The following is a 72,089-nucleotide window of genomic DNA, read 5'->3' on the forward strand; positions in this document are numbered from 1 at the left end:
TCTATCACACCATGAGGGGCCCAAACGAGGTAAGTACATGTAAAAGTATTGAAATCATTGATTCTCATAATTATTTTTCATGTGCAGGAATCACTGATCCATTAGAAAGATTTTTGGTGGCGGATGAGGTATTTGATAAGGACGAGGATTGGGAGCTACATGAACAAAAAACATTCATTGACAGAGCTCTGAAAGAAAAAATGGTAAGTCCTAACGAATCTAAAGCATTGGAAAATAGTGCACCAGAGTTATCTACTGAAACTCACGATCTTAAAGAATTGCCTGCGCACTTATGTTATGCATTCCTTGGTGAAAATTCTACTTATCCTGTCATTATTTCTGCTCACTTGTCTGTTGCAGAAAAAGATAAGTTGTTGAGATTTTTGAGAAAGTTTAAAACTGCTTTAGGATGGTCAATTTCTGACATTAAGGGTATTAGTCCAACAATTTCCATGCATAAAATTTTGATGGAAGAGTCTTATACCCCTTATGTTGATCATCAGAGGCGGTTGAATCCCGCTATGAAAGAAGTAGTTAAGAAAGAGGTTTTAAATTTGCTGAATGCGGGAGTGATTTATGCTATTTTTGACATTACGTAGTTGGGTATCTCCTGTTCAAGTGGTGCCTAAAAAAGGTGGGATTACTGTGGTTAAAGACGAAAAAAATGAGTTAATCTCCACACGAACAGTAACTGGCTGGCGAGTTTGTATAGACTATAGGAAGTTGAACAAAGATACTCCTAAGGATCATTTTCCACTTCCTTTCATTGATCAAATGCTTGATAGACTTGCTGGTTATTTCTATTACTGTTTCTTAGATGGTTATTCAGGCTATAATCAAATTTCTATCGCACCGGAGGATCAAGAGAAGACTACTTTTACGTGTCCCTATGGCACGTTTGCTTTCAGGAGGATGCCTTTTGGCCTGTGTAATGCACCGGCGACTTTTCAGCGGTGTATGATGGCAATTTTTGCAGATATGGTGGAAGATGTGATGGAAGTTTTCATGAATGATTTTTTAGTATTTGGTTCCTCTTTTGATCATTGCTTGCATAATCTTTCTCTTGTTTTACAGAGGTGCCAAGACAAGAATTTAGTTCTTAATTGGGAGAAATGTCATTTTATGGTTCAAGAGGGCATTGTCCTTGGACATAAAGTGTCATCCAATGGATTAGATGTGGATCGAGCCAAAGTGGTTGCAATTGAGAAGCTTCCACCTCCAAAGAATATCAAGGGCATCAGAAGTTTCCTAGACCATGCGGGGTTCTATAGGCGTTTCATCAAAGATTTTTTAAAAATCACAAAACCCCTGTGTAATTTGCTTGAAAAATATTCTACATTCATTTTTTATGATGATTGCTTGCAGGCCTTTGAAAAGAACAAGACGGCGTTGATCACAACACCAATCATGATTGTGCCGGATTGGAAGGAGCATTTTGAGCTGATGTGTGATGTTAGTGATTATGCAGTAGGAGCTGTTTTGGGCCAGAGGAGAGATAAGATTTTTAGAGCAATCTATTACGCCAGTCGCACCATGGATGCCGCACAACAAAACTACACCACTACAAAAAAGGAGATGCTTGCAGTAGTTTTTTCTTTTGATAAGTTTCGTCCCTATTTAATTGGCACTAAAGTAGTTGTTTATACTGACCATGCAACAATTCGCTACTTGTTTGCCAAGAAGGATGCTAAGCCACGCTTAAGAAGGTGGATTCTACTTTTACAAGAGTTTGATTTTGAGATTAAGGATAAGAAGGGTAGTGAAAATCAAGTTGCTGACCACTTGTAGAGATTGGAGTTAGAAGATGTTAAGGAAGAGGAGATCATAAAAGAATTGTTTCCGAATGAATAGATCTTTCAGGTGAGTTCCTCTATTCCATGGTTTGCTGACATTGCTAATTTTTTTTCTTGTGGTGATATACCTCCAGAATTGAACCGACATCAGAAAAAGAAATTTTTCCATGACGTTAAGTTCTATTTGTGGGATGATCCCTATGTTTTCAAACGATGTGCCGATCAAGTGATTCGGAGATGTGTGGCGGGTCGAGAAGCACAAGAAATCCTAGAGCAATGCCATTCCTTACCCTATGGAGGACATTTTGGAGCAACCCGGACTGCTGCTAAGGTACTACATTCTAGTTTTTATTAGCCTACGTTGTTTAGAGATAGTTATACCTTAGTGAAATCATGTGATAAGTGTCAACGAACGGGGAATATATCTAGAAGGCATTAATTACCCCTCACAAATATTTTAGAAGTGAATTGTTTGATGTGTGGGGTATTGATTTTATGGGTCTCTTTCCCCCTTCTTTTGTGTACACTTATATCTTATTGGCAGTCGATTATGTGTAGAAATGGGTGAAAGCAATTGCCACCTCTACTAATGATGCTCGTGTTGTAGTAAAGTTTGTGCAGAAGAACATTTTTACAAGGTTTGGAACACCACGAGCGATAATCAGTGACGAAGGTACGCATTTTTGCAATAAGATTTTTAATACCTTGCTCACTAAGTATGATGTCAGGCATAAGGTGGCCTGCACATATCATCCTCAAACCAATGGTCAAGCGGAGATTTCTAATCGAGAAATCAAGCAAATATTGGAGAAGACGGTGAAAATGAATAGAAAAGATTGGGAAATCAAGCTGGATGACGCGTTATGGGTCTATCGCACTGCGTTTAAAACACCTATTGGGATGTTGTCCTATAGGTTGGTGTTCGGTAAGGCATGTCATTTGCCCTTGGAGTTAAAGCATAAAGCGTTTTGGGCTGTCAAGAAGCTGAATATGGATCTCGAAGCATCTGGACGAGTTTCGAAGTGAATCATATGAGAATGCCAAGATCTACAAGGAGCAAACAAAGAAGTGGCATGACAAAAACATTGTACCTCGAGAATTCGAACCAGTTAAGAAAGTATTGTTGTTTAACTCCCGTCTGAAACTGTTTCCAGGAAAATTGAAGTCCAGATGGTCTGAACCATTTACGGTGGAGAAGGTATATCCGCACGGTGCGATTGAGCTTCGATGTACAGATGGAAGGGTATTCAAGGTGAATGGGCAAAGGGTTAAACACTATTTTGGTACTGAAGTACGAAGTACTGAGAGTACTTTGCTCACAGACCCAGCCTAAATCTGGTGCAAGTCCGGCTGAGGACTATAAACCAAACGCTAATTGGGAGGCAACCCATATTTTCTTTTTGTCTGTTTTTAATTTTATTTCATTTTTCATTTAGTTTTGTTATTTTCGCGTTTTGATTCATTTTCCTTAATTTTTTTCTCAGGAACAAAATTACAGAGCATCATGCGCGCCCGCTTCCCATTTGGCGCGCCCGCGCGTAACAAAATCTAAAATCGAAGAAATGGTCCAGAGTCTAATGCGCGCCCGCCTGTCTCTCTGGCGCGCCCGCGTGTCCTTTTGCTTAGAAAATTACATGGGCCAGAGATCTATGCACGCCCGCTTCTGCTGACACGCGCCTGCTCCGTCTGAAACTAAACCCCGATTTCGTTCCTTCTTTTCTCATTCTCTCTTCTGATTTTACCCTATATTTCCTGATCTTTTCTATCCTTTCCTCTCCAAAGTGCCGATTACACTCTCGATTCCTTCCTCTATTTTTTCTCATCTCTACTCTTGTTCTCTTCTTTCAATTCTTCCTCTTTGCTTTCTTAATAATTCTTCTTCTCTAATTTATTTTCTAATCCACGGGAGAGATGTCGGGCTCGGTCAAAAAAAGATTTATTTCTGGATCGGCTGCAATTAATCTTGATTAAGTGGTAAGTTTATATGATTCAGGTTTGAAAATTCTCCATTTTATTGGGTTTTTGAGATAATAGAGGTTGTGGCGTGGACTTGTATCCGAGTTGTGGGATTTTTGAGTTATTGTTGGTGCTCGTTTCACGTTGACGAGAAGAGTGTGTTGTGGCTTGGGTTGATAAGTTTGGGGGAGTCAAGGCCGTTGCGTGTTGTTCTTGAATTTTGCATTGTACTTTGTATGCTACGTGTTTGAAAGATGGCCCCTAAGAAAAAAACTAAGTTTGGAGCTTCTTCTTCTTCGGCCCCTACTTTAGATGCTCATCGTTTCTGGGATAAACAGGCCGAAGAGAATTTTCACGCGTTGTTATCTAAGAATCTTCTGCCTGAGAGGGGGTTTGATACTACAATTGGATTTGAGCCGAACGAGATTATTCGGTGCAATGTAGGTGATGAAGTACTCGCGCGGCAGTGGCTTCAATTAGTTAAGGAGCCCCAAGAAGCAGTAATTTCATTGGTTAGGAAATTTTATGCGAATCTGAAGGTTAAGCACGTTGAGTTCAAGGTATTGGTGCGAGGCAAGATGGTGCCTTTTTACTCGGTTGCGATTAATACTTAATTTCATATCCTGCCAGTGTACAATGATGAATATGTTGCATATAAGTCTGGGGAGATTGATTATGATGTCATTATTCAAACCATCTGTGTTGCGGGAGCCGAATGGCGGCTGGGAAGTGATAATAAACCGTCCAAGCTGAGGAAGGTAGATTTGAATTGTGATGCCAAGAGGTGGTATACTTTGGTTTGCGCTAGACTTAAGCACACTGACCATGATCATGAGGTCACAAGGGAGAGGGCGATTGTTGTGTATTGCATTGTTGAAGGAATGACTATGGATTTAGGCCGTATTTGTCAAGAAACTATTCAGAATGTTTTTACTGGTCGTTCGAGGGGGGGGGGGGTGCTCGCTTTGCCATCGATTATTACTGATTTATGTGAAGCAGTGGGTGTTGATTGGAGCCCTACTGGAGAGTTGCTGAAGCCCACGTCTCTTATACCTGGTTGTGGTTCTTCTACTCGCCATCCTTCTGATAGTGAATTGCGAGAACGTGCAGCCCGACGAGTTTACAATGCGAGAGCAGAGGCCCGAAAAGTTCCAGTACCACAGACTCAGATGCCTCTTTCTCTGGAAGCCCGAGTTACATCGATTGAGGAGGATCTGCACCAGCATCGTCAGGAGTTCCATCAATTTTAGCAGAAGAATGAAGTTTTCATGGATTATATGATTGTATTCACTGGTGCATTGAGCCACAAATTTCCTCATCTTGCGAGCTCGGCTCATACTTTTCCTCCTTATCCTCAGTGGCCACCTAATTTTGGTGCTTCAAACCCGGCACCTGTTGTAGATAGTGATGATGAGAGTTAGAAAAGAGGCGACCAATGACGGTCGTCGTTTGAGGTACATGTCCTTCTTCTTTCTTGTTTAAATCATTGAGGAAACTGATTGTACCTGTTTTGGGGGGGATTTTTCTTCAATTATGCTGAATTTGTTGCTGAGTTTTATTGTTTTATTTTATTTTATTATTATGCGTTTTCTTTTTGTGTTTTTGGTTTTTATTTTGTTTAGTTTCTGTGCTGGTGGTGGGATGAAATTCTTAACAAGAATAGTGTGTGAGGTTGGGAAATTGAGAATTGTTGTGTGGCTGTGAGTTACGTTCAAGAAACCATGAAAGAAATGTAAAACAATGGGCCAATGATGAAATTTTTGCTTTTGTCTCAACTCCATGATCGTACTTAAAAGAATTTTTGTTGGTAAACTAATGAGATGAATGATTCCCTACATATTCTGTGATTGTGCTTAAGTCTGAGTTAAAACATACAAACATAGAAATGAATGAAGCATTTTTGGGATCCTTGGGCTTGATTTTCATTGAATTTATTTTATTCTTAGGTGCCCTTTGAGCCTTCACGAGATACACATGAGTGCTTTTGTTACATGTTCTGAATCTTGTTGCATATCATCATTTACTGCTGATGATTACTTCTTTTCTGCACTGGTTAAAATTCATATGATTTACTTGTGAATTGAGATTATCTAGAACTAGTTTGGACACCCTTTGAGGCTCAATACGGGCACAATTGTGACTTAGGAATGATTTAGGCAATTTTTTTGAAATAGTTTGAGCCTTTCAAGCTACCGTATTTATACGTGTTATCTCTAGTACCTTGTTTGAGCCTTATTGAAAATCGAATGACATGCGTGTAAACGTGTGATAAACCCCCATTCGTCATTATTTCAAGGTCCTATATTGACTACCTGAATAGCATAAACACTATTTCCTACCTTTAAAGGAGTAATGTGAATGCCAAAATATTATATGCTCCTAGTTTTTATTTGTGAATATGGAATGGTGTGGTGGATGAATTAAAAATTAAGAAAGAGGTAGTAGAAAAAAAAAAGAGATGAAAATAGGATTGAAAAATAAAAAAAAAATGTGGTTGAAAAAGTTGTGAAAAAATTGTTGGTATAAAAAGAGAAGAATGAAGAAAAAAAAAAAGGTCAATGAAGTGAAGAATAAGTGTGAAATTGTGAATGAAAAGGAGCTGAAGTTAGATTGAACATAAATATAAATTACTCCTTATTTTGAATTCTTATTCTTCGTTTGTAGCCATGAGCCAGGCCTTACATTACAAGCCAATCAAGTCCTTTTCACCGAGTCACAGTTGCCTAATATACTAGTGGAGAAGGGTTGCGAGAATCTAGCCTATGGATGATTGATTGACACTTTTAATGAATATGAATTTTTGACCGAAACACGCACACACTTTTATTTTGTGAAATAACCTGATTTTTGCGTGTTTTTCAAATGTAATTTATCCTGTTGTTTGATCCTTTTGCCATATAAAGTCCTCATGATCTATGAATGTGTGAATTGATTTGGATAAGAGTATTTTGAACGTGAGTTACGGGATTTGTAAGTTTTTGAGGTTCACTAGCATGTGTTTGTTGAAAATAAAAAATTGATAGTTCGATATGATTGGATAAAAATGTTTTTCTGAATATTTTTCTAAGGCCATTGATTCATAATATTTCTTGGTTGGTCTTTATTTGGTTGAGTAAGTATTTTGTGATTTGATTTTGAGTTTTGATTGGTTTTGCTAGGGACTAGCAAACATTTAAGTTTAGGGAAATTTGATAAGTGCATTTTGTGCACTTAATTTGTATTAATATTATTGGATAATTATTTGGTTTCGAGCAGAATTATGTGGAATTTGCTGTTGTTTGTATTGGATGTCAAAAAATACAGGAAATATTGAATTTATGATGAATGGAATCAAAGGAGTCAAGAAAACGGCAAAGCGAGCAACGATGGTCCAAGATTGTGAAGAAAAGATGAAGATGGACCCGAGGAGAACGCGCGCCCATGTCTGGATTACGCGCGCCCGCGCGTCACCTAAAGAAAAGTGAAAAAAATTCCAGAACTCTGTGCGTGCCCGCCCCAGGAATGACGAGCGCCCGCGCGTGATCGAGATGTTTGAATTATCGAGGCAGAGAGTTATGCGCGCCCGCGTGTGAAGAAGGCGCGCCCGCGCGTCGCTATTTTTCTATCGAGGTGTTTTTGTAATTTTGGAAGCTTTGGGATATCTTTGGTATTATTTTGGACGATTTTTAGGGGAGTATTTAAGGGAGTTTTTAGACCTAATGGAGGGGTTCTAGCCGCCAATACACACAATAATCTTGAGAGAAAATTTGTGAGATTTTGGATTGAGATTTGAAGCTTGCTTGGAACGAAGACGGAGCTTTTTAACCGGACACGGAAGAAAGACTACGGCTTTGTTATTCCTTCTTTATTTATTTCTTTTATTTGTGGAATTATGTTTGAATTATTAAACATGATTTGGGTTGTTTTAAATTTTATCATGAACTAAACTTTTTAAGTCTAGAGGTTAATGTAACCTGGTCTAGACGTGTTTATGAATTATTTATCTTATTGAATTGAGTTTTTCTAAATTAATTATGATTCTAGTTTTGAAAGTCTTTTCAATTTACTGGCAATACATTGATTAGTCATATTTATTTAGAATCCTGCACTCGGGAGAGGGGATTTTGAATAGGATCGATAGAATTCACACTATTAATTGTTTATATGACTCGGGAGAGCTTATAACTTTTATAGAGCCTAGAAAGTACATTTTTTTACACATATCATTACAAGTAGATTTTTAATAGGGATATTGGAATCGATCTGTAATTGATACACTCTATTTGATACTCAGGAGAGGGAAATAGTATAATCTATGTGTTCTTGGTTATTAATTGAAATGAACTCATGAAAATAGATTAATTAGGAATGAAAATTGTCGAGACCAGGTGAAATCAAAACCTCTAGACTATTTCTCTTTGATTGATAATCTCCTAAGAATTTTTTGTGTGCGCGTTTTACAAACTTTATTATTTATTTAATTTATCAGGAAATCTTTAAAGTTTAATTTTCTAAATAAAATTAAGAATATTTTAATTTCAAGCATTGAATATTGTCAATTTACTCCCTGTGGTATCGACACTCTCTTTATCACTATACTAAACTTGACACTCGTACTCTTGCGAGTATTTTTCACAACAGAGTGCCAAAGTCCAAATAAATTTATTATTCAATCTATGACCGACAATCAAACCTAGAAAACACAAGTAAACTTGAGCAATTCAATTACATAAATAAAAAAAATTCATAAAAATCTTCTCAACTAAACTACGTCATTCTTATAGAATAACAAAGTTAGTTCGTAATGCAAAAGAAACAAAAACAAGGCATGTTTATGATCTAGACATCAAACTTCAATAATATGAGATAAAAGAGAAAGAATAACGAAGCCAAATCCGAGCTCTGTCCCCAGATTCAACGTTTTTCATCTTCACAGTCTATCTTTATTCAAATCCTGTATTGTTCCGTTCTCTCTCTCTCAAAGAATCTGCTCTGTTTTGTGTGTGTGTTGCGCGTCTCAATCCACCTCTCGAAGCTCGACAATTAAAACCCAACAAACCCAATCTTTTCGGTTGGTCAAAATCATTTTCCTTCCTTTTTTCCACAGGGACAGCTCTTAGGCGCCACTAAGGTTCAGGTATCGGTGCCTACATGCCTCATGGTGGGGCCTAGGCACCACCTTCTTGCACCAACACTATTATGAGGTGCCACTGCATCGTGTCTTCATCGTTTTTATGGCGCTTATATAACGCCCGGAAAATCCATAAATCCAGTCAAGAGTATTAATGGGATTTTAAATGAAACATAAATTATTTTATTTTATTTATTAATAATTCAAAATTTAAGTTTAATTAAATACTTTTATGTGATGTATTAATGATTTAGAAGTTGTATTTAAAAGATTTTATGCTATTTATTTTACGTGAGATTTTATGTTTCAAATTTGAAATTTTAGGTGTTAAAATATATGTTTAAATATTGTGTTAAATAATTTAATATTTTTTAGTATGCCTGATGTTTAATGGTTGCAAGTTAGTTTTAATGTGTTTCAGGTATGGGTTTAATTCCGGTGACGAAGGAACCAAAACTAGCCTACGAACGAGGTTTACGAATATTTAAGAGGTAAATGGCCATTATGTGGTTTATGATTAAAAATGATAAATGTTATTTAATGTTTAAAATTAAAATATTTTTGGTGCAAATTATTTAAGTTGGGCTTAGTGGTCAAGTTTTAAAGTATTTGTGGGAGAATGATTTAAAATTCAGTATTTTTATTTAATGGGCCGGTCCGACCCATTAGCTTGATAAGTTAGGAGTTGGTGGCATCTAGAGAAGAGAAATACCATCGCTAGCCGCCAACCCTTACTCCCTTCTCCCTCAATCATTCATCTGTGGAGTTTTGAAGAAAAAGTTGTTCAAAGATCCGTTCGTGGCAAGGCTAGATCGAGTTCTTGAGTACCGATTACTCCCTACCAAAGAAGAAAGACAAGTTTTAAATGTTTTTTAAACCACCAATCAAGAATATATGTATTTTGATATGAAAAATATGTATGTTGATGTGTAAGTTATGTATATTACATTGATTCTATGAGTTTTGATGAGCATGATGTAGAACTGTGAAATCTGAATCATTCTTGAAGTTTTGGTTAAAGATTTTTGAGAAATATGTTGAATATTTTTTAGAAAGACGTTTGAATATGAGTATTCTTGATGTATGTATTTTTAGTTTAAATATTTTGAAGTTGTGGTGTTTTTGATCGAATCATTTCAAGTTTTGAAGATTTTTCATGTGAGAAATCAAGGTTTCAACTAGTGAATATTTCGTGTAAAGATTTTTTAGATTTGATGAAAAAGACGTGTGAATCTGAGAATTTTGATGTGTATATTTTGAATGAAAAGTTTTGATGCAAATCTTTTGAAGATGGATGTTTTGGGGTGAATCCTTTTTGAGTTTTTGAATCTTTTTTCATTTGTTTGATCATAAGTTCAATGAGTGAGTAACTTTGAAAAAGATCGGAAAAGACCGAAAAAGAGCAAAAGAATCAATTTTTGCACCCTACGCGCCGCTTCTTGCGTGCACAAGCAGCAACACGAGTGAAGGAGCGCAGGTTTTAAGCGCCCCCGCACTGGGGCCACTGTAGCGCAGGGGCTCCGTTTTCTACGCCCCTACACAGGTGAATCTGCCCAAAATTATTTTTTACACCGTTTTTAATCTTAAATTCATGTTTATGATATTTTAAGGTGTTTTAAGTATTTTTAATAGTTCATATGAAAAAGTTTCAAGTTATGGTGTCAAGAACGGAAAGAACGACTCACATGGATCGGTTTAGTTATGTAATGCATTATATGCTAGTATGTTATCACGAAAGTTATGTTCATTATGAAAGCATGAAATTTTATGAACGTAAAGATGATGTACTCATTTTTATTTATATAGCACGCATGATTTTCATGTACGAAATAATTTCAAGAGCATGACATGATAATTTTCAAGTTATTTTCAAGGTTCATGATGACATGATGATTTCAAGATATTTTTAAGTATGTTTCATGAACGATAAGAAGTTTTATGATGAAAATGTTTTATGATGAAGTTTATGTGGTCTACACAGATGCATATCTTCAAGGTTTGGGTTGTGTGCTGACATAGAATGAGAATGTGATTGCCTATGTTTCTAGGTAGCTGAAATCCCACGAGGATAATCATCCAGTGCATGATTTAGAGCTTGAAGAGATTGGTTTTGCACTTAAGAATTGGCGGCATTACTTGTACGATGATTGCTTTGAAATGTACTATGACCACAAGAATTTGAAATATTTGTTCACTCAGAATAATTTGAACATAAGACAGTGTCATTGGATGGATCTTCTCAAGGATTATGATTGCGGGATCAAGTACCATAAAGGCTCTGCAAATCCATAAGCATGCGCTTTAGCTGTACGGTTTATGTTAGTGCTCTTCGTACCAACGCAGTGTCCAATGTCGTTCAGAGTGGTGTTCTTTGGGTTTCTTTTTTTGCCAAAAGAAAGATCATTGTTAGCTGAGCCGACATTGTTTTCCTACATTCGACAAGTGCAATTTTCAAATCATAACACACAGAAGTTAGCCAGGCTTGATCAGGGAGACAACACCTCTGGTTTCCATTTTCAGTCGGATGGATATTTGTGTTTTTCTGGCATAGTAATTGTGCCTGACGATTCGAATTTGTATGATAAGATTTTTATCTCAGGCCCATCGTAGTAGATTCACCATGCACCCATGTAGTACAAATATGTACAAGGATCTGCATACGAGATTCTGATGGAAAGGAATGAAGAACAATGTGTATCATTTTGTATCCAGATGCCTTGTTTTTCAGCAAGTTAAGACTGAGCACCGTCGACATGGTGGTCAAATTACGAGTTTGGAGGTTCTGAAATGAAAGTGGGAGCATGTGACTATGGATTTTGTCATCCACTTACCGATGTCATCCAAGAATTGTAATTCCCTTTGGGTTGTTGTGGACCGGTTTTCCAAGTCTGCACCTTTTTTCCGTATAACCAAGAGTTTACTTTTGATCGTATGAACAGATTGTACATTCAGGATAATGTACGACTACATGGGTACCAATGAGTATAGTCAGTGATAGAGATTTTAGGTTTACCTAACGGTTCTGGGGTAGTTTTTGGTGAGCCTTGGGCACTACATTGAGTTTGAGTACAACATATCATCCAGAGGCTGACGGTCAATCAGAGAGGACTATTCAGACATTAGAGGATATGATTGATGGCTTCAATGATGGATTTGGTTTATCCTGGAAAGATCATTTGCCGATGTTATAGTCCGCTTATAATAATATGATTGGATCGGTTAATGTGTATAGATGGGGGTGAATATACATGTTTAAACTATTTTGAGCTACAATAGTTCGGTTCTTGAAATATTTTACACCAATGAATTAAATCGAATTTGGTTTTCAAAGCAAGCGAAAGATACTCAAAATAATTCTTCGAAGAAACCGATTAAACATTTTGTAAATCAGTTGAAAAATATGCAAGTTTAAATAATAAAAACAGTTTGGTTCAAGCATTTTATCAAGCACTTTGTATGTAACTTTTTGGTATATGTAGAACAAATAAAATGTTTGAAAAATGAATCTTAAAAATAGTAGAGATAGTATAGTTAATGCAATAAATAAATATACACAAATTTGTTTATGTATGTTCGGAGATAAAACTTCTACGTCACCCCTTATTCTCCTTGGAATGATCCACTAGAAGATTTTGATTTATACAAGAAATTTGTACCAACCAAATCCAATTTAAGACTTACACACTACCTAAATAAAAACTCTTAACATAATAGATTGTAGGCTTCAACCTCACAATCCGCATAATGTTTAACTTCTCTTATGCCAAAACTACCAATACAATCTTTAAGGTCTTTGTGTGAAGACTCACTCAACTAATTTTTGAAGCTCGTCTCTCTTATATATGTGTGAGTGATTGTGTGTGAGGATGTAATCCTTTGACAGTGTATTTATCTCTCAAATATATCTTCACACACTGGTCTTTCTCTCATTCTAACTAATTTCTTAAAGTAATATGTCCACGCTAAACTGAAGATCTTCAACATGTTGTATTTATATCCTCCAAAAGTGATATAGCCATTAGACACAGAAATATGACCGTTGAAAATTTTTTGTACTGTTGGAGTGAGACTAAAACTGAAGCGAAACTGATTTGAAACTGGACTTAGTGCTAAACTGGAACTATAGAAATTGGGCAAATTCAGTTTTGCAAATCAATTTAGCAAAGCTATTGAGAAAAACTGGATTGGAAAAATAGATCAAGTTGGGCAATATTAGTTGATATTTTGAGCAAAGTGATAAACACGAACGTTGTAGCTCTTTGTCTTGGATTTCCAACAAATCAAGAATCATTTGATTTTGAATTTGTATGAGAGATATATGCTTAAAAAAGTCTGTGGACAGTAATGAGAAGAACTTTGTGGTGCTGGCTGCTGATGTGGAAAAGTAGAAGCCTGTGATCCCGATCCACTAGCAGAACCCATACGCTAAGGACAATCTCTCCGCAGATGTCCCTGCTCACCACAAATATAACAAGCACCAGTAGCTTTCCTACATGAAGCTGCAGGATGCTTCCCACCACAGTGGCTGCAAAACTCCTCCTCCTTCTTCTTCTTCCCAAAATGGAATGTACCTCATGAGCCACGAGAACCAGACGAAGTAGTAGGAGTAGAAGAAGACATAAGTCCAGATTGCACAACATATTGAGCCCTAGGCCCAAGAGATCCACTAGGCTGTCCTGGCATCATCAACAGTGCCCGCCTATTGCTGTTCTCCACTTGATGGCAACGGTTCACCAAAGTCTCATAAGATGTCGGATTATCACATACGACAAATTGTGAGTAGATTTCTTGATTCAGGACTTGCAGAAAGATATCATACTTGGACGCGTCACTGTCATTGATATGAGGGCTGAATGGTAGCAGATCAAGAAATCGTTGCTGATATTGATCAATAGTCATTGATCCTTTCCTCAGAGTCAGCAACTCCATAGATCGTGCCTGTCGGACAGCTGTAAGAAAATATAGTTTCTGAAACTGCTGACAGAAATCCACCCAAGTCAACTGTCCTCTCTCCGTACGCGCCTGAGTAGCTTTGGCATCCCACCATAAGCGTTCTCGATCCTCTAGAACAAATTCTAGAACTTCCAGTTTCTGCTCCTCAATGCAATCAAAAGCTCGAAATGCACTCTCGAGTTTAGACATCCAACCTCTTGCTTGTTCAGGATTCTCGCCTCCCACCAAGGGTTTCGGTCCTACTTGCATGAACTTATTGATAGAGTAGCGACGTCTACCCTCATGAGGACGATATCGATCATCATGATGACGATGGTGACGATGATGATAACCACCTCCCTGGCCAACACTACTGTGACTCTCGTCAGCCATATCCTGAAAAGATTTGCACATTAAAATCCCAAATGCGCAAGAATTACTTAAGACTAAACTAAATCCCAAGTACTAATTCCCAAAATCTATGCATGCTCTGATACCAAAAATATAGTGACCCTGCATAGAATCACCTACTAACTGGTAACTATTAGCATGCATTAAACTTAATACAACAAAATACTTAACAGAGTAAAACGTGCGGAAACATAATCCTTAAATTACATATCACCTTAGTAAAATATATCCAGGATTAATACTGTAGTGATACAACCATATCGAAAAACTTAAAAGTAAACATTATACAGCTATATCGAATCCTGCTGTATAATTAACTCCTCAAGGCTCCTGCTCCTAGTCCTGCCTTGAAGTACGAGCTCCATCCATCCTGCGGCCTGCCCCATGGAATAGGGTGTCCAAGATAACAACTAGGACGTGAGTGCTAACGCCCAGTACATAAACATGAGTAAAAATATGTATATAATGCATGCAACATGATAACAGGTAAAGGGTCATCTGAAAAGTCATGCTCAGTACCGGCACCACATAAGTGCTGCCACCGCGCGGATCAACCTCTGGGTGCAACCACACTCGTCTAGTACACCAGAGTAGTCAGACATACATGTCCCCGCCATCGCGGTACTCTCAGTGACAGACTATCGAGTATAGAGCTGAGCGGCTCTATAATCAGGTATATCAAGGTATAGGTTCAACGTGTATATGCACATGACATATGAATATGGAAAACAGTAAATCATATATCATGCCATATAATAATGCCAAATAAATGCAACATATAAACATGTATACTCGTTGGAAATCTCAGTCAATGTGTACGTACCTCTAGGCTAGTTCAATTAAAATAGGATCATAGGTTCCAAGCCTATATTAAAAAGTTCACCGTATCACTACACAAATTCTATAAGCCTTAACTAAGCTAATAAGTACTCCCAAAACTTAAATAGATTCCCGGACCATACCTTCGTCCGTAGTAAGCCATTTGATGTCGCTGACTCTAGATGACTATAACAACTTCTTTGTTATTCCAGAATCTCACAATTACCGATAGGGTTCTCAAGTATATAACTCATACTATAAAACTGAAGAAGGAAACTCGGGAATTTGTAATCAGAAATGAATCTGAAGGCCCCTATTTATAGGAAATTTCCGGACGAGTTCGGACCCTCTTAACTGGGGTTCGGATCGTCCGATCCAACTCACTGCCTGCATGCAAGACACAACGAGTTCAGACCGTCCGATCTCCCCTTCGGGCCGTCCGAAGTGTCCAATGCTTGACACTTGTCAAAAGTCTTGGCTGAGTAATCCTGCCTACTTAGCATAGGTAAATTTTGGGCCGTCCGATCCTAGTTTGGATCGTCCGAACATGGCTTAACTCCGAAGTCAACAAGCCATCTTTGTAGCCCCCGAGTTGCTGAGTTCGGATCGTCCGAAGTCCTCTTCGGACTGTCCGAACTAGCTCAAATATTGACAATCCAATTCTTGATTCTGAAGTCTGATTGAACCCTGGAATTGGTTAATTACTAACCCTTAATCATGTTTAACATATTATTATTTTAAAATAAAATCTGGGTTACTACATAATGACTCTAGCGTTGTGGTAAACTTTTTGAAAAAAGTTTGTCTTTGCTAGATATGGTACACCTAGAGCCATTAATAGTGATGTAGGAACCCATTTTTGCAATCAACAATTTGACACATTGTTGACTAAATATGAGGTCACTCAGAAGGTGGTAACACCTTACCACCCCCAAACTAGTGTACAAGTAGAAATTTCAAGCATGAAATTAAAAAGAATATTGGAAAAAACCGTGAATTCCAATAGGAAAGAATGGACCAACAAATTAGATGACGCGTTATGGGCTTATCGTACTGCATTCAAAAAACCTATAGGCAACTCACCTGTTAGGTTGTTATATGGAAAGCGTGTCACCTCCCTATTGAACATGAGCATAAAGCGTTATGTGCTACTAAATTTCTTAATTTTGATGCAAATGCTACAGGTGAGGAACAGATGTTCTGTGAGAACCCAGCCTTCAGGCAAACAATGAAACCATAACCGAAGGAATGAAGGTAGCCATAACCGAAGGAATAAAGGCAGACTTTTCAAATTTGAAACTGATGTGAAGCCAAGAGTTGTAACAACAAAAATCAATGGGAATAATTGTTGTTAATTCAAATTATTTTCAATGAATGGGGGTGTTTCAGCTCCCATTTTGTAGCCTATAAATAATGAATCAAGCTGATGGAAAAGCATGCAATTCAAGCTCCACAATTCCACACAACCATCTGCCATTTTCAAGAATAGCTAGGTTCCCGTTTCGGAGAAGTTTTCTGCCCAAACTTGGAGCACTATACTTCCACATTTTTGAGTTCCAGTCTCCTGCCACTTTCAAGTATCAAGTTGGTGTTCCAGTTACCATCTTCGGCAACAGAAACTTGAAGCCAATTGCAAACCACTAGTTTTCTGTTCTTGCGAAGCACAGCAGAAGCAGTTCAACAAGAAGCAGTTTGAAGCTAAAAAACTCTGCTCATTTTTTAGCACAAGTGCTGCCCAAAAATCTTGAAGAACTCGGCATCATATCAAAGGAAATCTGCTGGCCATTGTCGAGAATTTGAAAAACATTTTCGAGAGCAAGCTTTAGTCTATTCTTGAAGCCTCTGAATCTACCAAGAAAACTCAGAGTGCGGCATCGATTTGAAGGAGTTTTCTTTCCAAAATTGAGTAGACTTACTGTCCATTTTTGATCAAAATTTCTATTCAATTTCGAAGGAGTAATCAGCCCAAATGCAGTTATCTACAGCAAAAAAAGCCAAGAAAATGTGTCCGAAGTTGATCCAAGAAAGAGCGCCGAAGTCGATTAAGAAGCTTTAATAGTTTCTGCTCACGTTTGAGGTTTTCCACCAACATCAGATCCTACACGATTTGCTTAATAATCGAATACAGTAAGTGGGCTTTTATCCTTCTATTTCATGATATAATTTTTTACACTTATATTCATTTTTGTGTGTGAGTTTAAGCTTTATAAAATAATTACATAAGCTTTTGAAAATTCGATCGGTATGATACGTATATCCGTTTCACTTTGATATGCTATTTGTTGGTTATTTGTGATATTATTTGAATCATGTTAGAGTTATTTGGAAATATTTGAGATGCACTCTTAAGAGTCGATTTAGAAATGGGTAAGAAATTTCCGAAAATTTGATTTGATATGGCCTTGATGCAGTGGGTTATAATAACCGTTCCTTTGGCCTCGCCCTTTAGAGGAGTAACATATAGGGGACTGATCAGTAAACCACAAAAAATGAGATAATTATCAGTGCAATGTTTGCTTTGTATTTGTGTCAGATTCGGAATGCTTATTTTATTTTGAGATTATGAAATGTACATGTGTACATATAAATATATTTTGGTCTTTATCATGTCCGATCGGCCCCCACTTGCTGAGTGTTTCTCAAAACACTCACCCTTTACTTCCCTCCCCAGATAATGAAGAATATCAACTAGAAGGGATCATGAAAAACATGCATTTTGGGATTGGTGATCAAGTTCAAGATATGAAAATTCAAGAATTTATTCCAGTCTTATTTCTTACTACGTTATTGCTTCCGCACTTGTGTTTTTCCCTGTAAAAACAGTTAGAGTATATGAAATAGACTGATTATTTGGCAAGATTTGTACTACGATTGTAGTGACCCAACCCGGATCCACCACCTAATCAGAGTTATAGTAAAAGCGCACGCAATAAAAGCTTAAAGCGTAAAGAGAGGATAATTAAAATACAACAAATCCAATCGGCAGAATACAACTGACGCTGTCACAAGTATAAATACTATTATACAACCAAATTGAAGGTTTAGGGTAAATAAATCCCTACCCTCTACTACCTCGCACTCCCCAAAGCTCAATCTTGCTGAGAGCCGCCTGAACCGTCCAGCCTCAAACCTGCCCCGCCACAAGGTACACGATACCCAAACACAGGGGCGTGAGCTAGAACGCTCAATACGAAGCAATGATATAAATACAAATATATGCACACAGATGATTTAAAACTCAAGTGAAAACACTTTCTCATGGCGCCGAGAATATACAGTACCTGCTAGAGAGCTACTCCGCGGGGTACTCGTATATTCCATATCAGGGCTGAGCCAACCCCATCCTGACCCGAATCCAAAACAGGATACAAGCCTCATATGGAAACTATCATACCTGAATCGAGTCCAGAATGAGATCATCGTTCCCTATGGAGACTGTCAATGACTCACATCTCTCCGGATGCAGTCACACGTAAAATAATGTATGTGCTAAGGAGGTAAAACATGCTAAAATATGATAAAACATATAGCACATACTCATGCAACATATAAGCAAATATATCATGCTGACTATCTCGGTCAGTACTTACGTACCTCTAACACTGCTGGTCAAACCTAGCTCTGCAGGTCTAGACTCCAAGCCTACTAGTCCAATCTACTAGCTACTACAATGAAAATATCCATGCATCAAGAATTAAGCTCTAAAAGCCTTAACTAAGCTATTGCATACTCCTAAATATTTTTAGGAAGCCAAATTATACCTTCGTCCGTCGTCAGCCCGCTGGTTTAGAATCGCCTCAAAACTTAGGCACGCCTCCGCTACGACGCCGGGATCGCTAGGCAACTTCCGGATTCCCAATAGGATGCCTAGAACTCCGTAGATCTAAGTAAGAAGGTTCTAAAACCAGAGGAAAGGAGGGAAATTTGGTGCACAGAATGAGGGCTCGGACCCCTTATTTATAGACGGCGATCGGAACCTCCATCCCTGTTCGGAACGTTTGATCAGGATCGGAACCTCCGATCGCACCTTCGGAGCGTCCGATCACTCAATATTACGTCAGCCATGACGTCACCTTGTTGACGTAAGCGATGACGTGTTCACCGAGTCAGATCGGAGCTTCCGATCTTGCCGACGGAGCTTCCGATCTTGGCACGAAGCTTCCGATCCACTTCGGATCGTCCGAACTCCTCATCGAACCGTCCGGTCCTGCTGAACCAATTCAACTAGTTCGAGTGCTCTGAATCCATTTCTGAAGTCCGTTATCCCAACAGGAACTTACTTAATAATGTTTTTACTTAATCTAAACATGATAACGTGATTAATTACTCATTGAATCACTAATCAGAAATGCGGGTTACTACAACGATGCTTGTTGTTTCAATGTTAAATTGTTAACAATGCCGATGTCAATTAAGCCCGGTTTCGGGGTGTGATAGCAACTAAATGAGCTAGATGAGTTGATACTTGATGCTTATGAGAATGCCCGGATCTACAAAGAAAAAACCAAACGATGGCATGATCAACACATTGTTTCCCGTGAGTTTGAGGTAGATCAAAAATTTTTGTTATTTCCCTCACGTTTGACACTCCTGCCAGGTAAGTTGCGATCGAGATGGTCAGGCCCATTTACTATTACGCAAGTACTCCCATATGGCACAGTGAATATTTCTAGTACTACAACCGGAGCATTCAAGGTTAATGGTCAAAGGGTCAAAATTTATCGAGGTGGACTTGTGGATAAAACCCAAACAACAATCAAATTGCAGGACCCGAAAAAATGAAAGGAAAGTATAGTCGGGCTATAGACTATAAATTTAGCATTGACTGGGAGGCAACCCAGTGTTCTTTCCCTTCCTTTATTTTATTAATTATTAGTTTAGTTTTCTTTTATTTTATTTAAAAATTTAAAATTTTCAAAATTTTTTGAAAAAGTTTACCTCGCTCGAACGGAAACTTCTTGCGCTCGAGCGAGGAGGGTTCTGGTTTCCAGCAAATTTTTGAACTTATGCCTCGCTCGAGCGGCATCTTCATGCGCTCGAGCGAGACATTCTCTGGGTTTGAAAAATTTTTGGCCTCGCTCGAGCGGCAACATCTTGCGCTCGAGCGAGAACAAATCTGACCCGATATATTATATTATTTCCTCCTTCTTGTTATCATTTTATTCTTTACAAATCGAGAAAACTAGCACCAAATTTTCTCTACACACCATCTTCACTTCGTTTTCTCGATTTATAGGGCATACCCGGAATCCTACCATCGCCGATCACCGCTAAATCTCCACCGTTACTCAGCCGCTGCGCCGCCTTGTTCTCCATCGTTGCACTACCAAACTCGCACCAGACGCTTCTCATCTTCTCCGTCGTGCAGCACTACTCCACCACGCTCTATCTCTGTTCCTCGTCGTAGGTCATCCTCCGGCCGCTGCCTCTCACCCAGATGATCGCTGCACCGCCCTGCTCCACCGCTATTTCCGACCTCCGTTTCTCACTTGCACCGTCGGATCTCCCCTGTTGATCTTGCATACGCTTCTATCAAAGATCACTCGCATTATCCGTTCCCGATTCCACCCAAATGCATTCGTCTAACCCGTGAATCCTAGACTCAACGCGCTCCGGTATCTTCATCTTCGACGGGACTCGCCGAAAAATTCATCAATCGAGTGGAAAAGGAGAGGTACGATCACGCGAAATTACATCGTTCTCCTATTCCCGAACAGGGTATTGAGCTTACTTTTAGATATAGTGGGGTGGATATTGATATTCAGAATCGTAATTGGGAAACTTTTTGTAAATAACCTAAAGACGCAATTGTACCCCTTGTCCGCGAATTCTATGCCAATGCGACCGAACGTGAGGATGGAAAGGCGTACATTAGGGGAAAAATAGTTTCCTTTGATGAAGCTACTATTAACGTCTTACTTGAAACTCCCAATGTCGATGATAGCCTCTATCAGTGCTTGAAGGCCGAGCTGGACTTTAATTTGATCATCGATCAATTGTGCTATGAAGGAGCTTCTTGGCATGACCCTTTCTCCTACCAACACTTTCCGGAGCGTTATCTACTTTTGGAGTTGGCTACGTGGTTTTCTTTTGTTTCTAAACGAATGATGCCGATATCACATACTAGTGGGGTGAACAATTCCAGCGCCATTATACTATATGCGTTGGATTTGGATTGACCGATCAATGTGGGCCAATTGATTCACAGCGATATCCGGAGATCTATCTACACTCATTCTGTGGGCCCTATGTTTTGCCACCATTATTTATGAGCTTTGTGTTCAATTTGGTGTGGAAGTTCGGGCCGATGAGGAGTGGATGCAACCAAGTCAACTAATTGATAGGGCCCTTGTGCTGATGAAGGAAGCTAAGACGAAGAAAGATTTTCCTTCGGGAGGTGGAGCCAGTTCGAGCATTGCCGTAGCATGTCCACCTCATCCCCGTCGTCGCTCCCTACCCGATTTGGTCGAGGAACTTACTGAGTTTGCTCATTAACAGAATAAGTACATGGCTGCTACTAGTGCACATCTTCAGGCCATGGATGCTATGATACGAGGGATGACCACTCAGCTTGGTCTCGATGCCTCAACGTTTCCCGCTACTCCGCAGTACCCTCCGCCATTCCAGTTCCAGTTTGCTGCCCCAGCTCCTAACTTCCAAGTTCCACCGCCTGAGTATGAGGATGATGATGTTGCACCTTCCCAACCATGAACCAGGGGAGTCTCTATTTTTTTTTAATTTTGTTTGTTTCTATTTGTTATACATTATATGTTTCTCTGTGTTGTGTTTCTAGAGCCTTGAGGGAAATGTTTTAGATAAGTATGGGGGGTGTAGTTTAGCTATGCATATTTATTATTTTGTTGCATCCATAATGTTTAGTTAAATGCATATAGTTCGTATTCTTGTCATCATGTTTCATTCATTTAATGTTTGTTGTGTTTTGCATAAGAAATATGATGATTGATAGCCAATGATGATGAAGTTGTTGAGAAAAATAATTTTTGTGAAATTTTTTTTGCTCTGGATTGAACATGAGAAACCGTAGGTTGAACCGTGAATAATTTTAAGCGCACATTTTAAACCAGTGAAATGTAGCGATTTCATTGATGATGTTTGTGTCTGTGTGACCATTGCATGGCAATAGGTGTTTGTTGATTTTGATAGTATCTTTTGAGTTCCAATGATTTTATGACATTGCACGTACGATCTTGGGCGCACCTATTAAAATTTTTAGGAAAATATTTGTGAAAACAAAGTTGGCTCCATCCGGGTTATGAACAAGGGATTGAAATCCTAGTCGCCTTGTTCTTAACTAAGTATGCGGACTCAATGGGGTTAAAATTTAAAAAATCTAAATTTTTGAAATAAAAAAATTCCATCCGGGCCTGGAGAGTGATTGAAATTCTAATCACTGATCCATGGCTAAGTTCACGGGTTCAATGGGATTGTAGCTTCATCCGGGCTATAGACGATGGGATTGAAATTCGAATCCTATCTTAGTTATAGCTAAGTATGCGGGTGATTATTGGGGATTAAGAAAATCGGGTGCAAGAGGTGCGTAATATATCTCTAGAGAGTTGTGTTTTTGTTAGAAATTGTTGGGATGAAGGAGCTCTTGATTGTGATACTTGCACTGATTTTTCATAGGTCTGTAAGCAGTCTTAGAACAGATTCTTTTAAAGTTGCATGTACCTGGAATAACATGACACACACACACAAATTCACGCAAAAATGATGGTGTATTATGAAAAATCGGGAGCATTTGTGGATTTTGTTTTGTTGGTTGGGAACTTCTATGAGGCTTTAATTTTCATTATTCTTCCTTACTTATGTTTGTGTTGCATGATTGCTTTTTGTTAGTCTTGCTCGAGGGCGAGGAAAGTTTTGGGTTTTATGTGCATATTTTTGGGTTGTTTCATTATTGTTTTGCATGCATTCATGTGTTTATATTCATGTTTTTAATTAGTTTATGTTATATTTCATTTGTCTGCATAATGTCTCTCCTGGTTTATTTTGTAGAAAATTCATGAAATGTGGAAGAATTGGATAGAAATCCTCTCGCTTGAGCGCAAGTTTCTACCGCTCGAGCGAGACCAAGTGAAGATGAGAAAAATTGCAGAGTGTCTATCGCTTGAGCGCAACTTGTTGCCGCTCAAACGAGGTGGAAACTCGATAATATAGCAGAAGATGTCTCGCTCGAGCGCGACTTGTTGCCGCTCGAGCAAGACGGGCGTGCAGAATTTTATTTTTGGGAAATTCCTTGGTTGAGTAAGATTTGATCTCTTGAATATTTGGATGTATAAATAGCTATTTTATCATCATATTGAGGGTTCCGAACATGTTCTAGAGCAAAGGAGGCGAATACATCTTCAAGCTCGTTCTACTCTTCTTTATTTATTTTTATTTTTTATTTTTGGATTCATGTTTTGGGTTGAAAAACTTGATTATGAATTATGTTAAACTTTGAGTAGTAGGTTTTATTTCGATCAAAGCCACGTGATTTGGCCGAACAAATCTATGTAGAAAACTTGAATGTTTGTTTCGAATTTTTCAGATTTGGTTTTATATTATTGATTTTTGTATTTAAATTTTTCTTGTGAATAATCTAGCCAATTGTTTACTTTCCTGTTAATCGATTCCAAGTCGAAAGGGGAGGAATTGATTTCGATCACTTCATTAATCAACACAAGGTTAAATCGACTATAAATAGTATTCGATTTCATTGTGCGCTTTTAGGTACAAACTGAATATTCATGATTCTTAATACATTTTAATTTTATTAGAATTATGAAAATTAATCCGTCAACATTTGGATATGTTTAATTGTTCTAGAAATAGATTTTTAAACAATTTAGGAGAATTCACCGTAATTTAAGATTTAATCTGAGTCCTAAATCGTCTACTCGTTGCATGATTTTTTCGGTACCTACGTGTGTCCTTGATCGAATATTTTCTTCATTGATATAAACTTAAAAATTCTTGATGCGGTTTATTTGAATTGATTTTATTTACAATTTATTCCTTAGCTAAAATCCTGAAATCACTTTTATTTGTTAGTCTAGATTAAGTAAAAATAATTATAGTTTGGTAATTACTAATAACAGTCTCTGAGGGTACGATACTTGGACTTAAATCCACTTACTATTACTTGACCAAGTATACTTGCTAGTTGTTACCGAATTTAGCGGTCAATCACTGAAATGTGAGCTATCATCAAAATACTAAAATCTTGCCAGACATTAAGTTTTGACTAAATTCGAGTTTTGGCTCCCATATTGAATTATCAACTTCAAAATATATTAAATATTTTAAAAATACAATAAAAAAAATTTATCATCAAAATCAAGAGTTCTTGTGTTTCAAAATCCAACTTAATAGCTATCATCGTAGTATTGGCATGGAACCGTTTGAGGCTCACTATGGTCGTCGTTGTCGAACACCCTTGTTCTGAGATGAAGTTGGGGAGCGGCAGGTTGAGGGACCAGAGTTGATTGATCAAGAAAAGATTCATAGTTGTGAAGTAAGACAGGTCAGTTATGCCAACACCAAGCGTATACCTCTGCATTTTGAGCCAAGAGATCATGTGTTCTTGTGAGTTTAACCTTTGCAGAAGGTGATGAGTTTTGTTATGAAGGGAAAATTAGTACCAAGATTTCCAGATCCTATAGAAAGTAAGGGATGTGGCTTATCATTTGGCATTACCACTACGCTTCTCCAGCATTCACAATGTGTTCCACGTATCTCTACTCCGTCAGTATAAGGTTGACGGGAAATTAATGTGAGGAACGGTTAAATTTGTATGTAATTTTGCCTGTTGCAAATCGTGCTTATAAATAAGGATGGAGATCAGTTGAGGAAAATGCTTGAACACTTTTCACTCAAAAATCTATTACCGCGATCAAGATTTTAGTCGACTTTTCAAATTTTAATAGTCTTCACAATTCAAAAGCACACATTCAAGTTAGATATCTGATAATTGAGGATCACATTTGTGCTAGAACATTCAATTGTTTCATACACTTTCATAATATCAATACATGCGACTCGTCTGCCACATACTAACGGAGAGGAGACACGTGGAATACATTGTGGATGCTGGAAAGATACGACGGTAAAGCCAAACAATAAACAACATCTCCAACCTTCTCTATGATCTCAAACAGACCAATGAATCTCGGCACTAACTCGCTATTGAGACCAAACCTCATAACCTTTTGAAAAGGCAAAACTCACAAGAACACATGCTCTCCTGACTCAAAATGTAGAGGTATGCGCCTGGTGTTGGCATAACTGGCTTTCCTATCTTGTGCGCCTCTGAATATCTTTTTGATCAGTTTGAATTTATCGACAATCTATTGAATCAACTCTGGTTCTTCAACCTGTCATCCCCTAACTTATCCTAGAACAATGGTGTACAAAAAAAGGGCGACCATTGAGAGCCTCGAATGTTGTCATGTCAATACTGCGATGAAAACTATTATTATTAGCAAAATCTAACATCGGAAATTGATCCAACCATGATAATACAAATTCCATCATTGAAGCCCTTAGCATATCCTATAATGTTTGAATAGTCCTCTCTGGCTGGCATTCAGTCTCAGGAATATATGCTGTAAGTTTTAATTGCATGCCTAAGTATGATTAGTAGGTAATTCTGGGGTGGGTCACTACATGTAGCGAAGCTGTGCTTGGGTCAGGGCCTTTGACATCAGCGGGCTGACAACAGACGCAAGTAGTCTGATATCTCTAGTAGTATTAAGGAGTATCTATTAGTTTAGTTAAGGCTTTTAGATCAATGTAAGTGTATGGAATTATCTTGGTACATAGTGATGGATTGTAGATGATTGTTCAGATAGGATAGTTGCTGGGGTACGAAAGTATTATTCGAGATATCCGGGTTGAATGTGCATATTATATGTGTTTCATGTTTACCTGTCATGTTTTATGTGCATATATTATGTCACTATCATTATGCTTCATGAATTATCATGTCGAACATATACCTTGTTATAGCCTGTAGTGGTGTTGTAGCCCGATTTTCTAATTAAGTTAATCAATTGTATAAACAAGTTTAATCGGTAAAAACTTGATTAAGGAATCCTTATTTGGGTTTAATAAGTTGAAAATCGGATTCAAAACATAAAGAATTGGTCCATTAGAATCCAAGGGTCTGGGTAGTTCGGAACCTCCGAAGAGAATATAGAAAGCTTCGAACAGGTTCGGAAGAAGATGTTGAATCGGATGCACTTAGCAGTTTGGAAGTTCATAAGCTCCGATCTCCCTCTGACAAATAGTTATGAGTTTTTTGATTGGTGATTAGACATGGTGAGTTCGAAACCTCTGATCCATTTCTCTTCGGAAGAAGATGTTGAAGTCAGATGCACTGAGCAGTTCAGAAGTTCGGAAGGTCCTATCTCCCTCTGACAAATAGTTATGATTTTTTTGATTGGTGATTAGACATGGTGAGTTCGAAACCTCTGATCCATTTCTCTTGCCAATTTATCACTTCTCTCTCTTTCATTCCAGTCTACTTATAATGGTTTATATGCATCGTATTGAGGGCCAGGAGATAAAGAAGCGCTATCGGGATCGTAGAGAAGTTGTGCCTAAAGTTTGGGGCCATCGCCATCAGTGGGCTGACAACGGATGCAGGTATGAGTCTAGACTTTAATTAGCTTTTGGGAGTAGTTATTAATATAGTTAAGGTTTTTAGTACACAATGAGTGATATGGTAATTAATTTCTTATAGGCTTAGAATTGTGAGCCTGAATTGCTAGGTTGCTTGATTAGAGATATGTATGTACTATTCAAGATATCCTGGTTGAGTATGCATGTACTATGTTTGCATGTTTATATGGAATGTTTTATGTTTATATATTATATCATGATTATTATGCTTCATACATGATAATGTTGAGCCAGTACCTTGATATAACCCGTAGTGGGGTCGTTCATACCCATATTCAAGAGTGGATAGTTGGATCTGTTAGTGTGGGATCAGATCACCGATATCCATAGATTCTTTTTGAAGTGTGAGCCACCTCCTGATGCGACGACCAGAGTGCTACATACCATGGCGTCACTGACTGAGAAAATTTTACCGTTATTGGTTTCCGGTAACCATACATTTGCATTGGCACTCATAGCATGTGTATAATCATATTTTCGTACTGAGAGATGTTATCGCTCACGTCCTCGGTTTTGTCTTGGACACCTCATTCCACGGGGCAGGGCTTAGGTTTGACGAACCCGGAGGGAGCGGTCGTTGAGGTTGCAGTTGTTTCTATGGATCGTGATTGTTTCCAATCTTAGGTTGAGAGTATTTTCAGTAATGCTTTCGATAGAGTTGTATAAACTATATTTCACCTTGGATTTTAGGACCGGTTGTATTCTTCCAGTTGATTTGTTGTAAGGTTTACTTTTCACTTTTTTTAATTTGTATTCGTACTTTAAGATATAATTTCATGTTATTATTGTTAAGTAGGTGATCCGGGAGTGGATCACTGTAGTGGCCCATATCCAGAATTAACGATAATGAGTAATTATCATGTGATCATGTTAGATTTAGTAAAATGTGATTAAGGAGACTTCTAAATGGATTAATGGAGCCCGGAAATAGACCCAAAATGATCAAAAATGGTCCAGAGGGTCAGACAGATCGGAAGCTCCGAATTTAGGATCGGATGCTCCGAAGGTGATCGGAAGCTCCGATTGAATTACGTCATCCATGACGTGTGGTTGATCGGAAGCTCCGATCACCCCTATCCGAAGTCAACCAGTGAGATTTTGACACGTGGCAGATGAGGATGTTCGAAAGCTTCGATGGCAAGATCGGACGTTCCGATCAAGGATCGGAAGTTCCGATCGAGGATCGGAGGTTCCGATCGATGCCTATAAATATAAGGTCCGAGGCATTCATTTCTTACCAATTCCGAATTCTCTCCTTCGCCCTCGTGGTCCTATTTTAGGGCTTTGGGTACTCTTATTTTAGAGTTGGAGTAGGATATTTGTTTTAGTATAGTCAGACAGTGTCTGACATAGTAGCGGAGCAGTGCTCGTGTTGTAGAGCCGTGTTCGAGGCTGTGGATTCGTAGCAGGCGAGTGCCCTAGTTGCGGGATAGTCGTCATCAGTGGGATGATGATGGACGCAGGTATAGCTATGGTCTCCTTAAATTATTTAGGAGTATGCAATAGCTTAGTTAAGGCTTTTAGAGCTTATTGAATGATGCATGGGTATTTGCATTGTAGACTTGATGATAGGCTTGGAACCTAGAGTGGGACTACTAGGACTGCCTTAGAAAGTTACGTAAGTACTGACTGAGATTGCCAGCGGATATGCATGCTTATATGTTGCATTTATGTGTTTGCATTGTATTATATTATGCGGCATGTGCATATCATCTTGTGCCTGTACTTCTGTATATCTTTTGAGATGAGCCAGTTAGGGTTGCTCAGCCCTATTAGGACGTTTGATATCGAGTACCCTTAGGTACTGATACCTGAAGGACTCCGTGGTCCGCGTCCGTGATTCGGGAATGAGTGGTTGCACACAGTGGTTAGCTACCCCGATGTGACGAGCTTATATTCCAGGTGCCAGTCTGAGCAGTTCGTATACATTTATCCCAGATATGGATACCCTGTCATTTGCATGCATCATATTTGTATGTTTATCCGTGCTTTCGTATTGAGCTTAGAGCTCACGTCCAGTATTTTCTGTGTATCTGGATACCCTATTCGACGGGGCAGGTGTAGGTGCAGGATTGAGAACCAGGAGCCTGGAGGAGCCAACGACCTTGAAGACAGCAGTATTTAGCTGTAGATTTTTATCTAAGTAATTCGATTGGGTTGTATAAATTGAGTTTGTTAGCCGGTTGTATTCTGCCGGTCTACTTGTATTTAAGTCTTCCGCATCGATTTTATTTAATGCATGCTTAATTATGCTCTTAACTCTGATTAGGTAGTGGATCCGGGTCGGGTCGCTATATTTATGGTATCAGAGCTGCATGCAAGGGACTTAGGAAATTGATAATAAGACTTCTTGATTATCCTTGTAGGATTTATTGAGGCCTAGCGAAAGAAGAGTTGTTCTTCATTGCCGAGGTTTGCGGCATAAGTTTTTACAATAAGGAATGCAGCAGTGATGAGAACACCAGTAGTAGCATATCGATAGATAGACTGACTGCCATGAGGACAGTTCATCATTCGATGCATTGGAATGCTGATCGAAGAATATATGGATTCCAGCCAAAGAAGACTGGAAGAAAAGATCATGTATATCACGTCAGATACCTCTGAGGGCTTTTTGGGACGAATGGTGTTTAGTAATCCAGGTAGTTCCAGTCCTTGAAGATTCTCCACTCGTAGCTGGAGAGATTGTCAGATAGACCTTCACAGGAGATACCTTGAGTGCCTAAGGCATGACAGGTTTTGAGTGTAAGGTCTGTAAACTCGTGGAGAACATGTTTTTGCCGGTATGCTTGTATCGATGCTTTTGGAAGGCATACGGGAAACTTCATGTTCAAAAGCATGATTTGGGTATAAGAAGAACGCTGATGGTAGATCGTGAGCAGAAGAAGTCGACTGACATGCACTGACTCAGAGCATAGCTAGTTAGCTATCATGTGCCATTTCTCCGGAGTTCTTCGCTGGAGGACATGTAGAGAGACTTGGACGGGAGTATGCTTGTATCGATGCATGTGTCGATTAGAAGCTTCATGCTCAAGGAACAAGACTAGTACGATGATTTTAAATACTGTATTGATGTAGTTGTAAACAGTATTTCAGTTGTAATGAATCACCAGAATTTGGTTGTATCATTTCAAGTTATTGGATGTACATCTTGTTGTATTTTCAGGATATTGTAATGTATTACATGGGATTGTAATAAAGAAATTGTACAAACTTGAAGTAATGATACATGTTTTATTGATTTGTTTGCTCAGCAATTCATGATAGATTGCAAGTAATTTTAATAAGTTTGACTTGGAATTAGTTGATTGGTGATCAACTATGTTAGCTCATGGGTTTTGAGTAAGCCAACTGTAACGGATCGACATGGGGTTAGTCTAGGTGTTTTCCTAGGATTGACCTAATTAGTCGTTCGACTGGGTTAGTGCCAGTGATGAGGTGATTCATCTGGTAGTATGGAAATATTGATCTTGTTTAGAATTTTGAGTTTCGTTCTAGGTTGTTTCCGTAGAACAGTATCCTGATTGACCTTCATAGGTTAATAATTCGTGATGATGGGATTTCATCCGGAACTAGGTCGAGTATATGCCGAGAGTTGTGAACTATGACCATAACTAGACATGATGGAGCGCGACCCTATGCCAATGTTACTCTGGGAGTCTTTTGTACTTCAGAGAATGCCTGGAAGCCTTTGTGCTTCAGGATTGGCGGTGGGAAGGCTACCTAGTCTAGAGTTTTGGTAACAGTCACAACGGGGTATGACTTTGGATTAGATGACTGGTTATGTATCAGTGGTTTAGATATCATCTGACTGTCGTCAGAGATATTGGTTTGTAGTTTTGTCATAAGAACCAGTCTTGGAGGGATTTCCTTGACAATTGCGTACTCTGAGCAGATAGTTCTAGCCTATTGGATACTGCTAGACTAGTGGATGTAGTCGGTGTTTGGATGCTCTTGTGATAAGGGTTATCCAGGAGATGGGTTTGTGAACTTCCTAGAACATTTGACTCGGGGATGAGTATTTTTCAGCAATGATGGCTTCCTTCAGTGATAGATTATATCCGATGCTAAGGATTGTACATGACTATTTGAGGCGTGAGGATAGCGTGAATTATGCCAGTGTACACTTGGTGGTGATTTCAGGTGGGACACTGCGACAAGTAACCTCATTTTCGATTTGTTGCAGTCTTAACAAGAGATATAGTTATCAGGAGCATGTTCAGCGATATTTGAAATCTTTCGGACTTGTATTGCGGCTTGGGTTGAAAGAGTCCTTATGATCATCTTGAATGAATATAAATAGTGGATAGTATGTCTAGACTGGTGCAGGTTTAGCACTAGTGACTACTTGTAACTGTTGTCTGACTTTGTCAAAGATGAGTGATTGAATCAGCGGTGATTATTTTGATTCCAAGTAGTTGGGTTTTGCGGACGTGTGGCAATGAGATCATCGATATTGATCGGCCATGAGAGTTTCATCGATCAATGATTGTCTGATTAGAATTGGTACCGTCAGGCATGGCGAGAGCTACAGTATATCAATTTGATTGATCAGATTATTCCAATTGGTACTGATTAGGATATAGTGAATCAAGAAGTACTGGGAATAATACTTAAGTATGTTATGCTTTGATATAGCAATTCAAGTGCATTTAGGGAATTATTTAGTCGCTAAGGAATCTCCAGGGATGCTAGAATCGGGGATTTTGGATTCTGCAAATCACAAGAGTAGCCATAGGATGGCTCTTGTGATCATTTTATAGTTAATAGCATTACTGAGACTACCATTGACGGATTTTGATCTGAACATTGCTTGGTTTTAGCAATGATTTATCCAGTTTGCGGAAATAGGATTCAGTGATTGTCCCAGGATTGTCAGTGGACAAATTTTGGGGACTGTTAGTCAGAATGTTTAGCTTGAGGACTTCCAGCAGATTTCTCGAGATTTGTTCTTGAGAGGCGATTCGACAAGTGCTCATGGATTTCAATGAACATTAACAGGTTAGCATTAGTTGTTTCATGGGATGAGACAGCAGTTGAGACTTGTGTTTCTGAGTCTGGCAGGATTGTTGTCACTGATATCCCAGTGCGTTTTGATATGCTGTGTCATTGAAAGGATTAGATAACATAATTGCCACTAGTATTGATAGATTCTGTGCGGGATCAAGGTGAATCAGTTTGGTTATCCCTGCTAGTCAGCCAAGGGTTCGGTTATCTAAAATAGGATAACTGGAATCATTTTTGTCGATACTATCTCTAGTTCCGAGATAGAAGTAAGCATTCGATATAGGCTACTAATGCTGAGGGTGGTGTTGGTCCATCTGAGTGTTTCAGCAGGATGGTAGTGAATTTCGAGGCGATGACCTCAAAGGATGCATTTAGACAAGAAATTGTGTATAAAGATTTTGTCATCTGTTTACTTAGTTGGTGTTCTTTGGGAAACATTCATCGGGCAGAGTGAGTACTGAAAGTACGTACTATGATGCCAGGAATTGTCAGGATTTTGTTGTTATCCATGGAAGGATGACTAATGCGATCGAGTAGATGCTATCTACGATAACGGGATTCGGATCAAGGTTTATCGCAATCAGTCTAAGGATTTCAGATGATTAGAGTGGTGGCAGTGATGCGATTGCTTTACGAACTGGTGGCCGGTAGTTGCCATTTCTATTCGCATAAGGTACTGTTTTGAGAAGAAATATTTTATCCTTAGTGATAAAGAGTAACTCACATGAGTTCTTGGAAGAAGGATATCTAGGATTTGACCTAAAGTCAAATCTAGATCAATTTGTTTAGAACTTTGCGATAACGTCAAGGGATGCAATGTTACCGTTAGACCAGTGAAATACAATGTGTTGTATCAGGTTTTATCGTGGGCAGCGATGGAGTTCATGCATGTCTAGAGAATAGCTGATGGCTAGTTACGATCTTAGCAGGAGTGTCATCGCTAAGATTTGTAGGCAGGGTGACTGATACAGTCGGAAATTTGGACCGAAGGTGCCGTGTTGTTGCGGTTATCGATGGATAACTGACAATAGTCAGCAGTGTTACTCGATCCTCGCAGGATTGCTGATAAGAAGGCAGTGATTTCCAGAGTGATCGTTAAAAGCGTGCGAGTTTATGTTCTGATGTGGTTCAGTGAATGAACAGACCTTGCAGGTTTAGCGAGGTTTGGTATTGTCGAAGGTTATTTGACCAGATGTTTTGAACCGGAACTACTAATGAATTGGACGAATGGTTTATACTATAGTCCCGAGGTTTACCTTAGATTTCGAGGACGAAATCCTTTTAAGGTGGTGGAAAAGTAGTGGCCCATATCCAGAATTAACGATAATGAGTAATTATCATGTGGTCATGTTAGATTTAGTAAAACGTGATTAAGGAGACTTCTAAATGGATTAACGGAGCCCGAAAATAGACCCAAAATGATCAAAAATTTTCCGGAAGGTCAGACAGATCGGAAGCTCCGAAGTTAGGATCGGATGCTCCGAAGGTGATCGGAAGCTCCGATGAACGATCGGAAGCTCCGATGAACGATCAGAAGCTCCGATTGAATTACGTCATCCATGACGTGTGGTTGATCGGAAGCTCCGAACAGGATCGGAAGCTCCGATCACCCCTATCCGAAGTCAACCAGTGAGATTTTGACACGTGGCAGATGAGGATGTTCGGAAGCTCCGATGGCAGGATCGGATGTTCCGATCGAGGATCGGAGGTTCCGATCGATGCCTATAAATATAAGGTCTGAGGCATTCATTTCTTACCAATTCCGAATTCTCTCCTTCGCCCTTGTGGTCCAATTTTAGGGCTTTGGGTACTCTTATTTTAGAGTTGGAGTAGGATATTTGTTTTAGTATAGTCAGACAGTGTCTGACATAGTAGCGGAGCAGTGCTTGTGTTGTAGAGCCGTGTTTGAGGCTGTGGATTTGCAGCAGGGGAGTGCCGTAGTTGCGGAATAGTCGCCATCAGTGGGCTGACAACGGACGCAGGTATAACTATGGTCTCCTTAAATTATTTATGAGTATGCAATAGCTTAGTTAAGGCTTTTAGAGCTTATTAAATTATGCATGGGTATTTGCATTGTAGACTTGATGATAGGCTTGGAACCTAGAGTGGGACTACTAGGACTACCTTAGAAAGGTACGTAAGTACTGACTGAGATTGCCAGCGGATATGCATTCTTATATGTTGCATTTATGTGTTTGCATGTTATTATTGTTATGCGGCATGTGCATATCATCTTGTGCCTGTACATCTGTATATCTTTCGAGATGAGCCAGTTAGGGTTGCTCAGCCCTGTTAGGACATTTGATATCGAGTACCCTTAGGTACTGATACCTGGAGGACTCCATGGTCCGTGTTCGTGATTCGAGAATGAGTGGTCGCACACAGTGGTTAGCTACCCCGATGTGACGAGCTTATATTCCAGGCGCCAGCCTGAGCAGTTCGTATACAGTTATCCCAGATATGGATACCCTGTCATTTGCATGCATCATATTTGTATGTTTATCCGTTCTTTCATATTGAGCTTAGAGCTCACGTCCAGTATTTTCTGTGTATCTGGATACCTTATTCGACGGGGCAGGTATAGGTGCAGGATTGAGCACCAGGGGCCTGGAGGAGCCAGCGACCTTGAAGACAATAGTATTTAGCTGTAGGTTTTTATCTAAGTAATTCGATTGAATTGTATAAATCGAGTTTGTTAGCCGGTTGTATTCTACCGGTCTGCTTGTATTTAAGTCTTCCGCAGCGATTTTATTTAATGCATGCTTAATTATGCTCTTAACTTTGATTAGGTAGTGGATCCGGGTCGGGTCGCTACAATCACTAAAAGTGGGGTCGCTCAGCCCCTTATTCCTTATTGGATGGTTGGATCCGCTAGTACGGGATCAGGTCACCTATACTCATAGATTCTGATATGTGCCACCTCTGATGCGATGCCCTAGCGTGCTAGCATGTGCTTACCTTAACGCATGCATAGCATGTGTATGCTCGTATTCATACTGAGCATTTTTCTCGCTCACGTTCTCATTGTTTTTTGGACACTCTATTCCATGGGGCAATTGCAGATTTTCCAGAAGTTGGGAATGCGTGTAGTAGGTGAACAAGGTTTGGATGCAGGGGTTATCACAACTTAGTTTAGGTGGAGTTTTGTTATTGTATTCGTTTCGATTTAGGTTGTATAATTATTGTTTTGGGTTAATTTGATATCGGTTTTATTATGTTGGGTTAGTAATTAATTATGAGTTCGCAGTTATCTTTGATTGTATTTATAATTAAGTTTAATTGAATTATTAAGTCTCTGCTAAGTAGGTGATCCAGAACGGGTCACTACACACATAAAATGATTCAGCAAAGCCAATCAAACCGCAAGAATAATGCCTTTTGTTATAGTTATTAATAACTAATTTTAAGTTTGTTACCCCGAGAAAATATTTCAACCCGAGCTCGTTTATAATGGGTCTACCCGATATAGCCCAACATGTCAAGGTCCAGCCTAGTTGGGCTACGTTGGGCTTTGATCAGGGCTTGTCATAATGGGCCGACCTGGGCTATTTTTAATGGGCCACAGGTATTCTTTTCGAGTGCAATTAGGACTCTGATATATACGAGATAAGCTTGGATCTTTTCAAATATTCACAAGATAGAGATAAGCTTACAAACGGTCCAATGAATGAAGAGTCCTACTCCAGGACATGTTATAATTCGACTAGGTAATTTACTCTATTTTCTCCTTTAAATACAGGTACTATTTTGGTTGTGTTCATTCATTACTCACTATTCATCATTCATCACACATTCACTCTCACTTTTATTCACACACTCATATCTCACATTTTTCGCACTCATCATACCCTCTGCCTTCAAGACACTAACTTAGGCATCAGAGGGGTCACGCCGAAAACATTTTCGGCGCCCCCTGACCTAGTTGTTGCTTGTGCAGAACTTGGTGGTATCCGACCCGACCCGACCTGCTCCATAGAGGATTTGGAGGATCCATTCTACCAGACCGAATCCGAGGTAAAATTTCGACATCATCAATTGGCGGCATCCGTGGGAATTTGAAAAAAAAAGAGTTTCGATGGCTAATAAAAATGGAGAGAACCCAAATTTGGAACAGTTGATAAATCAAGCCGTCCAAAGGGCTTTGGCAGAGAGGGGTGAAGCCAATCCCCCGCATCCCGATCAGAATGCCAACCTGAAGGAGATCAAAAAGTTGAAAGAAGAGATGTAGCAACTTAAGAAAAAGCAGGTCGGGTACCTAGATACCACAACAAGAAACATTCCTTTCACTCAGGAGATACTGGATGCCAACCTCCCCAAACAATTTAAGTTGCCTCACGTCGGGGAGTATGATGGTAAAGGAGATCCAGAGGAACATCTAGCACGCTTCGAGAATGCAGCTCTGTTGCACAAATATTCTGACCAGATCAAGTGTAGGGCTTTCCTTACTACTCTTATAGGACCAGCCCAGCGATGGTTCAATACGCTACGCCCCGGGGAGATCAAGGAATTCAAGGATTTTAGTAAATCTTTTTTGCACCACTTCGCTAGCAGCAAGAAGCGACCTACTACCACTTTCAACCTCTTTGCAATCAAGCAACATGAACATGAAGATTTAAGAGCATATATTCGCAGGTTTAGTGCTTTGGCTCTGGAGGTACCCATGGCTACACCAGACCTGCTCATCAGTGCCTTCATGCAAGGGCTGGATACAAAAGATTTTCTCAAATCTTTAATAAAAAGACCACCTGAGACATACGAGGAATTATTGGCCCGAGCTGAAAAATATGTCAACATGGAAGAAATACAGACTTCCATAGCAACTATAAAGAGGAAGCGGCCCAAAATTCCAAAGAATCACAGGGTCCCGAATAGCAATTTGGGTACGGGACAATCTTTCCGACCCTCGCTATTAGGTGAATTCACATCTTTTACTCCTTTGCGCATGAGAAAAACCCGAGCTCTACAAATTTGTGACGATCATAAACTCACACAAAGGCATCCATGGACTGAGAAGGGACCTCGAAATAGGGAATCGGATAAATATTGTCATTTTCACAATGAGTATGGGCATACTACGGAGGACTGTTGTCAATTAGATCAAGAGATTGAAAGTATAATACAGCAACATTCTGAATTAAAAAATATATTGATCCGTCAAGAGGGTATCGCCCGAACAAGAGACAACGAGGAAGATCACGACAGAGAGCCAGGACTGCTCCTCCCCATGAAGATTTCAATCGCCCAAATCAGGACCAGCCCAGGGAGGACCGAGCTCATCAAAGACCGGCTCCGCCTGCTTGAGGAATTATCAACATGATTTCTGGAGGCCCTACTGATGGAGATTCCAATCAAGCTAGGAAAACTAGCAGTAGAAAATTAATAAATATGGAGATTGAAAATCAAACTGTCCATACTAACCAGACCCTCTCTTTTGGGCCGGAAGATTTTAAAGGGGTTTCTAGAAACCATAATGATGCGATTGTAATAAGGGCCATGGTCGCAAATTATGATGTAGCCCATATTTTTGTGGATTCAGGCAGTTCTGTCAATGTTCTATTCAAGGAAGCAATAAATCAAATGGACCTAGGATAGTACAAGATGGAGCCCATCGTAAAATCACTCTTTGGTTTCACGGGTCATGTAATCTGACCTGTTGGGTTAGTACATCTACCCCTAACTCTTGGAAAAAGCAACGGTCGCAAGACCAAGATTGTGAGTTTCATTATAGTAGACGCTCCATCTTCCTATAATGCCATACTCGTTAGACCGGCCATGACCACTTTCATGGCTATCGCATCGGCTCTGCATCAGAAAATGAAGTTCCCAGTTGGTAATGAGATCGGTGAAGTACAAGGTGATCAAGTTATTGCCCGCAAGTGTTATGTGGAGGAGGTCAGAATAGAGCAAAAGGTGACCAGGACTAATAGTGTTGACAGACCTGGACTTTCTGGCATGGAAAAGGTCAACCTGATAGAGGACACATCTGTCATTGTTGAAGAAGAAATTGAGGAAATCATGATCTCACCTCCTTCTGGGATGGTAAAAATTGCTTGCACCCTTGATGCACAGTTAAAGAAACCTTTATTGGAATACTTGGAAAAAAATAAAGATGTTTTTGCATGGTTAGTGTCAGACCTGGTAGGGGTACATCGGGAGGTAGCAGAACACAAGCTTAATGTAATAAAGGGTTGTCGCCCTATTATTCAAAAGAAACGGCATTTCGGTCCTGAAAACGATGTGGTAATAAAGGAACAAGTAGACGAATTACTCAGGGCCGGACACATTGAGGAAATTTATTTCCCGACATGGTTATCCAATATAGTTCTTGTACCAAAGTCCTCCGGTAAATGGCGCATGTGTGTGGATTTTCGGGATCTGAACAAGGCATGCCCAAAGGACTGTTATCCGTTACCCAGAATCAATCAACTTGTCGATTCAACAGCAGGTCATGAGCTGCTCAGCTTCTTGGATGCCTATCAGGGATATCATCAAATCCCACCAGCTAAAGAGGACAAGGACAAAGTTAGTTTTGTGACATCGACAGGAACATATTGTTACGTGGTCATGCCGTTCGGGCTCAAAAATTCCGGTGCTACATACCAAAGGTTGATGGACAAAGTATTCAAGCAGCAAATTGGCAAAAACATCGAGTTCTATGTAGATGATATCCTGGTCAAGACCCGAACTGCAGACCAGTTCATTACCGACCTAACTCAAACTTTTCAGACTTTGAAGCACTATCAGCTTAAGCTAAACCCTAGCAAGTGTACTTTCGGAGTCCGGGCTGGAAAGTTTCTTGGCTAAATGGTTACAAGAAGGGGAATCGAATCTAATCCCGAAAAGGTCCAAGCCATCATCTCTATGAGCTCCCCCAAGAATATACAGGAAGTACAGAGATTAACATGAAGAATTATAGCAGTGACCTGGTTTATAAGAAGATCGGCAGATAAAAGCCTCCCTTTATTTAAAGCGCTACGTAAGACAAAAATTTTTTAGTCGAATGATGAAAGTGAAAAGGCCTTTCAGGATTTGAAAGTCTACTTAATGCAATTACCTGTACTGAATAAGCCTACTCAAGGGGAGGAGTTGTTCCTCTATCTGGTTGTTACTCCTCGAGCAGCCAGTTCGGTCCATGTCAAAAAATACGGAATCAATCATCAGCCCGTATACTTTGTTAGTCATGCCTTGAAGGGAGCTGAGATCAATTACCTAAATCGGGAAAAGCTCGCTTTAGCTCTGGTCATCACAGCGAGAAAATTAAGGCCCTACTTTCTCTCGCACCCACTTTGGGAAAAATTGCTGCTAACCCAGATGCATCAGGCAGATTGGTTAGATGGATCACAGATTTGAGTGAGTACGGTATTAAATTTGAACCTGGAACAGATATAAAATCTCAAGCCCTAGCTGATTTCTTGGCAGAGACAGTTCTGCTAGAAAAAGAAGAGTTATGGAAAAGTTTTGTAGATGGGTCATCATGTGAGTCCGAGAGCGGAGCTGGAATTGTGATCATCTCACCTTGGGGTGAAGAAACTAATATTTCAATCAGATTAGACTTCAGAGCCTCAAACAATGAAGCAAAATATGAGGCATTATTACTTGGACTCAAAGAAGCACGAAACTTGGGTATCTCCCGAGCTATTCTGTATTCCGATTCCAAATTAGCCATTCAACAGAGTAACGGGAAGTTTGAGTGCAAAGATGGGAAGATGATGAGGTATGCCAAAGCATTAAACAGAGCCAAAGAGGGGTTCACCGAGTTGAACTTGGAGCAAATCCCTCGAGCTGAAAACATTAAGGCAGACCACCGGGCTCGCCTAGCCAGTGCCCTCAGCAACCGACCTAAACCCATTGTTCCAGGTCAGGAACTTGTTTCCAGCTATAAACTCTGGATGATATTATAGCTCAAGTACCGGAAGGAGATTGGCGATATGATATACACAAATATCTAACCAAGAAATAATTACCAAGCGATAATAAGAAAGCTAAGGAGGTAAAAAGAAGGGCTATTCGCTTCGTCATGATCGATAAAATTCTGTTCAAACGATCTTTCTCTCAACCTTTGATAAAGTGTTTGGGTCCTGACGAGGCTAATTATGTGCTACGAAAAATTCATGAAGGGTCTTGTGGCAGTCACCTGGGCAGTCTTGCCTTAGCTCGAAAAGCCCTTTTTGCGGGATTCTTCTAGCCTACTATGCGGAAAGACTCATCAGATCTGGTTAATTCATGTTCAAATTGCCAGAGACTTGCTAACCTATAGTGGAAACCTGCAGAATACATGAAGGCGGTGGTGGCTGCTTGTACCTTTGATCAGTGGGGGATGGATATTGTAGGACCATTCCTTGTTAGCACGGGGCAAAGAAAATTTTTATTGGTCGCGGTCGATTATTTTTCCAAATGGGTGAAGGCCGAACCCCTAGCTAGAATTATAGAGAACGAAGTGCTCAATTTTCTATGGAAAAATATAGTGTGCCACTTTGGGATCCCGCGCAGGCTGGCATCAGACAATGGGCGACAGTTCTGTGGATCTAAATTCCGAGCGTGGTGTCAAGAAATGAAGATCGAACAAGTTTTCACATCTGTCGCATACTCGCAAGGCAATGGACAGGTCAAATTTACCAACAGAACGATAGTCCAAGCTCTTAAGACACGACTGGATGCAGCTAAAGGCAAGTGGGAAGACAAACTCCCTTCCGTATCGTGTTCCTACCGAACTACAACTCGATCCAGTACGGGTGAAACTCCTTTTAGCATGGTGTATGGGACTGCAGCTATCCTTCCAGCAGAAATAGGGCAAGAAAGTGCAAGGATTATGGCGTATGGGGAAGACAATCAAGAATTACGAGCAATGGATCTAGATTTACTTGAATAGAACAGGTCCCGAGCAGCAATAAGGCTCGCAACTTATCGCAAAATAATGACCGAGGCCTACAATAAAAGAGTCCATCCTAAGGTTTTTCATGAAGGAGACTTGGTCATGAGAAAGATACAACATCCAGGAGAAAAAGGAAAGCTGGAGGCCAAGTTTGAAGGCCTATTCAAGGTGATAGGAAAGGCTGGAATAGCTGCTAATTACTTGGAAGATGCCTGACCGGCTAAATCGGTTTGATTAAAATCAACTGACAAGCGTACCAGGTCAAGTTAGTGAATAAAATTCGAATTTCGAACCCACAGGGACTGTATAATTATGACTACCAGAATATATTTATTTCTACTTAATATAAACTAATCAAAAATAGCGATTTCAGATTTTAAACTAATAATTAAAATTGAAAAAAGAATTAAATTAACTAAAACTCAGCAAGAAAATTTAGATTTAATTCAAATATGGGAAAAGTTCGATCAAGGACTCACGTATGTACCAGAAAATTCATGTAACAAGCAGTCGATTTAAGACTCAGACTTAATCTTAATTCACGGGAATTTTCCTAATTTGTTCGAAGGACTATTTCTCGAACAATCAAACCTATTCTAATATTGATGAACCAATCTTTCATAATTTTAATCAAATTTGAATGCATGAATAACTGTGAAAATTCAGTTTACACCCAAACCGCATAATGAAACCAAATTCTATTTCTAGTCAATTTTACACTATGTTGAATATCAAAGTGATCGAATTCGAAACCCCCTCTGTCGACTTGGAATCGAATAACAAGCAAACAAATAACTGGCCAAGAAATTTGCAAGACAAATAAAAATTCGATAAACAATAAAATCAAATCAAGTCTGAAAATCTCAAATAAACAAATCAAGTTTTCTACATAAATTGTCTGGCCCAATCACGTGGCCTTGATCGAAAAAGAAAAACTACTCAATAAATAAATTCATGATTCAAACAAAGTTTTTAATCATGAAAAATCAAAAGAAAATAATAAAAGAGGAAGAAATCTTCTCCCAAGCAGTAGCCGCCTCCCACGTTCTTTACGTCTGAAATTCTTGAACTGGATCTCCGGAACTCTTGAAAAATATTAAAATCTCCTATTTATAGTGCTCAGATCCAGTAATAATTAATTTCCTTACGCAACAAGGAATTCTCGATTTTTTTGACTTGACACGCGCACGCGCCTGGATGTATCTCACGCGCGCAATTCAAAAAAACAGTAACTTCATAAACACTCTCGCGCGCGCGAGGTAGGAGATCGCCCGTGCGTGACCCACCTTTGATTCTTTGGAATTTCCTTTTGCGCGCGCGCTAGAAGGGATCTCGCCAGCGCGCGTTCTTTATTTTCCTCCATGCGCGATAGCGCATCATCTTGTGCGGTTCACAACTTCTTTTGCGCTATTCCTTAGTGTCTTTCCCATCTTGTTATGCGCTAAATATCAGCTTTTTGCGCGTTAGCACCTTGTTCAACGTCATCCTTGAACCCTGCTGCGCGATAGCACATCTGTTGCGCCAACCACCACCGACATCGCATGATCTTCATCTTTTTTCTTCAGTTTTATAGCGCTTGTTTTTGGGCGATAGCACTAAATCTAGTGCTAAATTTTAGAGCGATAGCACTATAAGTAGTGCTAACTTTTAGAGCGATAGCACAAGATGTTGTGCTAACTTTTTTTTAGCGCTTCAATTTTTTTTTTGTTTTTTTTTTCTTTTCTCTTTTCTTGCATTCAAAACTCTTTTAATTTCCATTGTTCCTACAAATAAAACCTGGAGAATGAAATACACATGAATGCAATAAAACACATAAAAATACACAAAAAAATATAAATGCACACAAAATAAACATAAAAATATCACGAACTAATGCATACAAAATGCACTTATCAACACCCTCATACTTAACTCTTGCTCGCCCTCGAGCAAAACATGTAAAAAACAAAATGCAAACAAAAACATAAGTAAGGATGATTCATGAATGTACACAGCCTCAGAGAAGTTCAATCACAAACACAAAAAATCACAGACATGCTCTCAACTTTTCATAATACACCTTTAGTTTAACGTGAACGTGTGTGTGTGAAATGTCATTCCAGTTTCATACAACTCAGACCGAATCTGTTTCAAAACTGCTTAGCGACCTATGACAAATCAGTGCAAGTTTCACTCTTCAAGTGTTCATTCCTTCCAATGACCTCTAGACAAACCCACCTCCCTTGAGATAATGAATTACACACCTCCGGATTTTGCATCCGGTATTGCTTTAGCCCCAATAATTACCCGTTGACTTAGCTATAACTGGCTAGGATACAAAAAATCATTCTATTTTTTATTTTTAATCCCTCGTTATAACCCGGATGGAGCATCAATCTCATTTAATCCGCATACTTAGCCTTAAATTTAATCTTTTATAGGATTTTAATCCTTTCAAGGCCCGGATGGAATTGTATATAAAATTTTTTTTCCTAGGTGCGCCCAAGATCATAAGTGTCTTACTAGAGCCTCATTAAAATTCATAGAACACAATCAAGATCCACAAACCACCTATTGCCGTGCAATGGTCAAACAGACAGAAACTTCATCAAATCTTTCGTTACAATCCACTGGTCTAACACAAGTGCTTATAAATATTCACAGTTCAACCTACAGTTTCTCATGTCCAGTCAAGAGCAATTTTTTTTTAAAAATCCAATTTTTTTCAAATAAACTTCATCATCATTGGCTATTATGTCCAACTCATGCAAAACAACACAAACGAACAAAAACAAACAATATGAAAACAAACACGAAACATGACAGCTGCAACACAAACACAACAATAACAAACACATAAACTAGTCTACCCCCCATACTTATCCAAAACATTTCCCTCAATGCTTCAGAATAATGAACATAATGCACAGACAAACAAAAAACACAATGAAAAAAAATAACACTCCCCTGTTCTTCGATTCATCATCTTTTTGACAGTATCCTTTGGGATGGTACCAATAGACTATGTATATCGGCAGGCTCGACAAACTGGAATGGTTAAGGAAACAAAAATCAAATAAAAACAAAACAAAAACATAAATATTGAAAATCAAAATAAAAAGCAAAAGCAAAAACACTGGGTTGCCTCCCAGTCAGTGCTAAATTTATAGTCTATAGCCCGACTCTACTCCTCTCTTGAGTGGAGAAATTCAAGGTGGTTTATCCAACGTCTGTGAAAAACTCAGGTCAGTCCTGCACTTGCATGCCACGCCATTAAAGAAATTGTGCAAGGGACTAACTCCTGCGGGGATCTGCACCTGCATACATTCATCATCATAATCATGAATCATATCAACCAAATTAACAGAAGAGCAAGATTTTAAATTTGGGCTCTCAGTAGCCGACTTTAGCATTTTAAACACAACTTGCTCATCGTTCAGTCTTAACACCAACTCCCCTTTCTCAACATCAACTAACGCCCTACTAGCAGCAAGAAAAGGACGCCCTAAAATAAGTGGAACCTCACAATCCTCATCCATGTCAAGAATAACAAAGTCTACAGGAAAGATAAAGTGTTCTATCTTGACTAGGACATTCTCCACAATCCCCCTTGGGTATTTAATTGATCCATCATCAAATTTAAGGGAGATAGCAGCAGGTTCAATATTTTCTACACCTAGTTTTTGAGCAATAGAATAAGGCATTAAATTTATGCTCGACCCAAGATCACACAACACATTTTCAAAAGATAGACTTCCAATTTTACAGGGTATAGAAAAACTCCCTGGATCTTGAGATTTGGTTGTAAGCTTCTTCTTCAGCACCGCCGAGCACTCCTCATTCAGTGTGACTTTCGTTACGTCATTAAATGTTTTCTTGTTTTTCAGCAAGTCCTTCAGAAATCTTGCAGAATTCGGCATCTGAGCTAAAGCATCTGCAAAAGGTATGTTAATATGCAGTTTCTTGAAAATTTCAAGAAACTTTTTAAATTGAGAATCAAATAATAGTTGCTTAGCTCTAAGGGGAAAAGGTAAGGAAGAAATATCAACATTATCATTAACTTCAAATTTTGAAGTCTTACCTTTCTTACCTGCCTTGGAGGAATTTTCAGCATGCACATCCTCCTTGATTTCTGACTATTTCGACCCCTCCTTCATCTTCTCTTCGTCCATCTTCTCCTCAGGATGTGCTCAAGTCACGACCATGGTAGCATTCACGCCTCTGGGATTTGGTTCCGTGTTACTTGGTAAAGCTCCAGCAGGCCGGGTTGATAATTGGGTTGCGATCTGACTCATCTGAACTTCTAACTTCTGCAGCATACTTTTCTGATTCTATAAGCGAGCCTCAGTTCCTGCAATGTATTTCATCATGATCTCCTCAAAACTCGGTTTTTTCTCCTCTTGCTTAGGCTTCCAATTCTAATTATAGTTGTTGTTGTAGGAGTTTTACAACTGTCTTCCTTGATTTCCTGCAAAATTAACCGCTTCAACTTCAAACAACTGTTGCTCTTCTTGCAGATTTCCTTGTGCATGATTTAATGGCGCTGCTTTCATAAGTGCCACTTGGTGTGTCAGAGCGTCGATCTTAGCATTCATGGTCATTAAAGCATCGACCTCTAGAACTCCATCCTTCTTCTCTCTCTTCACATCCGACCACCCAATGTTACTCTCTGCCATGTTGTCAATGATCTCCCAGGCTTCATCCGGCGTTTTCCTGAACAAATATCCATTAGCCGTAGCATTTAGCATAAAACGCACTGAAGGATCTGCTCCATTATAGAACGTCTGGGTTTGTTGGCTTTGTGTGAGATTATGCTGAGGACACATCCTCAATATCTTTTTAAATCTGGTCCATGCCGCATGTAGAGATTTTACCTCCTTTTTCTTGAAAGATATAATATCTGTGAACAACTTCGCCATCTTCGTAGGAGGGAAATACTTGTTCAGAAAAGTCTGAACATGTTGGTTCCATGTAGTGATGGAACCCGCAGGAAAATCATCTAGCCACTCAACAGCTTCGCCTTGAAGAGAGAATGGGAATAACCGCAGTTGCACTGGATCAGATGTTACCCCATTAACTTTGAATGTGTCGCAGATCGACAGAAAACGCTCTAGATGAGCGTAGGGGTCTTCCACAGATGTGCCCCCAAATCTTGCTTGCAATTGTATCAGCTGAATGGTAGAGGGTTTCAGTTCAAAATTGTTTGCCTCAACAACGGGGCGAACTATGCTAGATCCATAACCTTCAACTGGCGGTCTAATCAGATCCCAAACAGTACGGTTGTCCGTCATGTCTTCTTCTGATTCAGATTATGTTTCAAGTACTAGATTAAGATTCTTTCTTGCTTTTCGGATCTTGCTGAGTGAGTGTTCGATCTCCAAATCAAGTGGTAGAAGCTCCTAAGATCGAATTTTATGCATGCACAATAAGCTAGTACCTGAAAATCACAAAGAAAAATAATTAAAAAAAATTCAGAATTTTAATAAAAAAAAAACAGCCTAATCTCAAGAAAAATAAAAATTCTGTTATCAAAAAAGTCATCGGCAACGGCGCCAAAAACTTGACCGGCTAAATCGGTTTGATTAAAATCAACTGGCAAGCGTACCAGGTTAAGTTATAATATAGTGAATAAAATTCGAATGTCGAACCCACAAGGACTGTATAATAATGACTACCAGAATATATTTATTTCTACTTAATCTAGACTAATCAAAAATAGCAATTTCAGATTTTAAACTAATAATTAAAATTGCAAAAAGAATTAAATTAACTAAAACGCAGCAAGAAAATTTAGATTTAATTCAAATATGGGAAAAGTTCGATCAAGGACTCACATAGGTACCAGACAATTCACGTAACAAGCAGTCGATTTAAGACTCAGACTTAATCTTAATTCACGGAAATTTTCCTAATTTTTCCGAATGACTATTTCTAGAACAATCAAACCTATTCAAATATTGATGAACCAATCTTTCGTAATTCTAATCAAATTTGAATGCATGAATAATTATGAAAATTCAGTTTCCACCCAAACCGCATAATGAAACCGAATTCTATTTCTAGTCAGTTTTACATTATGTTGAATATCAAAGTGATCGAATTCGAAACCTCCTCTGTCGACTTGGAATCGAATAACAAGCAAAAAAATAACTGGCCAAGAAATTTGCAAGACAAATATAAATTCGATAACCAATAAAATCAAATCAAGTCTGAAAATCTCAAATAAACAAATCAAGTTTTCTACATAAATTTTCTGGCCCAATCACGTGGCCTTGATCGAAAAAGAAAAACTACTCAATAAATAAATTCATGATTTAAACAAAATTTTTAATCATGAAAAATCAAAAGAAAATAATAAAAGAGGAAGAAATCTTCTCCTAAGCATTAGCCGCCTCCCACGTTCTCTGCGTCTGAAATTCTTGAACTGGATCTCCGAAACGCGCGCAGTTCAACAAAACAGTAACTTCATAAACAATCGCGCGCGCTCGAGGTAGGAGCTCACCCGCACGTGACCCACCTTTGATTCTCTGGAATTTCGTTCTGCGCGCGCGCGAGGAGGGATCTTGCCCGCGCGCATTCTTTATTTTCCTCCATGCGCGATAGCGCATCATCTTGCGCGGTTCACAACTTCTTTTGTGCTATTCCTTAGTGTCTTTCCCATCTTATTATGCGCTAATGATCAGCTTCTTGCGCATTAGCACCTTGTTCAGTGCCATCCTTGAACCCTGCTGCGCGATAGCGCACATCTATTGCGCCAACCACCACCAACAGCGCATGATCTTCATCTTCTTTCTTTAGGTTTATAGCGCTTGTTTTAGGGCGATAGCACTAAATCTAGTGCTAAATTTTAGAGCAATAGCACTAGAAGTAGTGCTAACTTTTAGAGCGATAGCACAAGATGTTGTGCTAACTTTTCTTTAGCGCTTCAAATTTTTTTTTTCTTTTCTCTTTTCTCTTTTCTTGCCTTCAAAACTCTTTTAATTTCCATTGTTCCTACAAATAAAACCCGGAGAATGAAATATACATGAATGCAATAAAAAACATAAAAACACACAAAAAAATATAAATGCACACAAAATAAACATAAAAATATCACGAACTAATGCATAAAAAATGCACTTATCAACGCCCATAGCAAAAAGGGTAAAAGGCCATGGAATGCTCAACACTTGAAAAAATATTATTCATAGCATTCAAGCTAAGGCCTCTTCATGTTATTTATAGCTCACTAAGCCGGTCCTAAACTAGCTAGTCATTATTTTTGCACTATTTATTACTCGCTTTAGAGAATATTTTGCAAGAGTCAGTCCTGTTTTGTTTTCATTAGAGTCAGTCCTGTTTTGCTTTCATTAAGATCAGTCCTATTTTGTTTCCTTTAAAGTCAGTCCTGTTCGGTACTTTTTTGCAAAAGGATCAGTCTTGTTTTATGAAATCCGATTTACAATTTGGGTTTAACACTCTTTTCCAAGTAAATATCTTAAAGCCCAGGCAGGTCTGGCACTCAAAGTCCACATCAGTGGAACTCAAAGTCCACATCAGTGGCCCACATCAGTGGAACTCAAAGCCTAGGCAGGTCTGACACTCAAATTCCACATAAGTGGAACTCAAAGCCCAGGCAGGTCTGGCACTCAAAGTCCACATCAGTGGAACTCAAAGCCCAGGTAGGTCTGGCACTCAAATTCTACATCAGTGGCCCACATCAGTGAAACTCAAAGCCCAGGCAGGTCTAGCACTCAAAGTCCACATTAGTGGAAATCAAAGCCCATGCAGGTCTGGCACTCAAAGTTCACATTAGTGGCCCACATAAATGGAACTCAAAGCCCAGGCAGGCCTGGCACTCAAATTCTGCATCAGTGGAACTCAAAGCCCAGGCAGGTCTGGCTCTCCAAGTCCACATCAGTGGATCTCAAAGCTCAGGCAGGTCTGGCACTCAAAGTCCACATCAGTGGCCCACATAAGTGGAACTCAAATCCTAGGAAGGACTGGCACTCAAAGTTTACATCAATGGCCCACATCAGTGGAACTAAAAGCCTAGGCAGGGCTTGAACCTAAAGACCAACCAGGTCTGTCATATCAAATCCATATCAGTAATATTAGAAGCTTAAGGACGTGTGTCAAAAACCCAAATGAATGGTACTTAAAAGTCAAAGTGGGATCCGATCTCAAAGGCTGCAGTACGCCTTAAAAATTTACACTTAATAAATTTTATGGTTTTTCATTTAGCCAGTTCGGGAGCATATAGGTCGGGTCCTTAAGAATTTATACTTAATTTGGTGGTTTAATTGTTATTCGCATTAATAATAATATGTATGTTAGAATATGTATCATTGTAAAAACCTGAACTGGACAAAAACAATCATTCCGGAAATGCAATAACAAATAATGTATCAGCCCTACCTGGGCAACAACCAAAATCAATGACCATGCAGGGTCTATAACATGAATCATGTTTTTAAAACATTGTTCATAAAGCAAAAACAAATAATCAAGGGGCGGAGGCATCTTGTGGCCGGGAGTCCTGATCGGGGTTCGTTGTTTTCTCCGGCTCAGTCTCCTCTGAATCTTCATCGGGCATGTCATCAAGAGTCTTTGTACAGTCCAGGAAAAGGGCGGGGTGCTCGGCCTCTTAATACCCATTAGCCCTGAACTGGGCTAGGCACCCTTTAAAACCCTCATCAAAGAAGGTACCCGCCTTCTCCGCCACCGAGTTAACAAAGTCCGCGGAATTCAGGAACTCTTTCTTCCCTACCTCTTTGGCAGCCTGAAGCTCTTTGGTCAGGGCCCACACTTTGCTTTCCAAATCGATTTTGTCCACCTCTAGCTCAGCAATTTTGGTATTAGCATTTTCCAGAGCAGTACGGCATGACTCAACTTCCGCCTTCATCCCGACCCGTTCTTCCTAATATTCCTTTTTCATCTCACGAGATTTCCATGTGAGTTCATAAATCCGAGCTATGAAGGCCTCCTGGTTCATGGTGTTTTCCTCTCGGGCTTTAAAAGCTCGGATAGTGATCTCCCCTCCCCAAGCTAGAGCCTGTGAAAATATACAAGGGTAAATTCCAGCTCGGTGTACAAGGTAGGAAATTGAAGAAGAGCAACATACCTGCAGGAAAGCCAAAGCAAAGTTCTGTTCAGCTTCCAAGTTGGGCAACGCTTGTAGGATTTTCAAGTCAGATCGAGAAATCAAGTTTTGCATTATGCCCAGGCTCCCTTGGGGGCCGGGCTGTGAAAAGAAAGACATATCCGGCATCCCGGGCTGGAAAGCCATACCACGAGGCACGGCGTCCGGTAGAGACTCAAACTCCTCTACCGGGCCTTTTCCATGAGCTCGGGAGGGTAAAGTTGAAGGCTGTGGCGGGAGCTCGGGAGCCACAATACGCCCTTGATCTTTGGATTTGGAGGATTTTTTCTTGGAATGTGCAGTGTTGTCTGGCTCGGGTTGCAATCTAGCCTCCACATTCTCGGGTTTTTTCCTTTTCAGATTCTTCAAGGCAGCTCTGAAATTGGCAGTCATGGCGGCAGATCTGATCCTGTTGTCTAAACAAATAAAAATACAGTAAATCAAATGCACAGGTTTAAATTAGTCTAGATAAGGATAGCACGGGTACAGGGGTACTAGCTACATCCCATTCGTTCTCTATTCCTTTCCCACTAAAGCCGTAATGGCAGAGCAAATCATCCCCAATCAGGTTCTCAATGTCAAAAACTTGAACAGACATGGTGTTGAGAAAGTTGGTAAAGTTATGGGATGGTAGAGCTGGGGGATCAGGGGTTGTAAAATTCATTGCCCAATTACTTTGGCACTCCCAGGGCTGGTTAGGTTTAACAAAGAAATACCTATTGGTCCAACCCTTGTGTGAGCTTTGTTTTCCCCTCAGAAACGGGTATTCGGGTTGCATGGAAATGTAAAAACGGCCCGTAACGGTTTTCTTAATTTGAAGGAATTGGATAAAATTTCCTATGTCTAATGGAATTCTGAAAAAAATAGAATAAGACAGCTAGGGATAGGATCGAACTAAAGGATTTCGGGGATAACTAACTCGGAAATACGCAAAAATATTGACACAATTGTGATACACAGCTCGGGATAGGAAATCTCAAGCCCATTTTTACCTGATCTAGGCTAAAACTTAAAAAGTCAAGGGGAGGCTTGTGAGCTCGTTCCTTCCGACCTGGGATTAGGAGGTCATAACCCTCGGGCATCCCCGATCTCTTCCTAATGAAGGGACCTAGGTCAGGACTTAGATGGGAGGCCAACACCTCAAACCATGGTTTACCCTTAGCAGTTAATCGGGCTTCGTCCGACCTGAGTCTATGCAGTCGCCTTGGTTTTTCCTCTCTAGTCTCAGATAAATCCAGCTCTAAGCTTGGATTCTCAGAATCGGAGGGCTCGGGGTTGTTAGGGGAAGAGCTGGGTGCTTCTACAAATTCCACTATTTCTCTAATAGAAGTCTCATCTGGGGAGGACATATTAACTGACCTAGTAAAAGGAAGACTTATAGGTAGAAGAGCTGCAGCTCGGTAATGATATAAATAGGACGGGAGCAGGTAGTCCAGGTCAGGAGAGCTCTCAAAATTTTGACAGCATAACAGCGCGAGTGAAAGGTGAAAATCATAATTTTTACTGACGTATATATATAGAGGGGGTGAATTGATCTAGACCATTGATTATTAACTTGATCTACGACTCGGGACTGGACAAGTCAGGGTCATCTGAGTCTCGGGAGGTGAACCGTCTAAAGGCATCTGGGCCGTTCGTTGAAAACACATCACGCGGATTCTGATCTGGACCGTTCAAAGGAAGCACATTATGTGGATTCAATTCTAGGCTGTCCGAATAAAGCATAAGGAGTTTGGTTGGTCTAAATTCATTCTTCTTTTAGACCAGTTAGTGGGGTACTATTGTTATCCCGAGAAAATATTTCAACCCGAGCTCGTTTATAATGGGTCTACCCGATATGGCCCAACATGTCAAGTTCCAGCCTAGTTGGGCTATGTTGGGCTTTGATCAGGGCTAGTCATTATGGGCCGACCTATGCTATTTTTAATGGGCCACAGGTATTCTTTTCGAGTGCAAGTAGGACTCTGATATATACGAGATAAATTCATTATTCATCACACATTCACTCTCACTTTTATATTCACACACTCATATCTCTCAGTTTTCGCACTCATCATACCCTCTTTCTTCAAGACACTAACTTAGGCATCGGAGGGGTCACGCCGAAAACATTTTCGGCGCCCCCCTGACCTATTTGTTGCTTGTGCAGAACATGGCGGTACCCGACCCGACCTGCTCCATAGAGAATCTGGAGGATCCATTCTACTAGACCGAATCTGAGGTAAAATTTCGACATCATCAAAGTTGTAATGAATTCAATATTTTTGGTAAAATAATCTTGTTCAAATAATTTTTTGAATTATGGCCTTCATGCATTAAATAATTTCTTTGCAAAATGATCTTCAAACATGCGGAAGAACAATTAGATTTCAATTCGATTAAATTCATGATCAAACAATTTTCATCTTCTCCTTTTTTTCCCATTAAATTTCAATAATAAAATTATTGGCTTATTTATTTTTAAGACCAAACCATGACTGAATGTTTTGGTGGGAAATATTAGTTCCGGCACACCATTCTTTATTAACCAAACTAATAATATCACCAGTGTTTGGATTTATAAAAAAGTGGAATTTGGAATTAGAATATTAGAATTAGAATTAGAATTAGAATTAGAATTAGAATTAGAATGAAATTGGATTTCAAATCCATGATATTGAAATTCCATTTTAGTGTTTGTAATGAATTTAAAATATAATCGTGGAAATTTATAATATAGATTTTGACTAATTTTATAATTTTTTTGAAGAAAACTTGAAATTTATGAACAAGTTATTATATATTTAATGATTTTATTGTTTCAAAACTAAAATACGATAAAATCCTATGAAATTTCATAAAATTCCATCAAATATCAATCTTATTTTGGTTTAGTTAAACAAAATTCCATAAAAATCAATCAAATATCAATCTCATTTTAAAATTCCATTTTATCAAATACTAAATCATATTTTCAAATTCAAATCACACCAAATACCCTCCAAATCTATTCTACCTACCAAACACAGCCTACGTCTTCAACAGCCCACCATGCAGCGAGTGCTCCTTTAGGCCCACAAGACATCACATCTCAAAGAAGAATCCACGGAAAATTCCGATCGTCGGCACCTTAGAGGGTTGCTTGTTTTTATCCTTTTTTGTCATCGTTTGAAGAAGGAATAGTCCTTGGGGAATTTATCTCATGTAATCAATTTGTTAGGAGGGTTTTTGTCTTTCACAAAAAATCACTTCGGACGGTCTCATTGGTCAATTTCATGAGACGAATTTTCTATTTGATCACTCAACTTAAAATACAATTTTTTATGCCTAAAATATTGATTTTTTATATAAATATGGATGGAGTTGACCTCGTCTCACGTTATACCTCCTCTCCATGCATTTTTTGCATTTTGGATGTTGTTATCCAAATTAGCTAGGTGCTTAATTGCTTGTATTTATATCCATTGAAATAAAACAGAGAGGACTGAGGAGCATCTCAAGTTTTATTTTCAAATATATATAGTTTCAAAGACCGAGAGGTTCTCTCATTTTCGGAGCCTCAATTACATTAATTCACTCAGAATAGGTAAACATGGACATAAAACATGGAAGCATAAGAACAACTTCTTCGTCCATGGACAAAGAATTCGAAAAGCTACGCGACAATTCATTGTTACACAAAAGCAGAATTGTACATAGAATCAGGCATCACTCCTGCAACGATAATATCTGGAGCAACCCCTAGTGTAAGTATTAGACGGCGGGGGAAGGCATCCGCTGCTCTTCGAGTAAGAGTCCCCCCTTTCTCCTCCGTTGCATACTGGCTGGTCTTTTGCCAGAGCTCCAGGTGATATGTACTTCTTCTGTTCAAGAAATCTTCTGCTTATTTCTGATTCCATCAGTGTCTCTGTATTACATTCCGATATTGAACGGTTGCTTGAAGCAGCGACAGTATTGATCAAATCTGTGTGAACGAAGAGTAGAAACAAAAAACACAACACAAACTTTGTGCAGTATTTTTCTCCCATTACTTTTCTTCCTTAGCCTTTCTTCCCTGAGTTAAGAGTCTCATGGGAATGCTAACTAGTTCTGACTTTTTGCCAACTATTGTTGACAATTAAGGGTGGCCTATCTTTCTCAAGATAGTGGAAGCCACACTATAAGCACTGGGACCGGATGTGCCTCATATGTATACTATGATTCTCCCAGCACTTATTTTATTTTATTTATTTTCTTATTGACAAAATGAATATCCTTAATAAAATTTATTTTATTTGTTTTCGTATATTTTTATTAGTTGGTTTGAGAGCATGGTTTTCTATGTGGTTAAGAAAAGGATGACAATAAATCACGTGTTTGGGGCAAAATCAGATGAATATTATTGTTGTGAAAAATGCTCGCAAGCGTACGAGTGTCAAGTTTTAATATAGTGATAAAATCAGATATCGATCCCACAGGGAGTAAAATGAAAATATTCAGTGCTTGTAATTAAAATAGTCCAAATTTTATCTAAAAAATCAAACTTTCAGAATTTTGCAGAAAAATAAAATAACAATGAAGTTTTTATAAGCATGCACACAACTTTCAGATAAAAATCAATTAGAGAATAATGGTCTAGAGGTTCAGATTTCACCTGGTTTCAACAACAATCAATCCTAATAAATTAATCTTCATGAATTCCAGTCAATTAATAGCCAAGAACACTTAAGTGTATTATTCCCTCTCTCAAGTGCCGAATAAAATATATCAACTACAATTCAATTCCAATATCCCTATTAAGAATCTACTTGCAGTGATCAATTCAAAACAATGTTCTTTTTAAAAGCTCTGTTAAAATTACACACTCTCCCGAGCAATATAAATAATTAACAGTGTATTTTCTAATGGTCCTATTCAAAATCTTCTCTCTCCGAGTGCCAGATTTCAAATAAATATTACAAATCAATTATTGATCAGATAATTGAAAAGACAATCAATTCTAGAAAAACAATTAATCTAGAAGAAACTCAATTCATTAAAATCAAAAATTCATGAAAGCGTCTACACCAGGTTCCATCCGACCTCTAGACTCTAAAAAATTAGTTCATAATAAAATTCTGAATAAAACAAAACATGTTCAAAAATCCAAACATATTGAGAATAAAATAAAAGATAAGAAACAAATCCGTTGTCGACGCAGTGTCCGGTCGATCGATCTCCGTCTTCGTTTCTTCAAGTTAAGCCTAGAATTTTTCCCAGAAATCTTCACAATCACGATCAAACTCTCTGATATGTACGTAATTTGAGTGTGGCGGCCTCCTTTCTTTTCTCTAACAAAGAATCCTTTTTATATCGTGCACAAAAGCCCACTCAAAAGCCCATAGAATAATTGCTCGAAATAATTAAAATCTCTCAGATTACGATCGGGGCGGGCGCTCCAAGTACACGCGCGGATGCGCCTCTTGTTCGCAATTCCAATTCTCTCATGGCACAGAGCGATAGCGCTTGTTCTTCTCTTCTTTAGCGCTTTAAGAAGCGCTAACTTTAGGCCCAATAAAGAAAGCCCATTAACCATACTTGTCGTTTCTTTCCCTGATTATTTCTCTTCTCTTTTATTCTATTCTTTTTATTTTACTTTTTCTTCTCAACTTTTTATTTTTCTTCTCTTTTCCAAATAAAATCAATAACTCTCTGTAAGCACAAAAACAACAAAACACCACATAAATCTGCTCGAAATAAACATTTAATAATTAAAATCATATATAAATTAAGTGTATAAAATACACTTATCAAATACCCCAAAACTTAGACTTTTTCTAGTCCCGAGCAAAACAATTCAAAACAATAATCTTCCAAAAACTAGTACTTACCAAAAATCAACAAGAATAGCCAAGAAATATTATGGAGCAATGACCTCAAAAAATAATTTTAAAAATTCAAATCCAATCCCATCCAACCTACTAACACTTAAAAATTTTAATTATAACAAAATAACCGCATAAACTCACAATCTCCGCAACTCACGTTCAAAACACCCTTATCCAAGTTCAATTCACACATTCATAGATCATGAGGACTTTTCAAGGTAGCATAGATCAAATAAAGGATATGAAATCAAAAACACTCACATTCAATTAAATGCAAAGAATAATAGTGTGTGCGTGTTTCGATCAAAATTCATAATCATTAAAAGTATCAATCAACAGTCCATAGGCTAAATTCTCGCAAATCTTCTCCACTAGTATATTGGGCAACTGAAACTCGGTCAATAGGACTTAATTAGCTTATAATGTAAGACTTGGCTCATGGCTACAAACGAAGGATAGGAATTCAAAATAAGGAGTAATTTATATTTATTGCTCAATCTAACTTCAACTCCTTTTCATTCACAATTTTACAAAACTCTAATCCATTCCATTTTTCAACATTTCTTCTATCCCTCTTTTTATACCAATAATTTTTTTCACAACTTTTTTTTTCTACTAACTTTTTTATTTTTCTTTTCAATTCTTCCACTACACCCTTCCATTTTTCACAATTAACACTGGGAGCATATAATATTTTAACATTCAAATTACTCCCTTAACGGTAGGAAATAGTGTATAGGCTATTCAGGTAGTCAGTGTAGGACCTTGAAATAATGACAAATGGGGGTTTATCACACGTTTACACGCATGCCATTCGGTTTTCAATAAGGCTCAAGCAAGGTACTAGGGATAAAATAAATTAATTAGGTAGCTTGAAAGGCTCAAACGAATTCAGAAAAATCGCCTAAATCATTCCTAATCACAGTTTTGCCAGTATTTTGCCTCGAAGAGTGTCCGAACTAGTTCTAGACAAGTCTCAATCCACAATTAATTCATACAAATATCAATCAGTGTAGAAAAGAATAATCATCAGCAGTAAACGATTATTTCCAACAACAATTTCAGATTTTCCGATACACCTCAAAGTACTCATATACGTGTAGCTCAAATGGGCAAATAAGGATAAATATCACCAATAAAATTGTGGCCCAAAATATTTCAAACAATGTCTCAATCATATCTATGTCTAATGTTTCAAAAATCAGATTCATGTATTAATCACAGAGTATATAGGAAATTGTTCATCTAATTGGTTCCATTTTTTCAAAAAAATTTGTCAGATAGGCAGACAGTCATGGACTTCAGTTATAGCACAAAATTTTTCATCATCAGCCATGCATCCAATTATTTCTCGATTCAATTCAAAACTCAACTCAACTCACTTAAACAACAAATAAACTCAAACAAAAAATTTTATCTATGAAGCACAAAATAACACTCAACAATATCAGACACTGATTCATCCCCCCAAACTTAATGTAATCATTGTCCCTAATTATTAAAAAAAATAAAAAGAACAAGGGACTCATACCTTCGACACCGAGCATCAGTACCCGGCATCATCATCATCATCTCCATGGAAAAAAGGTGCAGCAGCAGCATCATCATCATCATTAGGTGACCACTGTGGAGGAGGTGGATAAGGCACAACTGTGGGAGGATAATTCTGGGCGAGAGCTACAGTGAACTCATGCATGTATGTCATATGTGCTCTCATCATATTCCACTGCTTCTTCATCTGAGCAAGCACGGCCTTAGAATCATCAAGAGTAGAATAATCACTGACCGGATGCGACGGTAATGACATAGGTGCATCCAAATGGGGAGGTGCTGGCTCAAAGTGTGGTAGTGGCTCAGAGGGCTGCGGTGGTTCAGCTACCTGTTCAGAAGTAATGGCCGCCTTCTTTTTCTTATCCCGTCTCAGTGCACCAGTAATTCTTATAGGACCTCGTATTGGAAGAAGCTGCTCCGTATCATCCCACACAACACCGGCTCACCGGCAAAGTTGAGTAATCAAGGACGAGTGGGTAAACTAATAGTCGAGGAACCCCTAACTGCAGCAATAATAGACTCCTGAATCACCCTCCCAGCATCAACAGATTTTCCAGTCACAATGCAGTACACAAGACCAGCTCTAACCTTAGTCACATCGGATGTATGCCCAGATGGCACAATTCTGGCAGCCACAATCTCATGCCAATTATTTGGTTCTCTTCTAAGAAAGATGGATGAAAATGTAACAGCTTCATCCTTCACATTCCTCTTCCATTCCGCCTCATCCTGACACAAAGTCTGAAGTACAAGATTATCTGGAAATGGCTCATTCTTGAATATCTGATACTCATCCTCTTCAATGTCCAAGTCCGGCATGCCATACAGACTATTAATCGTACTTCTATCAAAAGCCACAAATTTTCCTCGAACTTTCAGATTAATATCTTTGACCATCAAATTTGCATAGAACTCATGAATCAACGATATAACAGCATTCGGCGGACTCCTGAAAAATGTCTCCCAACCTCTTCTCTCAGCTTCAATTAATGCCAGAGCATCACACTCTCTCAAGCTCATTCCCCTTTCTTTGTGCATCCCTTTCTCCATCACATCAATGTAGTATTCCTCTGCTGTGGCATTCCAAAATCTGTGTCGATCATACGGGGCAGTAGAGGACGAAGAAAGTGCTCCTTTGCCTTTGGTTTTTGGAGGCATTGTAACACAATAACTCAACTCAAATCAAATGCCTCAAACAATGCACTAAACTCCAACCAATTCCAGAAATGTTCAAACACAGCTTTAACCCAAGCAATTCAACAAACACTTGGTATGCACGAAGTCGATGATATCAAAATTCAATGGCATCAAACGTTCTTCACACCACCATTCAAACAACCCAACAGCCTCAAATCACAAAATTTAACACGAATCAAATGTAATAGAGAAAATTTCATCTTTTGTACCGTTCAAGAAGAAAATTTTCCAAATCCTCCAAGATGCCCCTATTCTGTGCGAGCGTGGATGGATGGAGCAAAAACAAATTCTGATAATCTCGACCTAATGAAAATCAAAATCCCAGAGATGGTGATATTTTGTTGAGTGGAATATTTACGATGGAAAGATCGTGCTAGAGTGTGAGATTTAAACAGAGCCTGGAAACGAGCAGACTGGAGTGTGCCTTTGACCCTCTGAAGCAGAAATAAGACCTTAAGTGCGCGATAGCGCTTGAGCTTGCGCGGTTAACAAGTGCGATAGCGCTGGAGATTCTGCGGTTGAGATGCGCGATAGCGCTTGTGTGGAGCGGTTCAGGAGCATGTTAGCGCTTGCTTGTGCGCTGTTGAGAGAGCGCGATAGCGCTTAATGGAGCACCTTTGAGTTGCGCAATAGCACTAGGTAGTGTGCTGTTCTAGAATAACTAGAGCGAAACGTGTGCGCGGGCGCTCAAGAGTAGTAGGGCGGGCACGCCTCTAGTTCGCAAATCAAGCCAATTTCTTCTAGGTATGGCGTGGGCGTTCAGATTAATGGGGCGGGCGGGCGCGCTGCTTGCTCGAATTTGAGTTTCTGGAGCCTGAAAATTTTTTAAAATTAAGAAAAATTAAGCTTCAAAATTTGATAATAAAAATACTTAAAACATATAAATAACAAAAATTAAATAAACTGAAAATAAAAGCAAATAAATTAAAATAAAATGCTTGGGTTACCTCCCAAGTAGCGCTTGGTTTAAAGTCGCCAGCCCGACTTTCATCTGTGTTAGATCTTCCCTTTTTCTTTTACTCGCCAAATAAATTCCACGAACCACCTTTTAAATTTTGCTTTCTTGTTCTTCGTGGCTTTCTTTGTTGATGAACTTGGCGCTTTACTCTTTGATTCAACCTCAAAATAAGCTCTTGAACAACTCTCCAACTTCACAACCGGTTCAATTAAGCACAATTCTTCGATGGGTGGATTAGATGCGTTCATGAATAGATTGAAAATTACTCGTTCGCACTCCACAACCATCGACAATTCACCTTTTTTTACCTCTATCTTGGCATCCGTTGTAGCGAAAAACGGTCGTCCAAAAATCAGCGAAGTACCATGATCCGCTTCAATATCCAAGATCACAAAATCTGCTGGGAAGATGAATTTATCCACCTTTACTAGAACATCTTCAACAATTCCTAAGGGATATGTAATGCTCCGATCCGCCAATTGCAATGAAATCTTAGTCGATTTCATGTCTCCCAACTCCAAGGCCCTGTAAATAGATAATGATATTAAATTAATATTGGCCCCTAAATCACAAAGTGCATTATTAAAATAAGAAGAGTCAATCGTGCAAGGAATAGTAAAACTCCCTGGATCCTTAAGCTTTTGTGGCATCTTCTTTTGAAGCACGACACTGCATTCTTTATTCAAATTCACAACTTCATTCTCTAGCAGCCTCCTCTTCTTGGACATCACCTCCTTGATGAACTTCGAATAGTTCGGCATTTGCTCCAAAGCATTAGCAAAGGGGACGTTGATGTGAATTTTCTTGAAAATCTCCAAGAACTTGGAAAACTGCTCATCCAACGCCTTCTTCTTGAACCTTTGTGGGAATGGGAGTGGCGGCTTGATCATCAGTTTCGAGTCAGGTTCAGGCTCCTTCTCTTTCTCCTCGACTTTTTCCTCAAATTTCTTCTCCGCAACAGTAGGGATTTGGACTTCAACTTCTTTGCCACTCCTCAACTCGATGGCATTGCACTGCTCCTTGGGATTTACCTCAGTGTTGCTCGAAAGCTGGCATCTGTTATTATCCTTCAGTGCGTTCGCCAACTGCCCAATGCTAGTCTCCATGGATTGAAGTACAGCACCCATGTTGGCCATGTGCGTTTCCAAGCTGTCAAGGTGAGACTCAGTTCTCGTCATCCTCTTACCTGATTCCTGCACAAAGGTACAAACCACATCCTTCAAAGACAACTTACCATCACCCTTATTAGTATTATTAGAATATGAAAAATTTTCATTATTCCGCAAACTAGGGTGATAAGCATTAGGAACCGGATTACCTCTGTAAGCTCCATAACATCGGTAGCCATTATGATTGATATAATTGACTTCCTCTAGGGCATGTGATCCTTCAAATCCAGTTGAATCTGCAACATTCACCTTATTCAAAGAAGCTACCTGTGTAGTCAGTGCAGATAATTGAGCAGTAATGGATGTGAGAGGATCCACTGCATACACTCCAGCTGGCTTCTTGACTCTCATATGATCAGATGGTCATTGAAAACTGTTGATCTTCATCTGTTCCAGCATATTGATAAGTGCATTTTGTATGCATTAGTTCATGATAAATTTATGTCTATTTTGTGTGAATTCATATTATTTTTATGTTTTTTTATGTGTTTTAGTACATGTGTGTATATTTCACTCATTGGGTTAATTTTGTAGGAAAATATATTTTTGAAGAGTGAATTACGGACCAGCTTTGTTCAAAAAATCAAATTTAATTTAATATAGGTACAAATCCGATCTTCACCGTTCGGATTAAATTTCAAGATGTTTGGAAGCTTCTGTCCAAATTTAAGCTCAATCCGACGGCTAAATCTTGAGATATTAATTTTTGAAAATCGTCGCTCGGTGCAGAATTTTTGTACTGCGCGCGCGAGAATCAAGCTCGCGCACGCGCGAGTTTCGTGTCCAGGCCTCTGTTTTTATGTGTTGCGCGCGCGCGACGCCTATGCCGCGCGCGTGCGTGTTTGGGGGTCATATGTGTTCCAAAAAATCCTTGTTTTGAGAGAAAATTAACTGGTAGGCGTTCCGAACCATATATATACAAGATATAACATATTTTTGAGGGTTCCGAAGTTTCAGAATGCGCACAACACAGAGGAGGTGGCTACAAGGCTTGGGAGAGAAGATTTCTTCTTTCTTTTCTTTTCTTCTTTTTATTTTTATTTTTGAATTATTATTTTTAATTATTGAGTAGTTTATTTTCAACCAAAACGACGTGATTGGGCCGAACAAATTCATGTAGAAAACTTGGATGTTTGTTTGGGATTTTTCAGAGTTGATTTTATTTTATTGATTGTTAGATTTATATTTATCTTGTGAATAGTCTGATCAACTGTTTGCTTGCATGTTAATCGATTCCAAGTCGACAGAGGAGGTATTGATTTTGATCACTCTGATAATTAACATATTGTAAAATTGACTAGAAATAGAATTCGGTTTCAGTGTGCGGTTTGGGTGTAAACTAAATTTTCACAAATATTTAATGCATTCAAATTTGATTAGAATTACGAAAGATTAGTTCATCAATATTTGAATAGGTTTGATTGTTCTAGAAATAGTTCTTTGAACAAATTAGGAGAATTCCCGTGAATTAATATTAAATCTGAGTCCTGAATCGACTACATGTTACGAGATTTGTTCGGTACCTACGTGTGTCTTGGTTGTCTTTATTTTAATTATTTTATCTTTAGTTATTTTTATTCGTATTTCTTAAGCAGTTTTTATTTTATATTCTTATTTTATTTAATTCAAAATATTTTCTATTATTTTTTCTAGATTAAGTAAAATAATTAAATCTTGAGAATTGACAACAGTCCCTGTGGGATCGATACTTGGACTCTCAGTCCACTTTACTATTACTTGACCTGGTGCGCTTGCCAGTAGATTTTTATCAAACCGATTTAGCCGGTCAAGTTTTTGGCGCCGTTGCCGGGGACTGTTTAGTTAATATTAGGATAGATTATTTGCTTGAAACTAGACATTTTTTTCTTGCATTATTTTTTTATTTTTAATTATTAATTATTTTTTTCTTACTTGTGAGGTACTTGGAGATGGATCATCGATAGGTGTTCACAAGGTTTGGCCAACAATACTCGGAGCCTTTCCATGCTGCTTGGGGGAGATTCAATGATTTGGCTAACATGTTTAGATGTCATGATTTTTCGAACTACACTCTAGTTCAAATTTTTTATGGTGGTTTGGATGAGATTACAAGAAGTTGGGTAGATTCTGGAGCTTTGGCCACTGGCAGTCACTTGTTCAGCAAAGATGAAAACAGTGCGATGCACTTGTTAAATGATATGGCAGATTTCGACTACCATTGGTATTGTGATCCTTCACTGCAGGGTTGGAGTCACCAATATCCTCAAGATATCGACTCTAAAATTTTTTCGAACCAACCATCGGAGCTTCAAGAAGAGTGTGTAGGGTATTTTGAGGATCATGTGGCTCAGTTGGAGAATATTTTGCGGCAACAGACAGAGACAAATCAATTCTTAGAAAGCCGTATCAAGTCTTGGAGTCTTTTGGATGAACAGATTGCGCTTCTTAGAGAACCAATTTTTGAGATCTGCCAAGAGAGTGAACTAACTGAGCCAGCGCATGAAGAAATAATTTTTGAGGAATTTTCTTGTGAAGAAGAGCCAATAGTGGGCTTGGAGGAGGAAGAAACATACAAGGCTACAGATTTTACCTCGTCAATGGTCATTCCATGTACACCGTTAGAAGATTATTTCTTGTCATTGACGCCACCTCCAAAATATTCCATCCTCCATGAGCTTCATCCATCCGAGTCTCCTTCCGATCTGATCAGTTCCGACTGAGTGTTATTGGACCGACGAGCTTCCCATGCATATATCACGCCAAGCTTGAGGGCGAAGGAAATCAAGACCCATATGTAGAGTCGTATGATTCTTACTATGGGCGGCATCTGCTCTTTGATGGTTGATTCTGTATAGTCGGGCTGTAGACTATAAACTTAGCGCTTACTGGGAGGCAACCCAGAGTTCTTTCCCTTGTTTTTTATTTTATTCTTGTTTTTTTTTAATTTAATTTTTACTTCTTTCCCATTCCAGTTTGCCGAGCCTGCCGATATACACAGTTTGTTGCTTCTGTCCCAGCTGATACTGTCAAGAAGGAAGAGGATGAATCGAAAACCAGGGGAGTGTTATTTTTGTTCTCATTGTGTTTTTTGTTCGTCTTTGCATTTGTGTGTTTGTTATGCATTCTGTTCATTGTTTTGAAGCATTGAGGGCAATGCTTTGGATAAGTATGGGGGGGGGGGGGGGGGTAGAATAGTTTATTTTCATTGTTTGTGTTGCATCTGTCATGTTTCGTGTTTGTTTTCATATTGTTTGTTTAAGTTCGTTTGTGTTGTCTTGCATGAGTAGGATGAGTCATGGTAGCCAATGATGATGAAGTTTATTTGAAAAAAAATAAATTTTGAAAAATTTTGCTCTTGACTGGACATGAGAAACTGTAGGTTGAACCATGAATATTTTTAAGCACTAATGTTAGACCAGTGAATTGTAGCGAAAGATTTGATAAAGTTTCTGTCTGTTTGACCATTGCACGACAATAGGTGATTTGTGGATCTTGATTGTGTTTTATGAATTTTTATGAGGCTCTAGTAAGACACTTATGATCTTGGGCGCACCTAGAGGAAAAAAAAATTATTCAATTCCATCTGGGCCTTGAAAGGATTAAAATCCTAAAAAAAAAGATTAAATTTAAGGCTAAGTATGCGGATTAAATGGTATTGATGCTCCATCCGGGCTATAGACGAGGGGATTAGAAAAAAAAAATAGAATGATTTTTCGTATCCTAGCTAGTTATAGCTAAGTCAGCGGGTAATTATTGGGGCTAAAGCAATACCGGGTGCAAAATCCGGAGGTGTGTAATTTATTATATCAAGGGAGGTGGGTTTGTCTAGAGGTCGTTGGAAGGAATGTGCACTTGAAAAGTGAAACTTGCACTAATTTGTCACAGGTCGCTAAGCAGATTTGAGACGAATTCGGTCTAAGTTGCATGAAACTGGAATGACATTTCACACACACACGTTCACGTTAAACCAAAAGTGTATTATGAAAAGTTGAGAGCATGTTTGTGTTTTTGGTTTTGTGATTGAACTTCTCGGAGGCTTTGCACATTTATGAATCGTCCTCACTTATGTTTTTGTTTGCATGTTGTTTTTTCATGTCTTGCTCGAGGCGAGCAAGGTTTAAGTATGGGGGTGTTGATAAGTGCATTTTGTATGCATTAGTTCATGATAGATTTATGTCTATTTTGTGTGAATTCATATTATTTTTATGTGTTTTTATGTGTTTTAGTGCATGTGTGTGTATTTCACTCCTTGGGTTAATTTTGTAGGAAAATATATTTTTGAAGAGTGAATTACGGACCAGCTTTGTTCAAAAAATCAAGTTTAATTTTAGATAGCTCCAAATCCGATCTTCACCGCTCAGATTAAAGTTCAAGATGTTTGGAAGCTTCTTTCCAACTTTCAGCTCAATCCGACGGCTAGATCTTGAGATATGAATTTTGAAAATCGTCGCTCGGTGCAGAATTTTTGTACTGCGCGCGCGCGCGCGAGTTTCGTGTCCAGGCCTCTGTTTTTATGTGTTGCGCGCGCGTGAGGCCAATGCCGCGCGCGCGCGCGTGTTCGGAGGTCATATGTGTTCCGAAAAATTCTTGTTTTGAGAGGAAATTAACTGGTAGGCGTTCCGGACCATATATATACAAGATATAACATATTTTTGAGGGTTTCGAAGTTCCAGAACGCGCACAACACAGAGGAGGCGGCTACAAGGCTTGGGAGAGGAGATTTCTTCTTCCTTTTCTTCTTTTTATTTTTATTTTTGAATTATTATTTTTAATTATTGAGTAGTTTATTTTCAACCAAGACGGCGTGATTGGGCCGAACAAATTCATGTAGAAAACTTGGATGTTTGTTTGGGATTTTTCAGAGTTGATTTTATTTTATTGATTGTTAGATTTATATTTATATTGTGAATAGTCTGATCAACTGTTTGCTTGCATGTTAATCGATTCCAAGTCGACAGAGGAGGTATTGATTTTGATCACTCTGATAATTAACATATTGTAAAATCGACTAGAAATAGAATTCGGTTTCAGTGTGCGGTTTGGGTGTAAACTGAATTTTCACAAATATTTAATGCATTCAAATTTGATTAGAATTACGAAAGATTAGTTCATCAATATTTGAATAGGTTTGATTGTTCTAGAAATAGTCCTTTGAACAAATTAGGAGAATTCCCGTGAATTAAGATTAAATCTGAGTCCTGAATCGACTACATGTTACAAGATTTGTTCGGTACCTACGAGTGTCTTGGTTGTCTTTATTTTAATTATTTTTATCTTTAGTTATTTTTATTCGTATTTCTTAAGCAGTTTTTATTTTATATTCTTATTTTATTTAATTCAAAATATTTTCTATTATTTTTTCTAGATTAAGTAAAATAATTAAATCTTGAGAATTGACAACAGTCCCTGTGGGATCGATACTTGGACTCTCAGTCCACTTTACTATTACTTGACCTGGTGCGCTTGCCAGTAGATTTTTATCAAACCAATTTAGCCGGTCACATATCATAGGCTTGATTGGGGTCCTTTGCAAAAATAGTACCTCCAGAAGCAGAATCCACGTTCATCCTCGTAGGCGCATTTAGTCCGTTGTAAAACCACTCGATCTGTTCCCAATCTGCAAAATTGTGGTTAGGACAACGTCTTAATAATTCTTTATACCTTTCCCACGCCTCGTATAGCTGTCCAGTGTCCATTTGCCAGAAGGTGCTGATCTCTATCTTCAACTGGGTGGATTTAGCAGGTGGAAAATATTTAGCAAGAAATTTTTCTGCCATCCCCTCCCTAGTAGTAATGCTCCCTAGCGGCAGTGACTGCAACCAACTCCTTGCTTGATCCCTGAGAGAAAAAGGAAACAAGCGTAAACGAATAATATCATCAGACACACCATTAATTTTTACCGTATCGGTTATCTCCAAGAAAGTGCGTAGGTGTAGGTGAGGATCAGCAGTGGCGCTCCCATTAAATTGGTTCTGTTGAACCATGTTGATTAAAACAGGTTTTAGCTCAAAATTGTTGGCGTTGATAGTTCCTCGAGCGATTCCAGAATAGTGAGCCTGGATCGTCGGCTGGAAGTGATCTCTAATTGGCACCAGGGGAGCTTGTTGTGCTTCTTGTTCAGCCATTCTCTCAATTTCTTCTCTTCTAGCTCTTCTTAAAGCACGTGCAGTTCATTCGATCTCCGGATCAAAAAGTAGAGAATTTGCACTTTGAGATCGTCGCATTGACTGCAATTAAAAATAAGAAGAAATTAATTAGTAACTTAAAAATAAAATAAAAAAACTCAAAATTAAAATCTAGACTAATTGGTAACAAGACTAAAAAATAATCAAAATTTACTCCCCGGCAACGGCGCCAAAAACTTGTTGTGAAAAATGCTCGCAAGCGTACGAGTGTCAAGTTTTAATATAGTGATAAAATCAGATATCGATCCCACAGGGAGTAAAATGAAAATATTCAGTGCTTGTAATTAAAATAGTCCAAACTTTATCTAGAAAATCAAACTTTCAGAATTTTGCAGAAAAATAAAATAACAATGAAGTTTTTATAAGCACGCACACAACTTTCAGATAAAAATCAATTAGAGAATAATGGTCTTGAGGTTCAGATTTCACGTGGTTTTAACAACAATCAATCCTAATTAATTAATATTTATGAATTCCAGTCAATTAATAGCCAAGAACACTTAAGTGTATTATTCCCTCTCCCGAGTGCCGAATAAAATATATCAACTACAATTCAATTCCAATATCCCTATTAAGAATCTACTTGCAGTGATCAATTCAAAGCAATGTTCTTTTTAAAAGCTTTGTTAAAATTATACACTCTCTCGAGCAATATAAATAATTAATAGTATATTTTCTAATGGTCCTATTCAAAATATTCTCTCCCATGTGCCAGATTTCAAATAAATATTACAAATCAATTATTGATCAGATAATTGAAAAGACAATAAATTCTAGAAAAACAATTAATCTAGAAGAAACTCAATTCAATAAAATCAAAAATTCATGAAAGCGTCTACACCAGGTTCCATCCGACCTCTAGACTCTAAAAAATTAGTTCATAATAAAATTCTGAAAAAAACAAAACATGTTCAAAAATCCAAACATATTCAGAATAAAATAAAAGATAAGAAACAAATCCGTCGTCGACGCCGTGTCTGGTCGATCGATCTCCGTCGTCGTTCTTCAAGTTAAGCCCTGAATTCTTCCCAAAAATCTTCACAATCACAATCAAACTCTCTGATATGTACGTAATGTGTGTGTGGCAGCCTCCTTTATTTTCTCTAACAAAGAATCCCTTTTATATCGTGCACAAAAGCCCACTCAAAAGCCCATAGAATAATTGCCCGAAATAATTAAAATCTCTCAGATTACGATCGGGGGGGGGGGGGGGGGGGGGGGGGCGCTCCTAGTACACGCGCGGACGCTCCTCTTGTTTGCAATTCCAATTCTCTCATGACACAAAGCGATAACGCTTGTTCTTCTCTTCTTTAGCGCTTTAAGAAGCGCTAACTTTAGGCCCAATAAAAAAATCCCATTAACCATCCTTATCGTTTCTTTCCCTGACTTCTTATTTCTCTTCTCTTTTCTTCTATTCTTTTTATTTTACTTTTTCTTCTCAACTTCTTATTTTTCTTCTCTTTTCCAAATAAAATCAATAACTCTCTGTAAGCACAAAAACAACAAAACACCACATAAATCTACTCGAAACAAACATTTTACAATTAAAATCATATATAAATTAAGTGTATAAAATACACTTATCAATTATGTAATATTATATATATATATATATATATATATATTGTTAAAAGTTCTTAAATTAATTATAATATTCTACAAATTAAGCAAAATAAGATATGACAATCTATGTGCCAGTGAGTGTGTAGTATCAGCTGAGATCAACTCCGAATTTTCTGCACTCGTCAAGCTCACCGTAGCATCAGTCCCCGTCATAACGGCGTCTCCCGGTGTCCGACAATATAACAAGGGCTAGGGCTAAGAAACGACCCTACTCAAAAGGCTATCTCGAAGGAGGTATGACACAATATGAATATGCAGATGCAGCATAATAAAGTAGTAAAATATGGATCATATCACATAAAATTCAGCATATAAGCATGCATACCCGCTAGCTATCTCAATCAGTACTTGATGTACCTCTATAAGGCAATTCTAGCAAAACAAATCTAGGGTTCCAACCTACAAGTCAATAATTATCATGTTACTAAAACTGGTCTAAAAACCTTAACTAAGCCAATAGATACTCCAAATTCTAATATAGATCTCGAACTATACATGTAGCGACCCACACCAGAATCACCTACTAATCAATACTTATGCATGCAATTAAATATTAAATGAAATTTGTAACGCCGCAGATTCGACAACTATCCTCACTGTATCAAGACGGGTCTTTCCAGCGTGCTTATGTCCTCACTCACACGCACTCAGAGAAACTTCCCAGGGGGTCACCCATCCTATAATTGCGCCAAGTCAAGCACACTTAACTTTAGAGTTCTTACGTGATGAACTACCGAAAAGAAGATGCATCTTCTTGATATGAGTAGTCCCTATCAAATCTTTAAGCCCTCATCAACCGTGTAGTCCCATACCTACACAGTCTTAGAATCTCTCTCATTTTGACATGGGCTCGGTTCATTCATGTCTCCCTTTGCCTAGAAGTCTGCCAGGCTGCTCATTGTCCGTGCAACTCTTGAAACCGGTGATCACTCCCCGCCCTCTTCAGCCCCGGGCGTCACATTCCTACCAGCTTCCGCTTGGTTCATCCCTGAACCATACTGTACTAAGAGAGGTCGGCTCTGATACCAACTGTAACGCCACAGATTCGACGACTATCCTTACTGTATCAAGACGAGTCTTTTCAGTGTGCTTATATCCTCACTCACACGTACCCCGAGAAACTTCTCAGGGGGTCACCCATCCTCTAATAGCTCCAAGTCAAGCACGCTTAACTTTGGAGTTCTTATGTGATGAACTACCGAAAAGAAGATGCACCTTCTTGATATGAGTAGTCCCTATCAAATCTTTTAAGCCCTCCTCAACTGTGTAGTCTCATACCTACACAGTCTCAAAATCCCTCTCATTCTGGCATGGTCTCGGTTCATTCATGTCTCTCTTCTCCTAGAAGCCTTCCAAAAGCCGCTCATTGTCTGTGCAACTTTTTGGCACTAGCGATCACTCCCCGCCCTCTTCAGCCCCGTGTGTCACAAAAATAATCAGGTAATTCAGCGGAAAACAAAGTGAAATACCAATTTGAAATAACAGTCTAAAATACTATTTAGGTTACAACCAAATTGAAAAGCAGTATTTATCTAACCAAACAAAAATAACAACCACTAAACCAGATAGACGGTAATCTCAATGGCGTTGCTGCTCGCCTTGGGGCTCACTCTTGCTTGCATGATCCAAGATAAGGCCTGCCCAGCGAAATAGGGTGTTCAAGATGAAAACACAGGGACGTGAGCGCTAACGTCCAGTATAATAAATACGAGTACACAAAAATAATGTGCATGCAAAATGACGTGGACCGGGTAACTAGATCAACAAGAAACTCATGCTCAGATTGAAGGGGCAAAAGAGTCTAGTGTCATTTGGAAGTACCCCTCTAGACCACTAGCAAAACAACCGGACGTGGATTGGAAAATATCCTGGAAACATCACAGCCCTCCGTGCCCGTCGGCTATGTGAGTTATGAAGTCCAATCATCCACAACATAGGGCTGAGCGGTCCAACTAACTATGGTTATCTCGAAAGAGATACGGCTCAACGTGATAAATGATCATGCGTCATATGAACAATAAATACATTCATATCATGGCAGATAAAATGCAGCACATAAGAATGTATACTCAGCTGAATATCTCAGTCAGTACTGACATATCTTTCTAGGTCAAGTCTAAGTGAACAGCCTAGTATCCAAGACTATATTCAAATGTATATCATATAACTTATACCATTCAACAAGCCTTAACTAGACGAATAGCTACTCGCTGAAGCTAATCAGAGTCTAGCAAAATATACCTGCCCTAAAATCAAGGCACAACACTGCTCCGATCCCGGTAGTACTTCATCACCGCTCGTCCCTCGATTACGACACCCGAAACCCTTAAAAACTAGTTAGAGATGAGAGTGAGACTTGAGAAATGTGTGACAGAAATGGCTGCCTCGAGCCCCTATTTATAGACCACGATCGGAATGTCCGATCTTTCGTTCAGAGCTTTCGAACCCACTTAGGAACTTTCGATCGTCCTTTCAAACTGCCTCTGCCAAACTCATGTATCTGATTGAACAACACACTGTTGCCGACATAGTTTGGATCTTCCGATCCCTAGTTTGGAGCTTCCAAACTTAGTCAAGTTTAATCACCAATCAAAAACCATGCTCTTTATGACTGCAAGTATATTGGGAGCTTCTGATCCATAGTTTGGAGCTTCCGAACTGCTCGGTACATCCGATCGCCAACACTAGCTTCCGGCTAGTTTGGTACTTTCGAACTACTCTTCGGAACTTCCAAAATGTTACCGCACAAGAAACCTTGGAACCATTTTTTATCGTTCTGAATCCGATTTTCAAATTATTAAACTCAAATGAGGATTCCTTAATCATTTCTTAACCTTGTAAACATTTTTAGATTGTGGATTAGCTTAAATCGAGATCGGGTTATTACATTCTCCCCACCTTAATTGATTTCTTCCTAGAAATCAGGGTAATAGAATAAGAAACATCTTTATTTCAATAGTACAAATTTCAACGCAAACCGAAATTCAGGGTGCTCAGTTGGTATGCGACTTTCTGGCTCCCATGTGGCTTCCTCGGTGCCTCGGCGCTGCCATTGGACTAGAACAATATGAATAGTCTTGTTGCACAAAATCTTGGATTTTCGATCTAGAATTCGAATCGGTTTCTCCTCATAAGTTAGATCCTCACTGAGCCGAACTTCAGACGGGTGCAAGAGGTTGGTGGTCATCATCATCAGGGAGGTGGTCATCATCATCATCACCATCGCCATCAGGATGATCGACATCGTCCTCATGAGGGTAGACGTCGTTACTCTATCAATAAGTTCATGCAAGTAGGACCGAAACCCTTGGTGGGAGGCAAGAATCCTGAACAGGCAAGAGGTTGGATGTCTAAACTCGAGAGTGCTTTTCGAGCTTTTGAGTGCACTGAGGAGCAGAAGCTGGAATTTCTAGAATTTGTTCTAGAAGATAGAGCACGCTTATGGTGGGATTCCAAGGCTACTCAGGCACGTACAGAGAGAGGTCAGGTGACTTGGGGGGATTTCTGTCAGCAGTTTCAGAAACTATATTTTCCTCCAGCTGTTCGTCAGGCACGATCTATGGAATTGCTGACTCTGAGGCAAGGATCAATGACTATTGATCAATATCAGCAACGATTTCTTGATCTGCTACCTTTTAGTCTTCATATCAATGACAGTGATGCGTCCAAGTATGATATCTTTCTCCAAGGCCTGAATCAAGATATCTACTCACAAGTTGTCGTATGTGATAATCCGACATCTTATGAGACTTTGGTGAACCGTTGCCTTCAAGTGAAGAACATCAATAGGCGGGCACTATTGATGATGTCAGGACAGCCTAGTGGATCTCTTGGGCCTAGGGCTCAATCTGTTGTGCAATCTGGACCTATGTCTTCTTCTACTACTACTACTTCGTCTGGTTCTCGTGGTTCAT

The 72,089-nt window shown here is 38.9% G+C and overlaps 2 protein-coding genes across 2 annotated transcripts; one reads left to right on the forward strand and one right to left on the reverse strand.

Moving 5' to 3' along the window:
- The first annotated feature begins 21,528 nt into the window (after positions 1 to 21,528).
- LOC140863174 (uncharacterized) lies at positions 21,529 to 37,033 on the forward strand. The gene is made up of 2 exons (XM_073266393.1): positions 21,529 to 21,711; positions 36,008 to 37,033. Exons 1-2 carry the CDS (start codon positions 21,529 to 21,531, stop codon positions 37,031 to 37,033), a joined length of 1,209 nt encoding a protein of 402 aa, XP_073122494.1.
- A 16,124-nt stretch (positions 37,034 to 53,157) lies between these two features.
- LOC140876209 (protein RALF-like 32) lies at positions 53,158 to 53,898 on the reverse strand. Its single transcript, XM_073280119.1, has one exon. It carries the CDS (start codon positions 53,693 to 53,695, stop codon positions 53,369 to 53,371), a length of 327 nt encoding a protein of 108 aa, XP_073136220.1. The 5' UTR covers positions 53,696 to 53,898; the 3' UTR covers positions 53,158 to 53,368.
- Between the last annotated feature and the right edge of the window lie 18,191 nt (positions 53,899 to 72,089).

The sequence above is a fragment of the Henckelia pumila genome, chromosome 1 (genome assembly GCF_033568475.1).
Source record: "Henckelia pumila isolate YLH828 chromosome 1, ASM3356847v2, whole genome shotgun sequence".
Taxonomy (NCBI): domain Eukaryota; kingdom Viridiplantae; phylum Streptophyta; class Magnoliopsida; order Lamiales; family Gesneriaceae; genus Henckelia; species Henckelia pumila.

Excerpts from the sequence above, each read along its gene's own strand:
- LOC140863174 (XM_073266393.1), top strand. The coding sequence starts at position 21,529 with ATGGCTGCTACTAGTGCACATCTTCAGGCCATGGATGCTATGATACGA. Across the intron at positions 21,712-36,007 it reads CTGAGTATGAGGATGATGAT|GAGATACTGGATGCCAACCT; the intron begins GTTGCACCTTCC and ends CCTTTCACTCAG.
- LOC140876209 (XM_073280119.1), bottom strand. The coding sequence starts at position 53,695 with ATGGGAGAAAAATACTGCACAAAGTTTGTGTTGTGTTTTTTGTTTCTA.